This window comes from Lotus japonicus, chromosome 6 (assembly GCF_012489685.1).
Source record: "Lotus japonicus ecotype B-129 chromosome 6, LjGifu_v1.2".
In the NCBI taxonomy this organism is placed as follows: domain Eukaryota; kingdom Viridiplantae; phylum Streptophyta; class Magnoliopsida; order Fabales; family Fabaceae; genus Lotus; species Lotus japonicus.
Window position 1 is genome coordinate 44,475,521 of NC_080046.1, and position 50,913 is coordinate 44,526,433.

The 50,913-nt window shown below is 37.6% G+C and overlaps 4 protein-coding genes across 4 annotated transcripts; 1 reads left to right on the plus strand and 3 right to left on the minus strand.

Moving 5' to 3' along the window:
* Positions 1-20,582: 20,582 nt before the first annotated feature.
* Positions 20,583-22,784, minus strand: LOC130723931 (protein trichome birefringence-like 43). Its single transcript, XM_057575082.1, has 5 exons — positions 22,396-22,784; positions 21,695-21,866; positions 21,369-21,544; positions 21,099-21,260; positions 20,583-20,988 (listed from the first exon to the last, which is right to left on the minus strand). Exons 1-5 carry the CDS (start codon positions 22,737-22,739, stop codon positions 20,694-20,696), a joined length of 1,149 nt encoding a protein of 382 aa, XP_057431065.1. The 5' UTR covers positions 22,740-22,784; the 3' UTR covers positions 20,583-20,693.
* A 1,325-nt stretch (positions 22,785-24,109) lies between these two features.
* On the plus strand, positions 24,110-24,745 carry LOC130721971 (egg cell-secreted protein 1.1-like). The gene has a single exon (XM_057572560.1). It carries the CDS (start codon positions 24,247-24,249, stop codon positions 24,661-24,663), a length of 417 nt encoding a protein of 138 aa, XP_057428543.1. The 5' UTR covers positions 24,110-24,246; the 3' UTR covers positions 24,664-24,745.
* Positions 24,746-31,083: 6,338 nt separating this feature from the next.
* On the minus strand, positions 31,084-35,597 carry LOC130724005 (uncharacterized). Its single transcript, XM_057575161.1, has 2 exons — positions 35,478-35,597; positions 31,084-32,252 (listed from the first exon to the last, which is right to left on the minus strand). Exon 2 carries the CDS (start codon positions 32,245-32,247, stop codon positions 31,219-31,221), a length of 1,029 nt encoding a protein of 342 aa, XP_057431144.1. The 5' UTR covers positions 32,248-32,252; positions 35,478-35,597; the 3' UTR covers positions 31,084-31,218.
* Positions 35,598-35,744: 147 nt separating this feature from the next.
* LOC130724004 (hydroxycinnamoyl-CoA:piscidic acid hydroxycinnamoyltransferase-like) lies at positions 35,745-37,863 on the minus strand. Its single transcript, XM_057575160.1, has 2 exons — positions 37,705-37,863; positions 35,745-37,274 (listed from the first exon to the last, which is right to left on the minus strand). The coding sequence occupies exon 2, from the start codon at positions 37,266-37,268 to the stop codon at positions 35,892-35,894; it is 1,377 nt and encodes a 458-aa protein (XP_057431143.1). The 5' UTR covers positions 37,269-37,274; positions 37,705-37,863; the 3' UTR covers positions 35,745-35,891.
* Positions 37,864-50,913: the final 13,050 nt, after the last annotated feature.

The following is a 50,913-nucleotide window of genomic DNA, read 5'->3' on the forward strand; positions in this document are numbered from 1 at the left end:
TTATGTTCAACATAATTGCTCCTAAAGAAGAACCTGTCTTCCCTTCGTAGTCGGAAAGGACCATGTCGTGAGGGATTAGGTCTGCTTCAGTTTTGCCCAACTTCTTGAGCATGAACTTAGGCATTAAATTGATTGTGGCTCCTCCGTCGACAAGAACTTTATTGACTCCTTTTTCGTCGACTTTTGCCCAAACGAACAACGGCTTCAAATGGCTTTTCATCTGCTCCGTTGGCCTCTGGAAAATAGCTCTTTCGTCTTCGACGGATCCTTTTTGCATCACGTAGTAGCACAAGGGGTTGTCATCCGGCTCTTCCTCGTCGTAGTAGTCCTCTTCATTTTCGGTTACCTCCGAGATTTTGTCGAATTCAGCGGGTAAGATAGACACTATGCAGATGATGTTAAGATCTTCCCCATCACTGTCGTCGAAATCGTCGAGCATGTCTTCATCCTCATCCTCAGCCACATCTTTCCCTTTTTCTTTGGCCGGGTTTGGTGGCACAACTGTTCCTTGTTTGATGGCGTGGTCGAGCTGGTTAATAATCGACGCCACACTAGGTTCATTGCGAGGGTTATCTTCTGGCTTTATGTCCCATAAGGAACGGAATTTGCCACCTCTTTCTCTCTCAGCTTTTCTTTTCCTCAGGAAACGTCTGAATTGAGTTCTGGTCATTTGCTCAGGGGCATAGTAGTTTCCAGAGCCATAGGAGTAGCTCCGTGATACGCGGGAGTTGTTAATATAGGAAGACCCCTGGCCCAAATCGATCTTCGACCACTTCTGGTGATGCTTTGGTTTTGGGGGTGCTGGCCTGAACCATTGATTCTTTGGCAAACCAGCATCAGGGACATAAGTCTTGTCCTTGATTCTTGACTTTTGGCCTCTATTGCCATCGAGTTCTTGATCCCTTTCAATCCACTCCTCGTGGGGATATTTCAACCTTCTGGACACAGGCATTTTTGTAACACCCCGATTTCGATGGCGTCACTTTAGTAACCGAAAAGAAAGTTTAAGCGGAAAAACGTGAATATTTTTTTTTCTCGATAATACAAAATTAAAACTGAAAGAAATAGAGCTTGACAACAGAAGATAACAAAACTAATATACAATAATAGTTACAGCCCCCGCTGTAAGTAGTAAACCACGTCACGAGTAACCCTCCAGTGACGGACAACAAAATAGAGTAACGCCCGAAGGCAAAAGGTACAATCCAAAAGAAAAGGTTAAGTGTCTGCAACACAAACCCTCAAAATGAGAATAAGTCAGCCCAGATGGCCTAAAACAAGACCCCCTAGTCCAACCAACTCTCTGTGATTTTCGTAAAGAGAACCATAAGAAAAGCTAAAGGTCGGGGACCTACCCTGCCCAAAACGAAAGACTGAACATCAGAGCCAAGACGCTACTCCTACACTAATCCCAACTATGCATCCCCAAGATCGTCGTCTGAATCTAAATCCAAGACGACTATGTCGATGACTGCATCGGTCTCCACAGCTGGTCGAGCGGGTTCTGCACCCGATCCCAAGTCTATAGCAGCCGCGACAGTGGGTGAACTAGTGCCTAAAGAACTCCCTCCCACAGGCACCTCCTCCGAGGGGTACTCGTCGTCCGAAGGCGACGGTGGTGGTGGCACTCCCAGTCCAGGTCCGCAGTGTACACCCGGTGGCAAGTTGAAGCTGATAGTGTAGTGCCTCCAGACTCCGTGCGTCAGGCTTGGCATCCGGTCAATGCGATCCTCCATTATTCGCCCTGAATAGATAGCTCGGTGGCCGGCGGGGTCGACCACCCATGAGCTTGGGGTGTCTTGGTCCAACATCTCAAACCTGGTCCCCCCCGAAGGGACGACCGTCTCGTACCAGTCCGTCATACTCAACTGACAATGGCGTAGTCCGCCCAAACACACACAGAAGACGCGAGGGTCAACTCCAAAGAATTATATAAATAATAAAACCAGATATATAGGGTAATAATTATTTAGCCTCTCAGGCTTATACGTTTAGGGATAACATCCTAAGGTTGCATATTTCACAATGAATATAAAAGATCATAATAACAATTAGCATGCCTCAAGTAGGATAAACAGGTACCAATCACACTCAGCAACTAAGTCAGCATGTATGTTGCATGAAATGCAATGCTGGGTAACAAAATGCATTCCGGAAGAAGGATGGACACCATCGAGTCAGCCCTAACACCGGCCAAAGTGGGACCATTCCGCTCGGGCGCCTCTTACACCACACAAAAGTAGTCAGATCAGCAGTGAACCCGTAGGTCTGCCATTCCGTCTGCTACTAAGGACCACCGTAGTGTCCTAAATATGGAAATCCGGGTCTTATGACCATTTTGGAATCCACCGAGGTCCGGTAATCCGCCGTGTATTAACCTCAAAATGAGTGCATGAATGCAAGTGATTAGCCAAACAACGTCTCCGACCTCACTCGACACGTCGCCACGTGTTCTAACTAACTTAATGTCTCTAAAAAGCCTACCCTAAGGCAAATGTCGATTCTGCGACAAAATGAATTAATCAAAAGAAGAAGAATGTACTTGGGAACTCATGGTTCCCGGCTAAACTTTAGATAGCCAATCAATAAACTGCTCATCGAGCGAAAAGGTACCGAAGTACTTGGAAACTTATAGTCTCCGGCTAAACTTTAGATAGCCAAACAATAAACTGCTCATCGAGCGAAAGAGTACGAATGTACTTGGAAACTTATGAGTTTCTCCTAATCTTGGATTTGCCGACACTTCTCATTTTCAAAACACTTATGTTCAAGCCCTAAACTATTGTCTGAGTCTTTTATCATTATATTAAGGGTTTTGAGGTTGTTTAATACATTATGGAGATTCATTATGAAATTGTTTAAGTTTCGTCTCTAATCCTATTAGTTTCAAAGATCCCATAATTCCAATGATTCCCTGGAGATGGTCTCAAAGCAAAAGGTCCATCATCACCCAAGTAATGGCCCGAGAAGTTCCCAGGTAAGCTGGCCGGGCACAATGCCTCATTAAAAGCCCTTCTTGCCTTAGACAGAACAACCCAAGTTCTTACGTGAATTCAAATGGGGTTTTTCCAATAACATTTTCAAACTCAATTTTCCTTTGAGAAGGTCTCGATCCATAAAACAATAATAGGGTACGAACCTCGGTCCGTCCCATCAAACTTTCCCAAAATCTCAAAATAAAATCGGCATGACATGCCCGTTATCCTCACTCTGAAGCATAACAGATATAAGTGGAGTAACATAAATAAATCAGCTCAATCAATAAACATAAACAGCATATTCCAACACATCCTAGATTAACCATTTAGCACATAACATGTGAATCATTTAGCACACAATATCATGGCAACAAGTACTCAACAAGATCGGCCGAAGCCTCAGAAATCATTTCAGGCAATTAGCAATTAAGTGCATAACACATAAATCAAGTCGAATTCGTCGACACCTAAAGCATTAGCTAGTAATTCAGAGAGTAGCCCTCACCTGTTGGTTTTCCAGCTCGCTCCTTGGTCTTTCCTTCACGATCTTCCTCCTCAAGTCCTCCGAATTCCTCAAACGAACCTTAAAGCAATTTCACAGAAATCAATCACAATGAGTCAGAAACTCAGCAAACAATAAGTCCTAGGGTCACACGGAACACTACAACTCCGTGGTACGACAATCTAACGCGTTAGGACAAGTTTTCGAAAAAGTCGGATTTCCTCCCCCCCTTGGTATAGCTCTCGGCCACTTTTCCTAATTGGGAGGGTCGATTTTTCTTCGATCAAACTTGGTTCCTAGGTTAACATAAGCCATAACTAAGACGGTTCTAAGCTCGGAAAAATTTTCGGATCGAAAACTGACATAGGGGTAGTTTGGTCATTATTTTAAACTCAGAATTTCAAAACTGGATTTTTGAAAAACAAATTGGATGGAGACGTCAACAACGACGTTTATGACAACTAATCCTACTAGCACTAAGCCAAGTCGAGAGTTCTAAGCTAAAAGATTGAGACTTTGCCCCAAAATGGGTATTTGAGGTAGAATTGATTCCGGCGGAATTCCGGCGACATTACGAAAAAACTAATCCGACAGAAGTGCTCCTGAGCACGTAGGGAAGATGTTTAGACAAAGAAATCAAGCTATTTGGACAATTTTCCAAAAACCTCAAAACTTTGGACACATAAAGACTTAGGAGAAGTCGACAGAAACGACGATCAGAAGAGAGATATAGTTTACCTACCTCAAGGTCTTCGATTAGCAACGATCGGTGAAGCAAACGGGCAAGAATTCGCGAAGATCAACTTCCTCCTCTTCTCCTCTCTTGGCCGCGGTTTTGGGGAAAGAAATGGGTGAGTTTTGCAAAATTTTCATTTTCTAGCTTATAACCTATATATAGTGAAGGAAATGGAGATATTTTGCAAAGTTTGGATAAGGATGCATTGGTGGATGGATAAGGATGGATAGATATTTTTGAGAAGATATTTTGGTAAAGATATTTTGTAAAGATATTTTGTAGAGATTAGATAAGGATGAGTAGATATTTATCAAGGATCGGATAAGGTTGAATAGATATTTATCAGAAATTGGATAAGAACGAATAGATATTTATCAAAGATTGGATAAGAACGAATAGATATTTATCAAAGATTGGATAAGAACGAATAGATATTTATCAAAGATTGGATAAGAATGAATAGATATTTATCAAAGACTGGATAAGAACGAATAGATATTTTAGGGAGATATTTTGAGAAGATATTTTGTAAACCGGTACAGATTAGTTTAGATACCGGAGGATTTAACTCATAGAGTTAAAATAAAAATATAAGAGTGATTCCTATTTTTCCGGCTTCGTTCTCCGTGAATTCTAAGATAGGTTTTGACGACAGAAATCCAAAACTCAACAGAAGTTTCCTTCTATTTTAGGTGACTAATGCAAAATCGGTGTAAAACCTTTTTACCCGATAAGTTACTTTTTGCAGTGGATGTCGGATGAGAAAACTTCCTTCTGAAGAAAGATTAGAAACAACGAGAGAAGTAGGCGATCGCGGGTGGAATCTTCATTTGAAGCTCCGAATAGAAAAAGTCTTCATCGTCCGTCGATTTTAGGGTTTTTGAACTATCAGGGATTCCGTTTCGGCAAACTTCCGAGAATTGGAATTTGACGTTCGTACGTTCCAGGGTTTCGCATCGAAATACTTGTTTATAGACGAATAAGAGAAATTCTAACATTTCTCTGAAGATTTTTGGAATTAGTTTCCATCGCGTCCTAAAGTATAAATTAACTATTCACTAATACCTTTGACCTAGGATTAGGCGTAGGTTAATCGTGCAATAACTCCTATCGGTTTTTCGATAAATTCCTGGACTTTTCCTGAACCTTTTTCTTTCACAAATTTATCTTAATCAAATAAACTCTTTTATTTTATTCATGTTCTATTTCATCCTAAAAACACATCAGACACAGAACATAATCCATGTGTGTCTTGTTCCGTTCTATTATCACATGTCTACCAAACACTACCTATATATGTGGGTTTGTGTCTTAAAAGGCACACATAATATTTGAGCTTATTCATAATATAAGTACATAATAAAGATAAAGATTTGATTAAGTTTATGAGGAATTTATGACTGTCAATATTTTTTGAGTATCTTTCAGAAATAATCTCTATATCATATTAAAATTTGTTATGTAAGAATTTGAAAAATATATTATTTATGTTCGCATAAAAAAATTCCTCATTGATTTTAATTTGATAATGAAATTATTTATTTAAACATTAATAATATAATTTTATATTAAAACTTAATATAATTAATTATGTATAAATGAAGATATGTTTTGAGTTTAATTTTGATGCACTGACAGTGTAAAGTTTTTTTACATCGTCAACCAATCAGATTTCAAAGATTTGTCATGTCACTCGATTTAATTAAATAAAAAATCCATATTTAAGAAATTTGATTGGTTGACAGTGTAAAAAAAATTTACCCCGTCGATTCATCAATCTTTTTTTTTTCATATGTTTAATCTCTGTATAATATAAAAAATCATTACATAAGAGTTTTCAAAAAGGGCCAACCAAAATATAGTAAAATGAATGACAAATCAACATATAAATAGCAGAAAATAACAGAGGAGAAGAACTAAAGAGGAATGAATTAGTAGGAAATAATAAAAATCAAACCTTGGTGCATTGTAGAAGATAGAATAACAGATGGGTTTTCCTGTTCTTCTAGCATAGAAGTGATGTATAAATAATGAAAATGTGAGATACGGAAATGAGAAGATGTAGACTTTTCACATGCTACCTGTCCACTTTTGACTTTTATTTTTTAATTTATTTTTTTGACTTTTATTTTTTATTTTTATTTTTGACTTTTCTTTTTGATTTTTGATTTTGACTTTTCTCATTCTGCAGGAGCAGGAGACCGTGTCAGTAGTGGGCCACAAGTTTGCTTACAAGTTACAACATTGAAAATGCTAGTATCCATTTTTATTTTCTAAAATACTGGTATTTGTAAGAAATAAACAGTTTTTTTTTGAAAGGAGAAATAAACAGTAAAGATATTAAAATAGAATGTTTTGTTCATTTTACACAGTTTTTGTTTAGATGCTAACTTTTTCTATGTATTCATTTTCATTTTAAAGATATTTATAAAAATAAGAGAAGTTAAAAACTAAAGAGAATATTTAGTATATTTTACATAAATATACTTTTACTTTTATATTTATGTAAAAGTTAAAAATAGAATATTATGCATTATTTGTTGATGTATTTTTTTTTAGAAAATGAAAATATATTAGAATAAAAGGATTATTGAAAACACCCTCTCTCAAGTTAGTGAAACAACAAAAGAGAATACATTTCATAAAAAAGAAAAGGAAAATGTTGTGGGACACGAGGTGGGGTCTCGTGCACCAAGCACGAGGCAGTTTCTGGCGGTTTCAAACCGCCAGAAATGTGTAACGTATACGGTTATTAAAGCACCGCATTTTAGTAGCGGTTTTAAACCGCCAGAAATGCATTAAATTTGAATTTTTTCCTAGCACCGCAAGTTAGTGGCGGTTTAAAACCGCCACTAATTGCTCCTCGTGCACTCTCGTGCCTTAGACCTTCGTACCAAATAGCACTGCTCATTTAAAGAAACAAAACTAGTAGAACTAGTAGAGAAACAAACTAAAAAGAAACATGAAGACAACATGGAAGTAGAACAGCGTGCCAACTAGAAGGGAGAAAAAGAAAGCAAAAACAGCAAAAACCAAAAGAAGAGGGAAGTCAGCTGTTTCAAAGACCGCATTTTAACTTTTAATGTCAAATCCTAAAAATTCATTTCCCAATCAAATTAAAAATAGTTAACCCCTTTGAATATTATTTTTACCTTTTGCAAAGTCTTTAACTTTTTAAAATGAGGGGTAGTCTCCTAAAGAGAGTTTAGTCTCAGTAGTAAAAAATGGTTTTTTTTAAAGAACCAACCATTATATAAATCATTCAACCAAATTTGAGGGAGAAGATTGATCATCTAACAAAATAGAACTAGACCAGTTGGACCCTCCTTAATCCATACATTATTATTAAAATAAGTGCAAATTTGGACATAAAGTCCACCGCCATATTACACTGACGTTTCACATGAACGGGGCTATGGGCACCAACACCATTAAGAAGCACCTTACAATCATCCACCACACTATGTAGATATGACATAGAATTAGCACTGGAGGTGAATACTCCTATAGAGGTGAACCTGAACTCCTGAAGATGGAAAAGGATGATGAAGGTGAAGTTCTTGATGTGACTTTGTTCAAACAAATTGTAGAATCACTTTGCTTTCTCTGCAATACTCGTCCAAATATCAGCTATGTTTTAGGACTAATTAGCAGGTTCATGTGTGAACCTAAGAGGGCACATATGTATGCCGCTAAGAGGGTGTTAAGATACCTACAAGGTACATTGGATTATGGCATTATGTTCCCTTATTCATCTATGTATCAACAAGCTGCATTAGTGGGGTACTTAGATTCTGACTATTGTGCATGGTTGTAAAAACCGGACCGGACCGGCCGGTTCAACCGGTTGAACCGGGAACGGACCCCTGGCCGGTCCAAAGCAAGCCCAAAACCGTCTAGGTATAAAACCGGTAGTGAACCGTCCAAACCGGCCTTGAACCGCTCGAACCGGTGAAAACCGGCCGGTTGGTGGTTTTGGCCGGTTTTACGTTTTTTTGGGTTTTTCCGTTTTTTTTTTGCTTTTCACGTGTTTTGGGCTCGGCCCACTACCCAGATGAAGATTAAAAAAAAAAAGAATACAGAAAGGTTTTCAAAAAATCAAAATAGAAACCAAAAGGTTTCACTTTCTTCTCAATTACGTTTCTAGTTTCCCTCTCCTCTGTTCTGCACTTCTGCTTCTCAATTCAGGTACCTTCAACCCTAGTCACTCCACTCACTCGTCTCACGGTCTCTGCCACCATCCGCCCGCCGTCGTGCTCCTCCCGCCGCCGTGCTCCTCCTTCCGCCGTGCTCCGCCAGCCGCCGCCACTGGTGAGTATTTTTTTACTTTTTTTTTTGTTTTTTTTTAACGCAACACATCCTCCGCTCACTCATCACATCCTCCGCCAGTGTTGTTGTTCTGTTGCTGCAACTAGGTGTAGAATTTCATTTAGTTTCAGTCCAAATTTTCATCTCACTAGAATATTGAAACTATTTCCTGTACTGAGAAGATTGGAAATCAGTAATTAACTAATTATCAATCATAGACACCTCATACATCATATTAATTTGACAGTGAAGGTGTGATCCATATATTTCATTACCAAATTTTGTACTTACCAAGTTTTGATGCGGGAAACTTCTTAATTATTGCAGGAGCTGGCAAACATGGATGCATCTCAGGATGATGTTGCTAATGCTAATGCTAATGCTAATGCTAATAACAATACACAACAAGGCGCTGTTCGTGGAAAAAATGATCCTGCATGGGAGCATGTTGCATTCAGGAAAGAAGGAAAAACTAATTGCTACACTTGTCTTCATTGTGGAACTGAGTACAGAGGAGGTGGCATAAATAGAATGAAGCAGCATCTTGCTCGTTTACCAGGCCAAATTAGCTATTGCAGGAAGGTTCCTGAAGATGTTAGTCACCGAATGAATGTGGCATTGGAAAGGATTCAAGCTAAGAAAAATAATGTTGAAGTCAATGAAGCATACAATGGACCAACTCAAAGTGATATGATTGAAACAAATGAGTCTTCCCCATTGAATAGTTCACTTCCTCCTACTCAACAGAAAGGTAAAAGGAAAGCTACTGCAGATATTGGTGACTTTTTTGCTCCTAGGACAACTCCTGGCTCTCAACCAACCCTTAAAAGTGTTTGGGCTAGCAAAGAAGCAGTACATAAAGCTCATATGGCAATTGCAAGATGGTTATATGATGCTTGTATTCCATTTAATGCAACCCAATCACCTTATTTTCAAGCTGCTGCGGATGCTATTGTTGCTATAGGTCCTGGTTTTAAAGTTCCATCTTATCATGAAGTAAGGGTTAATTTGTTGGAAGATTGTAAGAAAGAGTGTCGGTTGCTTGTTGAGACTTATCGGGCAAGTTGGGCTAAAAGAGGATGTACAATCATGGCTGATGGATGGAGTGACCAAAGACAAAGAACTCTGATAAACTTTCTAGTTTATTGTCCTGATGGTAATTTATTTTATATCTTTTAAAGTTCTTTGATGCTTAATGTGAATGATGATTCTAGCATTTTAATTGAATTTCTTGTTTAATGTCTTTTAGGTATGACATTTGTGAAATCTGTTGATGCGTCTAATGTTGTTAAAGATGCTGAGACATTGTGCAATTTATTTTCTGAAGTTATTGACTGGGTTGGGCCTGCCAATGTTGTCCATGTAGTAACTGACAATGCCGCTAATTATGTTGCTGCTGGTAAATTGATACATGACAAATATGAAACAATTTTTTGGTCTCCTTGTGCTGCACACTGTATGAATCTTCTTTTGAAGGATATTGGTAGCATGCCTCATATTGCAGACCTTGCTTCAAAGGCTTCGAAGGTAACCATCTTTGTGTACAATCACATGGTTATAAACTAGTCACAGGTTATCCAAGTCAGCAGCAGGAAAGGCTGTAAGTGCTATCATTCTAGACAATAGATTTTGGGATCAATGCATTCTTATAACAAATCTTGTAGCTCCACATATTCGATTACTGAGAATTGTTGATGGAGATGAAAAGCCTTCTATGGGTTACGTATATGAGGGCATGCAAAGGGCAAAGAATGCAATCAAGACAATGCTTCAAAAGAAGAAAGATTTGTATAAGCCTTACACAGAAATTATTAAAGCGCGATGGGATAGACACTTAAAGCGCGACCTTCATGCAGCCGCTTATTTTTTGAATCCTGCATTCTCTTATGATGAAAAGTTCCAAGAGAAGAATAGGGTAGTGCAGGCACTTCTTAAAATATTTAATATCAACTCATTTAATATTGACTTGACAAAGGCCATTCAAGAGATGCAACTGTATCGTGAGCGGAAAGGAAGTTTTGAATCCAATGGTGCTAAAAAAGTGGCAAAAACAATACAAGCTGGTAAGCGCATACTTGTATTTTCTTAATTTTATTATTTGATGATATATATCTAACTATGTCTTTTGTAGATCAATGGTGGGTATGCTACGGGGGTGATGCTCCAATTTTGCAAAAGCTTGCAATCCGTCTTCTTGGTCAAACATCATCTTCCTCTGGTTGTGAGAGAAATTGGAGCTTATTTGAACGTATCCACACAAAGAGAAGAAATAGACTTGAACATAAAAGACTAAATGATCTTGTTTATGTTACTTACAACTTGCGTTTGAAGAACAAGTATTTAACTTTCTTTAAATCAAAACATGGTTGTCATTAATTTAACTTAATTACATTGTTATTTACCTTTTTAGTGTCTTTCTAGGTTGTTCACAACAAGAAAGCTTATGATCCTATTGATTATGAATCCATTGACAATCTTGATTTTTGGGTTGCTGAGGAAGAAGAAACAACCCCTGAATTTGATGCTGATGACATTGATGATTTTCTTTTTACACATAACTCAACTCCAGTAGTTGGTCAAACATCAAGAACTAATGGAGGTTAATAGTTAAATCATATTGACTATGTTTCACTTTGTCTAAGTATTATTTCTAGAGTAAACAATTTAATTTTCTCCATGTTTTTAAATTAGGTGAAAATGTTGGAAGCTATGGTGGTGCAGCTAGTGGAGCATATGAAGATCCCAACATATCAGCATATGATGGAGTTGATCTTAGTGATTGTTATGACTTATGAGTTATGACTTATGATAGTTGACTTGATAGTTTTTGCTACTTTATTCTCGTTGAAATTTTGGATAATGGATATGCTAATGTTAAGCATTGTTAGTTTGTTACTTTAAAGTTTAAACCTACTATTTTGGTGGGTACTAATCTTAATTTTGAGTTTGACAAGTAATTTTCATTTGAAATATGAAGTTGTGGATATTCTTTTTATTTAAGATTACCTTATATATTATCTATTTATTTAAAAATAATATTATTTAATATATAGCGGTAAAACCGGTTGGACCACGGTTGAACTACGGTTGAACCAGTGAATCTTGAACCGGTGCCCTCACCGGTTTCATCACCGGTCCGGTTCTGATAACCTTGCTATTGTGGTTAGGGGTGGAAATAGGTCACGCCATTCGTAGGGCCTACGGCCTAGCCTACCACAGGTCCAGGCCAGGCCAGGCCAAATTGGTAAATAGGCAAGGCTTAGGCTTTTTGAAAAGTCTATTTAGTTAAAAAGGCTAGGCTCAGGCCATTCAAAAAGTCTTTTAAGTCTTATAGGCTAGCCTATTTAAGTAAAATGATTAGTATTTTTAATGTACATTGTAAATATGATTAATATAAATATATTTTACCATTAATGATGTCTATATATTAGATATTTATCATAATATCTGGATATTATATATTTATTGACATTTTTATATATTTAAGCAAATTGACTTATATAATGACTCAAAGTTATAAGTCTATTTAGAAATATATATATATATATATATATATATATATATATATATATAAACCTTTTGGCGTTATGGTCTTAAGACCAAAACCCAACCAATCCTCTTCAAACAGGCTCTCATCAAATGGTGGAAGATCTTTGATGCTTCAAAAGCCTACAAGGAAAATGTGAGCCAATGGTTCAAAACCAATCAGAAATATCTCAAGCATGCAAGTCCGCAAACCAGTCTCTTGCTAAATCAGAAGGCCCACATCACAGCGGCCCTTGCAGGAGCTTCAACAGAAAAAGACTTGCTGAAAAATCTTCAATCCGCTCTTCAATTATTAAAAGAGCCAAATGAACAGGCCTCATCCTCAAAGGCCCCCAGCACAAAATCTCCGATATATATATATATATATATTATATATATATATATATATATAACATATTTAAATACGTACTGTACCGTCATGGATTTGGATTGGGCCGAGCGTGCCTCCAAGCAGGAAGAACGACCCAAGAATGAAGTAAGGAGGCGCAAAAGGAAGGCAACCAAGCATGTAGCGTAGTCTATATTCATCCTCCATTTATCCCCAAGACTAGTCAATGGAGTTAATTATTATTCCCTTGAGTTCCTCCCCTATTAATGTAGCCTAGTCAACTTAGTAATGTATCTTTGACTAGGGTTTGGGTTCACCAACTATATAATGGGGAGCCAATGATGTATAATAGATGTTCAACTTCTTACCTGAATAAGACTCTAAGCTCTTTGTTCATCCTTTCTTGCTTTATGATTAATATTCTAGAACATTGGCGCCCACCGTGGGGCCGATAAAACTTTCCCCGGCCCCTAGTGATCCTGACGTCGACATACCACCTACAAGCATCCTTGCATGTCGCACTCCTTCCCAATCACGTTTCTATACATGGTTTATTTTTCCTCATGAACTCACTCTTCATTTGTTTTCATTGTTGTTGGCTTTGTCGTTCTTTAATATTATTATTTAAATAACTAGATGCACAGTTTTATTTCCTCTGGTTTTATTATGTGGTCAAAATAACTTGGAGTGATAAGGAAAGTCAATGACATCAATGGCAAGTCCTGGATAAATAAGATGGACAGGTTGGCGTGGACGTTGAGAAGAAGAAACAGCAGGAAGACCTCCATGGAAAACCAACGGCTGAACAATGATTGGTTGGCTTAACACATATGTATCTCCCTGATCATCTTCACCCATGCTTAGGGTTGATTTCAATTCATTGCCTTGTTGAAGAATTATTTCAACAAAGACAGGTTCTTTATTTTTAATTAAGCATGACCCCTGCCCTGGTTTATTGTTATCATTTTATTGACTTAGAAGACCGTAAATTTATAAATATTTCATAAATTGAGGTGTATTATTAATTTTATCTATGATTTTGCTGCTTTGATATGTTCGGCCAGATTAATTTGGTAATATATCATTCTCATTTAGGACAATTAAAGTGAATTAAAGTTGATTAGAAATTTGTGCAGTAGTTTTTGAATTAGGTTGAAATAATTACCATTCATAAGGATCAACCTTCCTTTTTTTCACTCACAAACGGTTATGTGCCTATTAAAGTAATTTAAATATTGAAACTTAAGCACCATCAGTTGCTTGCCGTTTCACATTTTAAATATTGCCGTTTCAATAACATTTTAAATATTGAAACTTGACATTTTAAGAACTTTATTCCTTAAATATTTCCTTCTCCAAATCACATTACAACATTTACCATATTTATTCCCTTGACTGTTATTGTTACTAGCTGGTATTATTATGATTGTAATCACACCCATTCTGCGGTTTCACATATTAAACAATTTTAATATTCCTTTCCTATTATTATTATTATCACAAATTGATGTGCGTAATGAATAGATTTAATATATTTCCTATTTTTCCCTTTATTCTATTATATCTGATTGAATCCATACATTGCAACAATAATTTGTGGAGAATCAGTTTTACCTATTATTAATTAGCCATTAACACTATTTATCATCATACACAAAAACGCCCTTCATATCCAATCAATCAAGCAAGAGACTGACTGTGTAAGCCACAAAGATGAAATATTAGCTAGTAAAATATTTTAACCGGGTCCTGGTAAAGAAATTTGTTTTGCAGGGATATGCTAGTGAAAGATTTTAACCAATTTAATCTTTGTTAAGACATTTGATGTGCAGGCCATACCATATATACTTCTGTCTCCAATCTACCACCAAGAAACTTAGCAAGTTGTAAAGATGTCCCGTCAACCGGAATGCCAGTGAACTATTCTATTCAATTTTATGCTTGTAAAGAAATTTATTTTGTGATGTTAGTGAAAGGGTTTAACTAGTTTAATTTTTGCAAAAATATCTGATGTACAGGTCGACCCTCTTCGTAAAGGTGCGTCATTGTTCCTAATTTTGCTTTGCAGTAAAAACAGATGCGTAGTCGACCGACCATGCAAGACTAAGATATTGCGCGACAGTTCAACCATCTTTACTTAATGAAAATAGCTCGCGGAGTTAAAGAGCAACGAATGACTAACTTATTCCTCAACCATGATCCTCCAGCATTGTCGTGTTGGACTATGACCTGAAGACTAAACTACTAAGTAAATTTTGACCGAATTTGGTCGGCCTTCTCGTCTAGTTGACATCATGGAAAATCTTTAGTGTATCTCCACAAATACTATCTTTGGATCTCCGCCAACTCCAGCTGTGCGTCGAGCCTCACCGCCTGATCCTCGACCAGGTGCGTTAAACCTCCGCCAACTATGATTGCGCGTCGAGCCTCACCGCCTGGTCTTCAACCAGGTGCGTTAAACCTCCGCCAACTATGATTGCGCGTCGAGCCTCACTGCCTGGTCCTCGACCAGGTGCGTTAAACCTCCGCCAACTCTGGTTGCGCGTCGAGCCTCACCGCCTGGTCCTCGACCAGGTGCGTTAAACCTCCGCCAACTATGATTGTGCGTCGAGCCTCACCGCCTGGTCCTCGACCAAGTGCGTTAAACTTCTGCCAACTCTGGTTGCGCGTCGAGCCTCACAGCATGGTCCTCGACAACCTCCGCCAACTCTGGTTGTGCGTCGAGCCTCCTAACTTAGCCCTCGCGTATAACCTCCGCCCGACCCCGTGTTGCGTGTCGAGTCTTACCGCTTTGCCCCGTGCCCAGTGCATTTATAACCTCTACCGCTTGGCCCTGTGCCCAGTGCGTTTATAACCTCCATTCGACCCTGTGTTGTGCGTCGAGCCTCACCACTTGGCCCTGTGCCAAGTGCGATACGATGCAAATAAGTTTAAAGAGAAAAAAACAACAAGTTCATTAAAGACAGTTGACTTAAAACAACACGTGCCCAATTCTAAAGGCTTTTGTGTCTAATTCCTAGCCACAAGCCTTGGGGGGTTGTGTACCGCCATGGATTTGGATTGGGCCGAGCGTGCCTCCAAGCAGGAAGAACGACCCAAGAATGAAGTAAGGAGGCGCAAAAGGAAGGCAACCAAGCATGTAGTGTAGTCTATATTCATCCTCCATTTATCCCCAAGACTAGTCAATGGAGTTAATTATTATTCCCTTGATTTCCTCCCCTATTAATGTAGCCTAGTCAACTTAGTAATGTATCTTTGACTAGGGTTTGGGTTCACCAACTATATAATGGGGAGCCAATGATGTATAATAGATGTTCAACTTCTTACCTGAATAAGACTCTAAGCTCTTTGTTCATCCTTTCTTGCTTTATGATTAATATTCTAGAACACGTACCTTAATATGAAGTGTGATTTTATACTGGCTCTCCGACCCTAAGAAACCAACATAATCCCTCGTTTAGTTTCATCTCTAGCTTATAATATTATGAGTCTTTTTTTTTTAAAGTGTATAATATTATGAGTCTGATTGTTGAAAAAATAATTTTAGTATAACTTAACCCGTTAGTTTATAAGTTTGATAGCTTCTGTACAAATAAGTTTGTTACTAAACGTATAACTCTTGTTGTGAAACAGACCTTTATATAGGCTACCAGGCTAGGCCAGACTTTCGAGAAGGTCAAGCCAGGCTCGAAAAAAAGCCTTTGACAAGCCACAGGCCAGGCTTAGGCCTTAAGATTTTCAAACAGGCTAGACCTATTTACGCAAAGCCTACCTAGGCCCAGCCTATTCCCACCCCTAATTGTGGTGACTTGGATGAGAGAAAGAGTACCTCGGGTTATCTGTTCACATTCTTTGATGCACTAGTTTCTTGGAGTTCAAAGAAACAATCTGTGATAGCCCTATCATCTTGTGAAGCCAAATGCGGATTCTTATGCAGCATGCCAAGCAACGTGGCTGGATGAACTTCTGAGAACCTTGCAGATTGAAGTGAGGAAAGCCTCTATGCTTACTTTTGGACAACATCTCAGCAATCAGCTTAGCCAAAAATCTAGTTGCACATGGAAGAAGCAAGCACATTAAAGTGAGATTTCACTTCCTAAGAGAGCAACTACAAAAAGGAAAACTGGAACTGGCTTATTGTTCAACAGCAGAACAAATTGCAGATGCTTTTACTAAAGCATTAAAGGCTGACAGATTTTAGAAACTAAGGAAGAAGTTAGGAGTTGTTTCCCTTAAGAGTTTGAATTAGCGAGGAATGTTAAGATGTAAAATTCAAAATTAGATATGTTATGTAGTGTTAATTGACTGTTAACATTTGTGGTTGTTTAATTTGTTGCTAATCCTTATATAAAAGGATAGTCATTATATGATTGAACAACACAATTAAACGAGAATATTTCATTCTCCGAAACTCATTCTCTCTCTCTAAATTTCTCCAACAAAGTCTAAATACCTTAAGTTTTTTGGACAACACTACACATCCACTCACCGATCCAAACACTCCCTTACTTTCAGCATAGTAGCTTTTGGGCCTACACACACCAAACCCAACAGACCAAATTCTGAGTCCATATAGGCTCAACGCACTTAGCCTCTCCGTCACTTGGGTCAAACACTTAATCTGAGATCTATCTATACACAGAATCGAGATTCAAGACAACTTGTCAAATTGACCAAAAAAAAAAAAAAGACAACTTGTCAATAATTAGGTGCACAAGAGAAAATCACTATCACCTCAAAAATATGTACTAACAACCACAACTCTATGGTTCCCAACATTTATAAATAAGGGTCGTCTTGTATGTCCAATGTAACTCATAATCCTATGTTACTATATATCATGATCAATCTCTAAACTGTCTTGAGTATTGAAATCACTTTTGGAAGTGACTTCTGACTAGCCCCCACCATTCCAACAACCGAAGCTTGAAGTCCAATTCACTAACGCGACCAAGAGTTGGGTAAAAATAAAAAAAGGCTCTTGTCGGAGCTAAGGTGGTCGGAGGGATGGGTCAAATTTATTTTTGATTGTACGAGGACGGATTTCAGATAATTTTCCGGCGATAAACGGTTTTCAGATTTCGTCAAAGTTCAGGGAATGTTATATATTTTAACCCTACTAGAAAAGAACTTTTATAAGACCGATTTGGTGAGGTGACAGCTCCTGCCTCCTCGTTCAATCTCATAAGAAAAAATTCAGGTGTCAATTTGTTAGAGAGCTCCTCTTTGTTGTGTTATTTTATCTTGAAACCGTTTTCATTATTTCTTTAAATTAGGAAAAGTCTCAAGACAAATTTACTGCATATATTTTTAGGAATCCCCTGATTTCTCCTTTTATTCTTTCTCAAGATCTACAATATAAAAATAAAATATGTAGTGCTGAGATTATAATCCATTAAAATTTTAAAAGATTTTACTTAATTATCTAAGATACTGCAAATCTAAGATTTTCCCTAATTTGCGAATTGGGAGGGAGAGAGAAAGACAATTAATGGGAAAAGAGGAAAAAGATATAAAGAAATTGAAAATTTCAAAATGTCAGATGAGAGAAAAGAGAGAGAAACGAAATTGGGGGAGAAAAAAAGACAATTAAAGGGGAATTAATGGGAAAGATGAGAGTACATATTGGGAACAATTTAAAACAAAAGATTAAAACATAGATAATAACTTAGAATTTAAAAAATAATAACTGAAAACGAACTCGCATAATTACGTTCATGATTAATTGATGTATCAAATACAATAGACATATTAGTACCAATTAAAAATATGACACAACAAACCTTATTCTATTTGGCCTATAAATATATATTTTTATTTGTTTTATTGCTTCTACTACATATAATTAGCGTGTTGAAGGATTTACTGTGAATCACTGTTCATTTCAGATGGCCAATTTTTTTTTTTTTGTCGAAATTTGCTTTTTACTGTTCAACTGTTCATTCATGGACAGTCTTCCCCATTCCCTACGACACCACCAACTCCACCCATCACTTTCTCCCCTCTTTCCAGATACGTGGAGATGTAGAAGCAACAAGATAAAGCAGAAGGAAATGGAGCATCACATATGTTTACATATCAGATCCGTTCATCTATCAAACCCAAACCCAGAATTAGAGGAAGAATGAGACAGAAGAAGAGATTGACATTTAGCTAAAAAATTACAACAAGAATTAGACAAAGATGTTACAATAAAATTAAAAAGAGGTTGAATAACACAAGTTCCAGTAGATGAAATAGGTGAAGCAAATCCAGAAGATGAAATAGGTGAAAAAAAAAACAAAAGAGGAAAGTCGTATTCTTTCATGTGATGGGAAGCTTCAGTTCTGTGGCTGGAAGCTCTGATCTGGTGGCCGTGCCCTCTGATTCACACCGATCTGGTGGCTGGGGCTCTAAATCACTATGATTAGGGTTTCTCATTTAAATTTAGATTATTCCTTTTTTTGTCAAATGTGTATTCCTTTCTACTAATAATTAACCATTAAATAATTTTTTTTCCTGTTCTTTGAGTCAGACGGACCTTCTTGGCCCAGTACGTATTTTTTCATACACTGGGTAATGTTTTTATAATTATTATGTTTGACTTATTTTGTATTATGTTGAAGTTTCAAAGCCCAGTTTATCTGTTTGGTCTGTAAGTAAAGAGCATGTTTTTGGAAGCTAACTCAAGTGCTTGCCCAAAATTAGTTGAAAGTTTATTGATTTTATTAATTAATTCTGAATATTTTAAGAGTTTAATTTTGATCAACTAAATTTTAGAGTAAAATACACTCACCCCCTCAAGGTTTGCAAGAATGACATTCCACCTCATTCTTTTTTAAAATCTACACTCCACCCCATTTTTTATAAAGGCAAAATTTAGTGACGAAAACAAATTCGTCACTGATAAAAAATAATTACTAATTAGTTAAAATTTAAATAAATTTAATGCATATACACTATCATACATTAATTTATGAAAATAATTTTACTGAATTAAATTTCAAAAAAACCCATCGATCCTGTCTGTTAAGTCCACGTCCCATCTATCTCCAAATCATATTTCTCACCACAAAAGGTCACAACCAAGCCTTTGCTCCCTTTAACACGGCGGTCACTGTCCCAGAATGTGAAACCTCATGACACAACCGTGCCTAAAAGTTTTGTTGCGACCTGAACCCTAGAACGTGAATCGCACATCCCAAAAACCACTTGTTCAACTAATTCTTGTGAACTTCACCCCTTTAAGTTGTGAGCGAACACTCTGTTGGTTTAAGATGTTGTTGGATTTTGTTAAAAACGGTGTTTCACCGCATCGTTGGGTTCTAATAACCTCCGATCCACTTCATATTTCTTAATTTTGTTTCTCTATTTTCTTCACCCATTTGTATTGCTTTTTGGGTCTACAATTCAATTTTGAAAATTAGAGGTATAAATAGATTATTTTGATTAAAATTGAATTATTACCAAATATGAAAACACAAGCATGTTTCATTATGTTCGAGATATGGTTTGTAAACCGGAGGAAGAACGCGATTGAGAGAATGAGGAGGACAGTAATGTTTTCATTTTTAAATTTATTAGATTATATTGAAAATATTTTTTGAAATTATTGATTAACAATTTAAATAATAACTAATTATTAATGAAGAATATTTTTCGTCAATAAATTTGCCTCTATATAAAATTGGTGGGGTGTAGATTTTAGATAAGAATGGGGTGGAGTGTAATTCTAACAAACCTTGAGGGAGGTGAGTGTACTTTACTCTTAGTAAAATAAGTCTAACTGTCTAAGTCTATATATATATATATATATATATATATATATATATTAATGATTAATATATACTTAAAACTGTCCCCGAAAGATAGCAAGTGGTAAGAGCTAGGGACATAAGGGTTGAGTGGGGTGAAGGGTCCCGGGTTCGAACCCGGAGAAGAGATTAATTTACTAACATTTCTAACAACAAACATTTATCTATAAAAAAAAGAGATTAATTTCTATGCCACGACGGTGTAAAAAGTTTTACACCATCATTCAATCACAACCTTCCATTTCCTATTTTTAGATATTCTTAAATTCAAAATTAATTGTAAGCTAACAAAATTGAGGGATGTGATTGAATGATGGTGTAAAACTTATTTACACCGTCGGTGCATAGAAATTAATCTCTAAAAAAAAACTACAATATGTAAATTGCTTAATTCATTTTAATAAATTATAAAATCGTTTCTCCGTGCATAGCACGGGTGTACAATCCTAGTGAACTAAAAATACATGTTTGTTAGGAACCTGTTTTATTGATGAATAAGCACTTAATTTTGAATGAGAGTTGCATATAAAAGTTGGTTCCAAGTATCAGGAACACCAGCTAAGCACCAATGGGTGCAATCAATACCCTTATGCCCTCTATAAACTGAAGGGTGAGCATCCTTCCTCAGCTGGGATAGGGTAGTAATGTTGAGCAAATACACTCTCTTTTGCATGGTTCTAAGGACTTTCTCTAATACTAGCTCTGCTGGGTGTGGACCTCCTGGATACTTGAATCCTAAAAGTGGCCTAGTTTGCCCTTTACATGAATTTGCTTCTGGATCTCCCCATTGCCCTGCACTGGAACAATACTCATAATAGTTCTAGTTCTAAGAATAAGCCAAGTAAACTCTAATAATGGTGCTCATTCATATTCTCAACACATTCAATTAGCGGCAGGAGAGACTTACTTTAGATGATCTGGAGAAACTCCTTGGAAGAGTACCCTTGTTTTGGTAGGAACAACATTGTGATAAACCCATTTTGCCCATCTATTCAAAGATTTCTCATACAAAACCAAGCGATCCATGTCTTTGACTAATGTATGATTCCCTTCTTGAATGAAATCCCATCTGCATAAGGGAAGAGAAAGAAAATTGATATACAAAAAAATTGCATGTAAAATAAGATGAAGAATGTGTCTGGCTAGCTAATAGCTAGCTATAGCGTTCTATACATACGCTTGTCTTCTTCCTGTGTGAAGCCACCAATGCCAAGAGTCAAATATCAATAAATCCTTGTTTTTCCACATTTTTCCAGCTTCAATAGAATCTAGTTTCATCACTCGACCAATACTTTCACTAACAATGTCCACTAGGTATGCATTGCGTGAGAACATCACCTTAACATCATAGGCCTGCAAATCATGTGATTCATAAGAATAAGTTAAATTTATGTGGTATGTGCATGACTGAATGCTTGAACCCCAAGTTAAGAGTGTCACTGAAACAAGACTATTAAAAAAATTAAATCAAGACTGTTAAAAAAATAGTGAGAGAGATCTAACCGTGAAGGTGAAAATGGAGAGACCTCCAGTCTTCACTAAGGTATAGTGGGCATGTGGCACAGCTGTGTGGAGCATGCAAGTGAGTGATTGCCATTGATTCAAACTCAATGAGTCCCCCTCAAACATGATACTCTTCCCTCTGTATCTTCTTAAGAAATCTTTACCATTGAATCTGTACAACAAGACCAAATTTTCAATCCTTACCAATTAAAGCAGAGGACTAGCAACGGTTAAATCACTTATTAATTGGCGGTTTTAACCATCGCTAAACGCTCTTGCACCGCTTACCCACCGATGTCAGCAACCTCCGGGACAACCGCCGCTACAAAAATTATTTTTTTGCTTAGCATCGCTCATTTCAACCAACGGCATGTTATCTCCTAAGGGCGACTATCCTTGACCGCGGTCGCTAATCATTCGTTCTCTTGTAGTAAATATGTAAGTATGAAAAATATGATATATGTATAAATAAAATTATATATATTGGAAAATCTTGATTCGATTTGAATTTGTTCCGTTTTGAAAATCAAATCCAAAATCCAATCAAATCAATAAAAAAATTCGATTTTCGAATTTTCCAGTTTTTTATATAGATTTTTATTTGGATTAGACTTGCTTATGAGCACCCCTAATAAAAAAAATAAAAAAATAACTTGTACACTGAAAAAAAATTAAAGTAGCAAATTAATAGAGGTAGGTACCTTTGGTAAGTTGCACCCAGTAGGCTGCCATCTATACTTGAGATAGAATTTGTGTGGTCTGCCATTCTTTTGGCAATCAAAAAGCTTCTCAATAAATGGACAGTGTGTGGAATCATAAAGAGGGTATGATTCATCATAAATCCATTTCCCCTTAAACAAATCACAACCACTATTTCCAAACCATGTTGCTCTTGCCTCCTGCTTTTGGTGGTGGTGGTTAAGATCATCATCATCATTCCCAATTTCCCATGTATCTGAATCAGAAGGGCAAGAAATAGCACAATGGTAATGAAAGATCCCATGGTCATGGTGAAGGAGCTCATAATATTTGCATGTGGTGTCATGTTTCCTCCTGTTATTGTGGATGCAGACTAATTTTATAGTGTGAATCATTTAACTGGGAGATAAACTCTATGGCCCTCTATACAAAATAACACAGGATAGATGTCAGAAATAAACAATTAATTAAACTAAATTTATAAAATAAAAATTAAGCTTGGTAGTATAATTACTTCCTTGCATTTATATCATCTGACATATATTTGCGTCCATAATCATAAGAGAGAAGTTTCCTAATATGTTCCCTTCACTACTTGATGCATTTTTGGTGCCTGCATATATGGACATGAATACATATTTTAACAATGTAACTCTGTCCAAAAGTCAGAAGCAGTGAAAGGAATTCTAAAATCATCAGATCTGAAAAAGAAAAAAATTAATAACAAGAGAAAAACGTGGAAGAAATAATTATTACTACTATTCTGCCCCATAAATCTGAAAACCAGACAATGACAATAAAAGAAAATTAACTCATCAGAAGTTCATAACTTGGCTAAAGTCTTACCCTCTTTGAATTTTTGTGCCTTTCAATCTTTCAGATAGCCATTGAGAAAATTTGAAGATCAATGAACCACCAGTTCATGCTACTCCGTTAAACTCCCGACCACCGCCTCAATTTCTGGTAACTCTACGAGTTACTCAAACTTTTATCTCCATGTTATTATTGAGGCTTGCAAATTATTGTGTACTTCCTTCTCATCCTGCCAATTGGTTCATTAAGGAGGTCTTGTAACTTTGTAGCTGACATTATGTCAAAGTTAGCCTTCTCATGTCCTGATAAAGTTTGGGCTGATAAGTTCCCTTTAGGCCTTGATGTTGTTTTGTCAAACAATTTGTTAAATCTTTATGGTTTTGTTCAATGATATTTCCCAGATTTAATGTAAAAAAAAATTATATAGATCAAGAGATTTTGACTTATTTTTGTCTAACATAAGGCAAATCCTGTTGAATCAATTTACATTTAAATTCTACAATCTCCAATGCACAGAAGATGAACCATCCTCTCCTGTCTTATTCACTTTTCTTATGAAACCACTACAAACTTAATTAATTAAAATGCTCACGCTTCATCTCCCCTTATAGCAACTGTTTGTGGGCTAGATTTTTTCAATATATACATGATTGGATTTATATCATCCTAGCTGCCAGAGAAACAGCTCTATTGATATTTATGAATTGATTTCTCTCTAATGTCAATCAAATTATGTAGAAGATGCATGCATAGACCCTCATAATCAATTGACATTTAAATTCCACAAAATAATCTTGATCTCCATTAATACACAGAAGATGAACATCCTCACCTGTCTTATTCACTTTTCTTTTGTAACTGCAACAAAGTTAAATATAACTCTCACACCCTTCATCTCCCCCATACAGCAACTGTTATTTTACTTGACACTCTCATTCCTATATAAACCTAAGCCAGTTTTCACCAAATTACCATCCATCACACACACTAAGCAAGTTTTCACAGAATTGCCATCCATCACACTAAGCAAGTTTTACAAAATGGCTTCCCCCACCAAAATCTCTTTTCTTGTTGCTTTTGTGACCTGTGCAACAATATTGGTTGCAGCACCATCTGTGGTCGAGTCGAGACCACTCTCGAAGCCATCCACAATGAGCCTTGCGGTGAGGTTGAAGCTGAACAGTGGTAACTGTTGGGAGTCACTGATGCAGCTTCAAGCATGTAGTGGCGAAATCATAGCTTTTTTCATGAATGGTGAGACTTACATAGGCAATGGTTGTTGCCAAGCAATTAAGGTAATTGGGCATGACTGTTGGCCCAACATTGTTGCCTCTTTAGGCTTCACCACTCAAGAGACTAATATATTGGAGGGCTATTGTGATGAGGTGGCTGCTGCTGTTCATTCACCACCACCACCATCATATGTAGTTGAGCCTAATAAAGAGATTGTTCCATGAAGGAAGAACTCTGATTTCAATAAACAAGAAATTGACAAGTGCAGTTTTGTTTCCTTTCTGTACTGTTATTGGGCTTACAATATTTGTGTCATGTGGGCTTACCGAATTTGTACTATAGGGCCAGGCGACCCATGACCCAAACGGGTCAAAACTTCATAATATATAAAGGAAACACCGCCCATGCGGTGGGGGATCCAATACTTTTTACTCATTTTGTTACTTTGCCTTGTTCTACTTTTATTGCCTAATTGCTTAGCCCTAACCGGAGATTTAGACCGGAACATTGGCGCCCACCGTGGGGCCGAGGAATTCAATCCTAGGCTTCAAACTCACTGAAAATGGTGAATCGATCTGGAGCAAACGGAAGGGACAATCATGTTAACCATGAAAATGTTCCGCCCGACATTTTGCAACAGATCATGGCGGATCTAACTGATCTTCGTCAACACAATCAACAACTGCAAACTCAACTTGCTGAGATCAACCAAGATAGGGGCTTGCATGAGGGCGATCGTAGAATGGCAGAGATGGTGGTAGATTTCCAACCGTTCACAGAAGACATTGCAAACACAACTGTTCCAGATAATTTGAAGACTTTGGTACTTGATTCTTACTACGGAGATTCTGACCCCAAGGATCATTTGGTGTATTTCAACACCAAGATGGTTATTGTGGGCGCTTCAGATGCTCTGAAGTGTAAAATGCTTCCTTCAACTCTTAAGAAGTCAGCAATGACTTGGTTTACAACGCTCCCACCGCGTTCAATTGCAGGGTTCATGGATTTATCGGCGAAATTCTTATCCCAATTTTCAACTAGTCGCGCCCAGAAAGTGACTCCAGCAGCCTTGTTTAATTTGCAACAGAGGCATAATGAAAGCCTTCAATCCTTTATGGGGCGTTTCAATCAATTGTCCGTGCATTTGGAGGATAAAATGCCCGAAATTTGCATTGCGGCTTTTGAATTGGGTCTTCAATCAGGAAGTTTGAACAGCAGTTTGAGTCGTAAGCCCATGGAGACAATGGCGGAGTTGCGAAGCAGGGTACAGGGTTTCATTCGGGAGGAGCAAAGTGATCGCATAAAGAGAAATCGTAAAAGTGCGGCGGTAACTGGCCAACAACAGCAGTTAGATTCGAAAAAGGCGGTGGTTAATGATCAGCGTTCGGGCGGAGCGGTTACAAAGGGAGAGAGAGGTTACAATAATTCAAGTCGTTTTGATAACCGCTCTAATTTTCGCAATCGTGCTCAGCCTTATGGAAATCGTGGTTATGGATCGATGACGTGGACCAGAAACCAACAAGACAGGTCGACTCCACTCGCGGTCAATTTAACTGAAGCATTGCACATGTGTCTGGAGGCGAACACAATTCGTTTTCCTAAACAACCAAAACGCCCACCAGGCAACGTGGACAGGAGTAAGTGGTGTGAGTACCACCGAATCGCGGGACACAATACAGATGATTGTTTTACCCTAAAGAAAGAGATTGAGGCATTAATAAAAGCAGGCTACATGCGTCAACTGGATGGGCGAAAGGAGTCGGAGGGAGCTGGAACCTCAACGAAGCGTGATGATACAAGGAAGGAAATTGAAGAGTCTGAACCAAAGAAGCAAGCTGGCGCTGAAACTAAAGGGCGCATTCATTCTATATTTGGGGGATTTCGAGGAGGAGGTATGACTAATTCTTCAAGGAAAAGGTATGTTCATTCCATTAATGCTGTCTATACAAACGATTGGGGAAGTTGGGGAGTCAATCAGCCCGATATTACATTCACTGTTAGAGATTTTGAGGGAGTACAACCTCATGAAGATGATCCCATTGTGGTGATGTTAAAAGTTGCTGATTACGAAATTGAGAGGGTACTGTTGGATCAAGGGAGTTCTGCAGATTTGATATATGGCGATGCATTTGAAAAGTTAGGGCTTACGGAAACTGATCTGTTACCGTACGATGGGGCATTAGTTGGTTTTTCTGGTGAAAAAGTATTTGTTAGAGGATATGTGGAGCTGAATACTGTGTTTGGTGAAGGTAAAAATGAGAAAGCCTTTGCCATTAAGTTTCTTGTGGTACAGTGCACATCGCCGTATAATGTGCTTATTGGAAGACCATCGCTTAACAAGCTTAGGGCGATTATTTCAACAAGGCATTTAACAGTTAAATATCCATTGGATAAGGGCGGAGTTGGAACTTTGAAGGCTGATCAGGTGGTTGCTAGGAAGTGCTATTCTGACAGTTTCAAACAGTATGGTCACATGGGAAAAAGAGCAGTGAAGGAGGGACATAGAGTTTTTGGAGTTGAGGTTGATCAAGATGAGGTTAGTTTGGACCCAAGAGAGGGCTTTTCAGATTTTAAGGTGACTCCAGAAGAGGAAACAAAGACAGTGAAGGTGGGCGAAAGGAATTTGAAGGTTGGGGTAAACTTAACTCCAATCCAGGAAAGCAGACTGGTGCAATTGTTAGCTGAGAACATGGACTTGTTTGCTTGGAGCGCCCAAGATCTTCCAGGAATTGATCCAGAGTTCATTTGCCACAAATTGGCATTGAACCCTGGAGTGAAGCCGATCGCCCAGTTGAAGCGTAAAATGGGCGAAGAGAAAGCATTGGCGGTGAAAACAGAGACTAATAAGTTAATTGATGCAGGTTTTATAAGGGAAGTGAAGTATCCTACTTGGTTGGCTAACGTTGTCATGGTCAAGAAGAGTAATGGAAAATGGCGAATGTGCACAGATTATACGGATTTAAACAAGCATTGTCCAAAGGATTCATATCCATTGCCGAACATAGATAAGTTGGTGGATCGGGCTTCGGGATTTGGAATGTTGAGTTTGATGGACGCGTACTCGGGCTATCATCAAATTCGAATGTATGCGCCAGATGAAGAGAAAACAGCATTTATGACGAACCAAGCGAATTATTGTTATCAAACCATGCCGTTTGGGCTTAAGAATGCAGGAGCAACTTATCAGCGATTGATGGACAGAGTCTTTGAAAAGCAAGTGGGGCGTAACATGGAAATTTATGTGGATGATATGGTGGTCAAGTCAGAGGAAATGGGCGGTCATTGTACGGATTTGGCTGAGGCTTTTGGAGAAATCAGGAAGCATAACATGCGTTTGAATCCGGAAAAATGCTCTTTTGGAATTCAGAGTGGAAAATTTTTAGGCTTTATGATTACTCGGAGGGGAATTGAAGTTAATCCGGATAAATGCAAAGCAATTCTAGAAATGCAGAGCCCAACATCGGTGAAAGAAGTACAGAAGTTAACAGGAAGGATTGCGGCCTTATCACGATTTTTACCATGCTCAGGGAGTAAGGCGGCTCCATTCTTTCAGTGTTTGAGGAAGAACAAAGCTTTTCAATGGACAGATGAGTGCGAGCGGGCTTTCCAAACTCTAAAGGAGCATCTAGCTAAGCCTCCCATATTGTCAAAACCAATTCCAGGTATTCCGTTGTCAATTTTCATTTCCATATCAGATAATGCTGTGAGTTCTGTCTTATTGCAAGAATGTAAAGAGGAGTTGAGAATTATATATTTTGTGAGCCATGCTTTACAAGGGGCTGAGACAAGGTATCAAAAAATAGAAAAAGCTGCACTAGCTTTGATTATCACCGCCCGAAAGTTGAGGCCTTATTTTCAAGGTTTTCAAATCAAAGTCAAAACTGACTTTCCCTTACGCCAAGTACTTCAAAAGCCTGATTTAGCAGGGCGTATGGTTTCTTGGGCGGTCGAATTGTCAGAATTTGGTATAGTATTTGAGAAGAAGGGACAAATAAAGGCGCAGGGCTTGATAGATTTTGTGAATGAGATGTCTCCGGAAGAAAAAGTACCAGAAGAAGTGGAATGGTTCTTGTCTGTTGATGGGTCATCAAATCTGAAAGGAAGTGGAGCTGGTATAGTTTTGGAGGGACCAGGTGGAGTAATTATAGAGCAATCTCTTAAGTTTGACTTCAAGGCGAGCAACAATCAGGCAGAATATGAAGCAATAATAGCTGGGGTGAGGCTTGCTTTGGAAATGAACGTACGTTGTATTGTAATAAAAACTGATTCTCAGCTTGTGGCGAATCAGATAAAGGGAGATTATCAGGCGAAGGATGTTCAGTTGGCTAAGTATTTAGTAAAGGTTCAAGAATTGTTGAAGCAGATGGACAAGTTTCAAGTAAATCATGTTCCGAGGGAGGAAAATACAAGGGCTGACATATTATCCAAACTTGCAAGCACGAAGAAACCAGGTAACAACAAGTCTGTAATTCAAGAGACTTTGAAGGGTCCAAGTGTGAAGGAGGATGATGTTATGGTGGTTACGGGCGGAGCAGCATTAGATTGGATGGATAGAATTCGAATGTGCCTGGAAGCGGATGGGTCAGATTTAGCTCTGTTTTCAAAGGACCAAATACGAGAGGCGAGTCGTTATACTATGATGGGCGGACAACTTTACAGGAGGGGCGTAGGAGTACCGTTGTTAAGGTGTGTTAGCAAAGAGGATGCAGAAAGGATTATGTTTGAGGTGCATGAGGGGGTCTGTGCCAGTCATGTAGGAGGAAGATCTTTGGCTTCGAAGGTGTTGAGGGCAGGATTTTATTGGCCAACTTTAAAGGGCGATTGTATGGAGTATGTTAAGAAATGTGAAAAGTGCCAAGTTTTTGCTGATCTTCACAGGGCACCTCCTGAAGTTTTAAGTTCAATGAGTTCTTCATGGCCATTTGCAATGTGGGGCGTAGATATTCTGGGTCCATTCACTCCAGCAGGGGCGCAAGTCAAGTTTGTTTTGGTGGCGGTGGATTATTTCACAAAGTGGATTGAAGCAGAGTCAATGGCGAAGATAACAGCTGAGAAGGTTAAAAAATTTTATTGGAGGAAGATAATTTGCAGGTTTGGAGTGCCAGCAACCATTGTTTCTGATAATGGAACACAGTTTACAAGCAAGAAGGTTAGAGATTTTTGTGCAGAGATGGGAATTGAAAACAGGTTCGCCTCAGTGGAACACCCACAATCTAATGGGCAGGTTGAAGCAGCAAACAAGGTGATTTTGAATGGCGTGAAGAAGAGATTGGGCGAAGCAAAAGGATTATGGGCTGATGAATTGATCATAGTGGTTTGGGCTTACAACACAACACCCCAATCCACTACTGGAGAAACACCTTTCAAGCTTGCTTACGGAGTTGATGCAATGATTCCAGTGGAAATACAAGACATGACTTTTCGAGTGGCTACATATGAAGAAAACCAGAATCGGGAAAATGTTCTAGTGGACTTGAACTTGGCAGATGAGGTAAAAGCAGAAGTTCGTTTAAGGGAGACTGCAATCAAACAAAGGTCAGAAAGGCGTTACAATACACGAGTGGTGCCTAGGAGCATGAAAGTGGGTGACTTGGTATTACGCAGAAAGGCAAAAAGTCCAACCGATTTAAAGCTGATACCTAACTGGGAAGGTCCATACAGAATTCTGCGAGATTTAGGGCAAGGGGCTTACCACTTGGAGGAGTTATCTGGGCGCAGGGTTCCAAGGGCATGGAGTGCACAACACTTGCGCTACTACTACAGTTGAAGTTGTGTTCTGTTTGTTTCGTTTCAGTGTGTTTTTATTCTGTTCAAAGACTACATCGTGTTCATTGTTTGTGGTTTCTGTATTTGCTTAAGTGTCAAGACTATGTGGTTTGTCTATTAAGACTTGGTAGCATGCACTCTTTTCTCTACCCATTAGGGAGAGTTTTTAACGAGGCATGATGTTAAATTTTAATGAAAAAACAGGTATGCACTCTTTTCTCTACCCCAGGCGGGAGAGTTTTTAACGAGGCATAACCTTTAAAAATTTCTTGAGTGCTTTGTTAGCATTTAAGTTACTTTTCAACTTAGGTCTATCAATTGGGCGATTCCAGACAATTGAGAAAGAGTAAGTCTCTTGAAACTAGAGCGTTTGGCCACGAATTCATAAGCGTAGCCTTAACTTGGATTAAGCTTGTCCAACTTAAGCACAAAGTCTCCAAGCGGGCAAATTTCTATATCAGAACAAATTGCGCTTCTGATCTTTTTATTTTTGATTCACTTCAAAATACAAAGGCCTTATGAATTCAAAGAATAGTTGTTAAAGAAAAATCAATTTTTTCTTGATACAGAAAATTTGATAAGCCCAGGGCTTTGAGTTTTGTAAGAATTTGTCAAGCCTTCTTCATAAGGTAGACAACTTGTTAAGATCAACGCCTTCGTGGATAAACGAATTCAGAAGAAAGGTATTTTCGCAGTACATTATTTTCATATTCTTATACTGATTAGAGCAGTACTTTAAGTTTAGAGAACACAATAACTTTTGAGTTAGATTACTGAGTTATTACCTTTTAAGAAGGAATGGGGGATTTTAGAGGAAGATAAGTAATTTTGAAGCGTAGACTAGGGGTGAAACTTAGATTTTAAACTTAAGCTTTGTTGCATTAATACTAGAGGGGGGCGTTACACTTAATTGAAAGCGGGAAATGCAGGAAATAAAAAGCAGGAAACTAAGTCAACCGTTTGGTATAAGACCAACGGGAACAAAACATCATTTCAGTTTTTCTTGGGAAGGATCAATTGCTTTCCCCTTCGCCCTCTTTGTTGTTGTTGTTGTTGTTGTTGTTGTTGTTCTCCTTGTCTTCTTCTTCTTCTTGTTCTTCTTCTTCTTCTTCCTCATCAAAGTTGGGCGTGATTAATTTTCCTTCAATGATCCTAGCATAAGGATCAACGCCTTCAGTCTTGATAGGCACGTCAGGATTTAGGAACAGGATTTGCTCCTTAGCTTTGTTAAAGCCAGCCTCAAGTTGGGAAAGAATGGAGGCTTTCAAAGATGCCGTTTCGGCAGTAAGATCATCAACAGTCTTGTTCAAAATTTGTTTTTCTGAGGCCAAGGAGTTCGCCTCTTCCTTCAATTTTTGTGTTTCTTCTTCCTTCGCCTTCAGTAGGGCTTCACCTTCTTCCACAGTCTTTATCAACTTTTCAAGTTCTAAAGCCAGGTCAGCGGCTTTCTTCTCGTTGGCCTTGTTAGATTTTTCCAACAACTTCATTGTGGACTTCAGCTTTTCATTTTCTTTTTCTCTATCTTCCAGCTTCTTAGCGTTAGAAAGCCCATCAAAGTGGCTGGACTCAATTTCTATCATCTTGGAAATGGCAGCAATTTCCAAACTTTTAGTCATGACGGCCTGGCAGGCTTCTTGAAGCCCAATTTTCCTCATCTTTTCCTTATCAGCTTCAAATACAAGGTTGGTCTCCACAAGAGAGTTGAAGTTGATGCGGGAATCCCATAAGGAAGTAATTTCTTCTGAAGTCATGTCCTCGAATTCTTTCAGTTCGTTCTTCCACGAGGGAGGTGGAGCGCTTGAGGAACCATATTGGTTCGCCCCTTTGGTTGTGAATTTTTCCAGCGGAGTTTGAATGGTGGCTTTCTCAGCAGCCTTTTCAGAACTTTGGTTTTTCTTTCTTCTTTTCGGGGCGAGATTCTTCTCCGTCTCAGAGTGACTCCCTTCAGGTTCGGTTAGGGACTTGGCAGGAGATTGCTTTTTCTTCAACGCCTGTTGCTCGCGGCGGAAGCGGAGAATATCGTCTTCAGAAAGGCGAGACATCTTCGCTGCAAAATGTAAAAGCAGAAAATAGCAGTTAGGAGTTTTGCATTAATTTTTAGGTGAGTCATATTAAGAAGAAAAATGTTCTTACCAACAAAATAGGATAAGTTTCTTTTCTTGAATGCTTCATAGAAATCATAAAGGTTCAAATGAATTGTGGATAAGAAATCAACCTCATATTTCTCATCGGGGCTAAGAGAGGATTCGGGAATATTATGGATAAGTTGGGGCTTATCAGTCCAATAGAAAGGGAATCGTGGGGTTCCGTCATCAAAGTAGAAGACATCTTTACTTTCTTCGTTTTCCTTTATTTTGAAAAATTTGGATTTCCAGTGTTTAAAATTACTCCTAAAGAGAGTAAACACCCCACGCCCCCTGGCAGAGGATAGGGAAACATATTCGCCCTTCACCTTCATGCCGGAGGTTTCGAAAAAGTAGAAAAACTTCTTGCAAGTTGGTATTATGCCTAGGCAGACACATAATAATTCAAAGGCTCGAAGGTAAGCCCAACCATTAGCAGAAAGCTGGGTAGGGGCGATGTTCATTAAGGTTAAGCAGGAACAGGTAAAGTCAGGAAGGGGGAGTTTGTATTCAAGGTCTTGGAACAGGGTTTTGAAGAGGTAAGTGTGATTTTTCCCATTCGGGTCAGGTTCACCGAAACAACAGGGTTCATCAGGGGCGCAGACGACTATATCTAAATGTGTATCATTACCGTCAGCCCTAAAATTATATTGGGTTATCAAATCCATCACTTTGGGAATAGTGTGGAAGTCGCTGTATCTAGTAGCAATTGATCGTGAGATCCATAGGGAGTCGGCAACTGGAAGTTCTTTACGTTTCTTAGGTGATTTACGAGGATTTTTGGCAACCATTTTTGAGAGCGAAGTTTCCTGAAAATTAAGAAGAAATGGGGTTTGTCAAGTAGGAGTTTTTGTGTGTAAATGGTGAAGTAGGTTGGGTAAACAAGTTCTAAGTTTTGGGGAAAATTATTTATCCTTAGAGAAGTGATGGAGTGATTTTAAGTTAAACAGGAGAGACAGGATAGTAAAGTTGAAAAGATGAGTAAAAGTTTGAGAGAAGAAGAGATTACCAGGAAGAGAGGTGATAAGATCTGGAAGGAGATGGGAAGTGTTTCTGGTGAAATTCCCATAAATTCTTCAAGTACTCGAGGCAAGGCAGTGAATATTGTTTAGAATTATAGAGAAAGTTACTAAAAAGTTGGGAAGGTAGAGAATGGTAAGAAAAGGATTTCGAGTCACGTTTTATAGTGTTGGTGGGTTTCAGGCGCGTCGATTCATCTTTAGGCTGAATCGATGAACTTTGAAACGTGTCTCTTTAGGGGCCTTTAATTTTTACTTTGAAAACGTTTCGGGAAAGGGAACGGGTTTGCGTGTGGATAGAGTTGAGAATAGGTAATTATTACTTTTGTGCCGTTTGATAAGAGTTATGTCAGTGGAAATTAAATGCTGAGTGGAGGTGAATTTTGGGAAACGTCAGGCGTCGTTTCACCATGGGGTTTCAAATTTCAAAATATTTGCATATCTTATCTGTGATCATGGCAGGAATATGACAGTGAAGTGACAGGAAAAGATCTCAGTTAGAATCTTAAAAGAGAGAGCAGGTGGAGTAATTTCAGTAATCGATAAGGGCGAAGCTTCTTCTCGTTCGCTGAAAAAGGCGTAGCTTCCTTTGCTGGTTACAAGAGCGAAGCTTATGTTGTTTATTATGTAATTTCAGTAATCGATAAGGGCGAAGCTTCTTTTCGTTCGCTGAAAAAGGCGAAGCTTCCTTTGCTGGTTACAAGGGCGAAGCTTATGTTGTTTATTATGTGACATTTTTTGCATGTAACAGTTACTTAAGTTTAGCGTTACTGACTTTATATGTTAAAGGGCTTTGAGTATTGTATTGTGGGCTTACTTAAAAGACACGCTGCCCCTTAAAATGGCTTTTAAGCTTAGGTGTCTTGTGGGCTTGTGTACTGTTATTGGGCTTACAATATTTGTGTCATGTGGGCTTACCGAATTTGTACTATAGGGCCAGGCGACCCATGACCCGAACGGGTCAAAACTTCATAATATATAAAGGAAACACCGCCCATGCGGTGGGGGATCCAATACTTTTTACTCATTTTGTTACTTTGCCTTGTTCTACTTTTATTGCCTAATTGCTTAGCCCTAACCGGAGATTTAGACCGGAACACTTTCTTTTACCTTTTATGTTTTCCACGCATCCTTGTACTCACTGTGAGCTTCTGAGCTTTTGATGTGTACTGAACTCTTGAGTTAATGATATGATATGCTTACAAAGATTGTTGCATGCACTAGCATTTCCCTTCATTTATAATTGCTGCCTCATATTGAATGTGAAACCTTGGTAATTGATATGGTAATGTTTTACGTGTTTTTTATTGGATTATATGGCCTTGCATAAGATAAGTGATATTTACTAATTAATTGAAAGCACATAACCTTTCAACAATCTGTAGTTGTGTTAATCCCATTAGGACAGTTGCAGATAAATGAATTAAAGGGTGCACTGTACTCATAGACTTGAGACTCCATTGCTCCTTTCAAGAGCAGCACATGAGGTGTATGTAATATCATTTGTGACACTGAGATTATACTTGAGTGCTATTTCATAGCCCCACTTTTAAGGATTTTATTGTTGATCATTATAGATGTAAAATCCTGGATAGGAAGAGCATTGCAGCTTCTGTATATGAGTATATCCATGTCAAAAGATGGACCAAGATTATAAAACACATGGGGAGATTGAATTGTTGAAAGCTTCTACCTGGCAAGCTCACAGATGAGTGTAATTCCATTTTGAGCAGTGGAAATCAAATGAATGATTTGTTTGACACTTTAATGGTTATGCACAATGTTGTTAGCTTTTTGTTCTATAGTCTATACTTAGTTTCACCAGTATCATATTAATTAGATGTTTTGGCTCCTCCCGTTATCATCATTGTTCCCTACTAGTAGACAGTAGAATTGTGATATGATGTGCTAGAATGATGTGTAACACTAATTTTATACTTTTCAGTATCTGATTGTTGATCAATGTAGTTGTAAAATCTGGTATATGAAGAGCATTGTGGTACCTTCTGAATATCAAATGATGGACTAAATTTAACTGGTGTGCAAACGTAAAATGTGGAGATATGTAGGTTGATTGTACTAATAGGTCAGGCGTCAGCATGAATGCAGAAGATCGCAAATTAGTATAACCTGATCACAGAGAAGCTTGGAATTGTTTCCATCGTCATAACTTCTTGATTTGCACATATGAGTCGCATTATTAAAAAAGACTCCAACATCTGAGGCTTTGTTTAGTGGATCCGCTAACAAGTTATCTGTAGCCATGTACACCAGAATCTGAAATTCCATGACTTTTTCTCAAACAAACATAAACTAGAAAGGAAAAGGAGAGAGATAAAAGAAGATAATATATATGATGGAAGAGAATGTGTGAATCTACAAAAGCACACGTAGAGGTGGTAAAATTAAATAACATCACACAATCTCAATCTTAGTTTTTTCTACATGGTTATGTAAATTTATTGAACACAAGAAATTGCAGAACACATAAAACATACACACAAGAAGCTGAAGACAATTGTGGTGATATTGAGTGTGAAACTTTCATAGCCTAGATGGTCGTGTAATTCCATCACAAGTGGATATATCCGCGTAGAAGAAATCCTTGAAAAGTTGTATGTGTACCGTCTGGAAGAACATTAACACAATAAGAGAGCCATCCCCATCTGGGCTCAGAAGAATTATTGCCCTGTCATTGGGGGACACATATCCTAGGCCAAAGTACAAAGGTTTTCCCTTCCCAAAATCAGCTTCATACAATGACATGCTCATCCAGCTTGTAAAATGAAAATTAGGATTCACACCAGATGGGGCAGCACCTTCTAGTTCTACACCTAAAAACAAAGCCCTTGCATCATCCAAATGCTTCTGACATCTTATAACATCAATTTGTGACCTTATGTACTCATCATTCACCACCTCAACTGCTTCCCTTATCTTCTGTGCAACATGGCTCAAAGGCTTTGATGTGATTTCCCCAACATAACCTGTTGCTGCTGTCTGTGTCAAAGCATTCCCAAAATAGCTAGGAGGTAGAGGTGGAACCATTCTACTGCGATTTTCGACATTGAATCTAACCACAGTTGGTTGGTTTTGATCGAGCTCACGAGCCTTAGATGCACATCTCCATATATGCGCCCCAATAACTTCATATCTGCTATAAGGTCTTGACCCTTCTAAGACATTACCATTGGCCTCCTTCTTCAGCTTCTCAACTTGTAGTGGTGTAAGTATTAATAATTCTGAAGTCACCTTTTTATTTCTTTCAACACTGCAATCGGAGCTTCCTAAATTAAGTGGCAGAGGCTTTAACTCTTTGTGTTCAAAGCGCGGTGCTGATGGGGGCTGTGAGAATTTGAGTAATGTTCGATCTAAAAAGGGCAATTCATGAGGCTCTAGTTTGTCCCCTCGTGCTATCTTCGCCCATGAGTAGATGAAACGAGTGAAACCAATCCCATCAGACAAAGTGTGGTGCCAAGCAACCCCAACAGCAAGGCCTTCATCACCATTGAATCTTGTGAGCTGCACCACTAACAATGGAACCTCCTCAACAGGGTGATTATAATCAATTGTTGGAATAAGTTGTTTGGTGGAGCCAGAAGGTGAAAAGTCTCCAAAATCAGCCATTGTTTTCGCTGTTTCGGCTTCGAGCAATACGACCCCTTTGGCCTTACAATCAATTTCCATTCGACCATTTTCAGTGAAGCTCAAACGACCAGCTATAGGATAGTAGTGAACTAGAATCTTGCTAAGAGATTCCTTCATCCTCTCTATGCAATCATGGTCGTGTTTTGCTTTGTAGATGTAGAGAAGCGGTGTGTGACTTTGACGCACCACTTGGTCCATATCGGACAACCATAAACGACACTGTGGAGTTGGTTGATTCGGAAGGACAGTGTGAGAAGCTGTAATGGTTACCATTTTTCTCTGTTTCATGCAACATCATCATGTATAGATAACATCAATAAGAGAAGAATATATAATAGAATCCATATATCTTTGTTGATAATTAATTCGCCTAGTTAAACTAGCATATGATTGTTCCCGTATGATAGCTCATCAACTGTTAGAAGTTGTGAAACATATAGATTGGGAGGGAAGGTCAATGAATCAATCTCTTAAACATAATTAATCTTTCCGATGTACATGATTCTCCTGAGCACGCTAAGCTCGAATATTTATCTTTTGCTATTGAGTTGGAGGCAGCATAACGAGATCACATATCAAATTTCATACTAATCTTTCTTCTATAAAAGAAGTTATGAGAGCTAGCTAGCTTTAATCAAAGAAAGAGTGAGGGAGTGTGTGTTTAATCAAATTGAAAAAAGAGATGGGAAGAGGGATGATAGGTACTTACCAAAAAAGACAATAGTGGCTGCTCTTCTTATGATGATGATGATTACGACTCAGTATTTGTTTCCTTCTCCCTTTCTCCTTCTTCCCCCTCTCCCTCTCACTCTCACTCTTTCTCTTCTTCTTCTTATTAATTAAACTGGGCGCAGGGCTGTCATAAATAATAATAATAATAATAATCATCATCATTACCATCATCATGATTTTGGCAGTGTTGTGGTGGCAGGCACGCGATCCTTGTCGGGGAGCTTGGGGGCAGAGTATGGGGTATAAGAAAAAAAAATCTAGAAAAAAGTCAATGCAAATTAATCAGCCTTGAATAATTGAATTGAATTTCACCTTGAGAAGAGTGGTTTACCACCATAACTCTGGTGTATTTTGTTTTTTTTTTTACGTAAAATACGTTAACTTCTTTCAAGGTGGTTGTTAAAATTAGGGTTAAATAAGTTTTTGGTCCCTAACCTTTACTAAATGATTGGTTTTCGTCCCTCGTCGGAGTAAAGGTGGGCTTTAGTCTCTAACATTTGTCAAAAGGTTTGGTTTTGGTTCCTCCGGAGCTCTGGGTCAACGTCGGAGCTCCGGTGCATGGTCATGTGGATTAATGAGCTGACATGAAATTTTTTTTCATTTAAAATATTAAAAAAACACAATTAAAAATATTAATAAAAAATAAAATTTCGAAAAATCATTAATTCAACAAAAACCCAAATTCATCATGGACACGATAACACAAATTCGTTAGAATTGAAAAGCAAAACAAAGGAGATAAGATTAAGACCTGTTAGAAATAACATAGTACAATATGCATTCTTTCAAATTAAGCTCCAATTCCTGGATCAACTCGGATACGATCCGGTTTTCTTCCTCTGGTGTAAGCGGTACACAACTCGTACCATTGTCCATGAGGGGAAAGGGAAAACCCATTAGTCAGAAATTTGCATCATCCTCTACAAATTTCAACAAAAACCTTACAACTAAAGTCTTAATATCATCATCATTCATTCCTTTTCCTTTAGTTTCAAATACTCCCTTCATCATTCTCGTGTAAATCCTTTCAAGCTGTGGAATGCTGTAATTAAAACCCAGATCTGGGTCACATTTGTTTGTGTTGAAAAATCTAAAGTTTGAAGTTTTTTGGCTTGAAACTATGGATCCTGTTCTGTGACGGCGATTTGGTTTTGAAGTCATGCCTTAACAATGTTTGAGTTTTCAGATCTAAAATAGAGAAGAGAGAGACGGAGGTGGGAGGGTTACAAATCTCAGATGAGGAGTCTAGGAGAGGGGGTTCGGGTTGATGTTGCTGGGTTTGAGGTTGAAATTGGGGTTGGTGTTTGTGTTCCGAGTTGATGATGTTGTGTTCTGAATTTGGTGTTTTAGGTTGATGATGTTATTTTGATTTTTGTTAATTTCGGGCTTTTCATAATTTTTTTCTGGGTTTTCATGATTCTGTGTTCTTGGTTTTTGATGATGATGAAGATGAAGAATGGAAGATGAAGTATTGAAGTTGAAGAGGATGAATATTGTGTTTATTTAGTTAATGTACAAATTAAATTAGTATGAATTAATGATTTTTTGAAATTTTATTTTTTATTAATATTTTTAATTGTGTTTTTTTAATATTTTAAATGAAAAAAAATTCCATGTCAGCTCATTAATCCACGTGGCCATGCCATATGGGCCACCGGAGCTCCGACGTTGACCCAGAGCTCCGGAGGGACCAAAACCAAACCTTTTGACAAAGGTTAGAGACTAAAGCCCACTTTTACTCCGACGAGGGACGAAAACCAAGCATTTGATAAAGGTTAGGGACCAAAAACTTATTTAAGCCTTAAAATTACACTTAACCTCATTCTTACTTAAAATATACACTACACTCTAAAAAATAATTACTAGAGTTAACTCACCTCATATTTTTACCCCACTTACACTAACCACACTCTAACCCCGATTAGGTTTGCCCCAACCTACCCTAAAATAAAACTTTGCCCTCATATTTTTACCCCAGTTACACTAACCACACTCTAACTCTGATCAAGCTTGCCCCAACCTATCCTAAAAAAATGAACTTTGCCCCAAATCCCCTTGGTGCCATGATTCAGCTTCTAACGTGAGATCCCCTTGGTCCCTTTTGAGTGGCACTTAGTGGAAAGTGGGTTCTTTTTTTCCAAGTGACAACAGTTGAAAAGATTGGAGAATTTTGATGGTACACTTCGTATGATGCAAATAGGCCTTCAATTTCTAAGAGGCCCAAAAGAAGCAAGCGAAGACCACTTAAGAAATACTATACTATTGGGATTTTGTAATATATAAATTAGTTTTCATATATATGTAATTTTAAGACTACATTTAACACTACATTTACAGTATTGATATGTTATTTGCCCGACTCATCAAGTATACAAAGTTTAAGACCCTTTCTTGTGCGTACTCTAGAGAGAGCTACATATAACTGACCATGAGTGAAGACGGGCCTCGGAAGGAAAAGCTCAACCTGAGATAGTGTTTGTCCTTGACTTTTGGTTTTGATTATCGTAAAGCATATATTTCTCCTGGATTTAATTGGAAATTTGGAATCAAAAGGAACCAAGTTCATTCTTGAAACGTGCACTTTGGCATTAACATTTGTTCCCGTGATAACTGTTGCACCAATAAAACGTTTACCAAGTACTTCCACAGTTAATCTGGTTCCATTGCATAAACATGCTGCTTGGTCTATATTTCTCAAAAGCGTGATTAGAGTACCAACTTTCAATAATAGTTTGTGGTTAAGCATTCTTGAACTTTTAGTTTCGTTCAAAAATTCTATGCTAAACCACTCACCTCGGATTTCAGAATCCTCATCAGATCGCAAGGCAGAGTCAAAGCCCAGGTATTCACGTTCTGGTGCAACTATCATGCCAATCATGTAGTGTCTATCATTTCAACAACATGCAGTGTAGGGGCCAATATAGCTCTATCTTGAAAGAATTGCGGGTCTTTCATTTTGTGCGGAAGGTCAGGATATGTATATTTAATCAATTCCATTAATGGGTCATGACAAATTGGGATGAGAAGATCTGGCGGGATTTGAACATTATACTCTCCTGCTCCGGAATCAGGATGATCGTCATTTCTAATTTTAAGAATCCAACTGCAAACTCTTTGATTTGTTTTGCTTCATCAGCCATCTCAACTGCGGCTAGCCGGATGTTCTTAGACAATTTCATAACTTTGCAATGCTTCCATAGTGATGAAGAGTTTACAGTAGCTTCCACAATTTCCTGTCTACTTCCTCTAGTTATTACAGGTAGTATTTGTCTAAAATCTCCTCCAAGTATTACTACTTTTCCTCCAAAAGGTTTATGTACGTTGTCTTAATTTTTCAACCTCATTAACTTTCGGAGTGTAACGTCTAGAGTTTCGAAAAAAAACTTTTTCAACATTGGAGCTTCATCCTATAGGATAAGACTTGTTTCAAGCAGAAGTTTTGCTCGTAGACTTCCCTGCTTCATATTACATGTTGAGGTCTCTGTAGTATCTAATGGAATGCAAAATTTAGATTGAGTTGTTCTGCCACCAGACAAGAGTAATGACGATATGTCATTGGAAGAAACATTAAGCACAATTAGTCATCTAGATCTAAGTGACGCGGATAAAGTGTTACTATGGATCTACAGAGTGCATGCCCATTAATCTACAAATTAATGCATAGGTAAAAGATTGATAACGCTAATAAAAACTAACAAACAACAACCACAAAGTGTACCAATTATACGGGAAAATCAAGCATGCCTCAATAGATTTCATTGAGAGGCAAAAAAGTTGGGGATGCTTAACAATCTGAGGTAATGGTCTAGCAAACTGTTTGCTCTCGACATTGTTGCTTAAACAGTTAGAATATGCACAAAATTTAGATGAAAATGAGTAATTGAACAACTATAGAGACAAAATAAATTGATAACTGAAAAAACTTAAAGAGATGTGATGGATCAAGTAGTCCACGGAAGAGATGGGAAACAACATAAATTTATCAACATCTGATGTAGCAAACAATGACCAGGTTAAAAAATTGAACAAACCTAAAATTTAACTATATCTTGTAATATTTGCAGGGAATAAACCGATCCTTCTCTAAGAATCCTTTCAAACTTTTTTACCAAGACTTTCTAACACATAAGCATGAATTTGTCCTTCTTGATATGAAAAGAACATAATCAGGCAGTGAATAAAACAAAAAAAAAATAGCAGAATTTTTTAAAAAGGAAATGTATAAATAAAAAAAAATAGAAATCCTATAAAATTGTAATGAAAATATTATACAACAAAACTGGCAGTGACCACATCAAACAAAGAGAGCAAAAATTTCTCATCGTAGATAATCAACATACCATAAGTCATATCAGTAAACCACAGCCTTGCTTGAATTCCTCTTCCACAATATCCTTTCTTTTCCATCATGAACAATAGTCTCATCGTGTATTTGTAAAAAATACAAACATCTTAAATAGAAAAGTTCCTAAGGTCACTGAATCCAAGGGTCCTAGAAAAACTACCATCAGCCAAGGCATCCATCACAGAACAACACAGATGAAAAAATTACAACAAAATCCATGAAAATCCTTTTCACAGAACTTCAATTTCACCTTATTTAAATCTCAAGATTTCTTCTCTTTTGTGTTAGTAATCTCTTCATTGTGTTACACAACATCTAGCCTCATCAGAAATTGCAAGTAAAAAATATTAGAATCTAAAATACATATAGAAGATGATTGAAAATATATGAAAAATAAAGCACGCTTCATCAAACCCAGCCAAATATATGAAACCTGTAGGTTTCTAACAAATAAGGATTTGTTCCTAACCACATGTTTTTCTACCCATATAGAAAATAGGAGCATAATCCGAAACCACACTTGATTAACCCATACCCGAAAAACATGATGAAGATCTAGAGCGGAAGCGTACCTGAATGAGCCATGAGAATCGTTGAAGGATCTGGGGTTGTGATCTTCCAATTGTAGATCACCCTTAGGGTTTCCTGATGTTCTTCTCTGATGGGGATGAGGAGAAACTTTTCACGTTACTGTGTTGTGTCTACAATTGGGGACCATAACCCTATATGTAACTGCATCAGTTACAATTCTGTTTTCAATATTTCTAATTTGGCCCCTCATCAAATTAGAATATTGCCTTATGGTATCTGCACAATATCTTTTCATAACACATATGCCCTTAGCCATAAGATCAATATTAAATAGACCACTTTAGTTTTGGCTAATTAAATAATGGCCCTAACACAATTAAAAGTTACATTTGTGACCCAAAATTCTAACAATCTCCCACTGGTCACATATGTAACTCTACGCATGTGTTAGACTTTATGAGCTCAAAAATGCCATTATATACCTTAAGCATATCCAAATAATCTCGTCCATTAGCCATGCCAGTACATAGAACCAAAGTGATTTTCGTTATATCAATCATAACTAAACCCATCAATGATTACTAGTACTGACATAACTAAATGACATAGATTCATTATGAAATGTGCAGCATGAAAATCACAAGAAGGTGGCCCGTACTTGTCAATTTTCAACTGGTCCTACTTTACTTTAGTGAGATCATTCAATAACCTTATTGTACAAAGCATAAATAACAGAATATCAAACTTTATAATTAACCAAAAAATATCCAAATACTAGAGTATGCATGCATAATACCAAACATAGAACACAAAATTTATATATGAGTAACTCCCACTAAACTAAGCATTCATCACACTGCAAAACACCCATGTGAGCAGTGTGCTCATGAAAGACCTTAGGCGGAAGACCTTTTGTAAGAGGATCCGCTATCATGGAGTTTGTCCCTATGTGTTCTATAGAAATCTGTCCACTTTGTACCCTTTCCTTAACAACTAGGAACTTGATGTCAATATGTTTTGACTTGGTCGAGCTCCTATTATTGTTGGAAAATAAGACGGCTGATTTATTGTCACAGTATAACTTAAGCGGTCTTTCAATTCCTTCCACAATTCGCAGCCCAGTGACAAGATTCCTCAGCCAAATCCCATGGTTAGATGCCTCAAAACATGCTACAAATTCTGCTGCCATGGTGGATGAAGCTATGAGAGTTTGCTTGGCACTACGCCAAGAAACTGCACCACCAGCCAACATGTAGATATAGCCTGAAGTGGATCTCTTACTATCTTGGCATCCAGCAAAATCAGAGTCAGAATATCCAATGATCTCCAATTGGTCTGACCTCCTATATGTGAGCATATAATCTTTTGTTCTCTGTAAATACCTCATAACCCTTTTGGCTGCTTACCAATGATCCATTCCTGGATTGCTCAAATATATGCCTAACATCCCAACTATGAACGCTATATCTGGACGCGTACAAACTTGGGCATACATAAGACTCCCTACAGCTGATGCATAAGGAATCTTTTGCATTTCCTGAATTTCTAAGTTTCCTTTTGGGCATTGACTGAGACTAAATTTGTCTCCCTTAGCAACTGGAGTATCCCCTGATGTACAATTCTGCATGCCAAACCTTTTAAGTACCTTTTCGATATAGCTCCTTTGTGACAATCCCAGAATACCCCGAGATCGGTCTCGGTGTATCCGAATTCCTAATACAAAGGAAGCGTCACCAAGATCTTTCATTTCAAATTTTCTTGATAGAAATCTCTTGGTTTCGGGCAACATGCCTATATCATTAGTGGCAAGCAGTATGTCATCAACATACAGAACCAGGAAAATATTTTTGCTCCCACTGAATTTGTGATACACACAATCTTCAACAACATTCACCTCAAAACCGAATGAGAGAATTACTTCATGAAATTTGTGGTACCATTGACGAGATGCCTGCTTTAGTCCATAAATGGATTTTGTCAATTTGCAAACCGTATTCTTTGGGTCTCCTGACACAAAGTTTTCTGGTTGCACCATATAGATTGTCTCATCAATGTTTCCATTGAGAAACGCTGTCTTGACATCCATTTGATGGAGTTCCAAATCATAATGTGCAACAAGAGCCATGATTGTCCTAAAAGAGTCTTTCGATGAAACCGGAGAGAAAGTCTCTTTAAAGTCAATCCCTTCCTTTTGAGTATAACCCTTAGCCACAAGACGAGCCTTATACCTCTCCACATTACCATTAGAATCCCGCTTGGTCTTAAATATCCATTTGCAACCAATGGGTTTCACACCTTCCGGTAATGGGACAAGTTCCCAAACCTTATTGTCTTGCATGGACTTATACTCTTCCTTCATTGCTTCAATCCACTTTTCAGAGTTGGAATCCTGCATGGCTTGCTGGAAGTTGATTGGATCAGCTTCCATCATACCATTATTTTCCTCATGTTCTTGGAGAAAGACTATGTAATCATCTGGAATAGCATTTCTCTTTTCTCTAGTGGATCTCCGCAAAGGTATTGGTTCTTGTAACACTTGTTCTTGAGGATCTTGAGTTTGTTCTTCATGAACCACCATATCATCTTGAGTAGGAGGAGATTCAACAACAATGTCTTGTAGAGGTTCCGTACTTGCTTCATCAGAAGCAACTGTATGAATCGGTCTTGGAATTGTTACCGACTCTTCCTCTAAAGCAAAGTCCCTAATCTTGTTCTCCCCTCCAAACTCAATTTCCTCAAAGAACATGGCTGTTCCCGTCTCAAAAATTGTCTTTAATTTGGGATCATAAAATTTATAGCCCCTAGATCTTTCAGAATAACCAATAAAGTAGCTGCTCACTGTTCGGGATTCCAATTTCTTTTCATTTGGCCTATAAGGCCTTGCCTCAGCTGGACATCCCCATACATGAAAATGTTTCAAACTAGGCTTTCGCCCAGTCCAAAGCTCATAAGGTGTTTTGGCAGCTGCTTTAGTTGGCATTCTATTTAGAATGTAAGCTGCAGTCTTTAGTGCCTCTCCCCAGAGTGACTCTGGCAAAGTAGAATGACAAATCATACTCCTTACCATATCCTTAAGAGTCCGGTTTCGTCTTTCAGCCACACCATTCATGCTAGGTGACCCTGGCATGGTGTACTGTGGGACGATTCCACATTCCTCTAGGTATTTGGCAAAAGGCCCTGGACGTTGTTCACCTGAACCATCATATCTACCGTAATATTCACCACCACGGTCAGATTTGATACTCTTAATTCTTTTGTTGAGTTGGTTCTCAACTTCAGCCTTAAATGATTTGAACACATCCAGTGATTGAGACTTTTCATGTATAAGAAATAAGTATGCATATCTCGAATAATCATCTATGAATGATATAAAATATTGTTGACCATTCCAAGAAGGTGTTGGAAATGGTCCACAAATATCCGTATGTATCAATTCCAAGATGCCTGTAGCTCTATATGCACCAAATTTCTTTGTTTTGGTCTGTTTACCTTTAACGCATTCAACACAAACATCAAAGTTTGTGAAGTCAATGGAATCCAAAATTCCATCTGACACTAGCCGCTCAACTCTATTTTTAGAGATGTGACCTAGGCGCTTGTGCCATAATGCTCCTGAATTGTTATTATCAATTTTACGCTTAGTACCACGTGATTCCACATTCAGGGATTCACTATAGGTGGCTACAGTGCTCAGCAAATACAGATTATCATATCCAATAAGTGAACCGGTTCCAACAATATTTGAATTAAAAGACAACTCGGCTTTACTGTTTCCAAATGAACATGAATAACCTGATTTATCCAAATTAGAAACTGAAATTAAATTCCGTCTAAATGACGGTACCACAAAAGTGTCTTTTAAATCCAAATAAAATCCAGTACACAATAATAATCTAAAATGCCCTATAGCTTCCACCTCCACCGTCTTGCCATCTCCAACATAGATGTATCTTTCAACATCATTTGGCTTCCGGTAGCTTAGGCAACCCTGCATTGAAACACTGATGTTAGTAGTTGCACCAGAGTCTAACCACCAAGTGTTTCTAGGTACTGAAGCTAAATTGACCTCAGAACAGACCAAAGCAAAAAATGTACCTTTCCTTGCACGCCAAGCGTGATATTTAGTACATTTCTTTTTCATATGCCCAGACACATTGCAAAAGTAACAAGTATCATCCTCTTTCTGTTTCTTTTGTGCTGGAGCATCTGCAGCTTCATTCTTGGGCTCAACAGTTTTCTTTCTTTTGCCCTTGTCTTTAGAGGTGCTAACAAAATGAGCACTTTCTTTCCTTTCTTGCTTCAACCTTTCCTCTTCTTGCACACAAAATGAAATGAGCTCGTTAAGAGACCATTTCTCCTTTTGACAGTTATAAGATATCTTAAACTGACTGAATTGTGCAGGAAGAGAAAGCAATACTAAATGAATGAGCAAGTCATCCGACAGCTCAAGCTTTAGCGCCTTAAGTTTTGAAGCAATATTTGACATGCCCATAATGTATTCCCTTATATTTCCTTTGCCCTGATATTTCATGGAAATCAAGTTCTGAAGAAGAGTACTTGTTTCCGCCTTATCGCTTTTTGCAAAGCGCTTTTCAATTTCAGCAAGGAAATCTTTGGCACCTTTTATCTCTTCCGAGATAGTACCCCTAAAGACCTCAGGAATGCCGCGCTTAATGATCATAAGACTCATGCGATTGGAGCGATCCCACTTCTCATAATCTTTCCTCTGTTCAGAGGTACTAGATTCCGTAGGAGAAGCGGGTTTCTCCACCCTTAGTGCAAGGTCAAGATCCATGCAGCCAAGAACAATTTCCATGTTCTCTTTCCAATCCTTAAAATTTGTTCCATCAAGGATCGGAACCGAATTCAGATTAGCAGATATCGAACCAATAGTTGCTAAAAGTAGAACAAAAACAAATGCTGTAAATATACTCACATTAAGAAAAATTGAATCATTAATATGTTCAAATAATGGCATAACCCATCTCAAGATACCTAGTGCACCATCAATATCATGTCTTTTGACAGTAATACTAATTGCTAGTGGTACTCTTGTTGTAATGATCAAACATTGATAATAAATCATGTCAAATAACAAATCCTTCTTTGGATTGATTTATCATTCACATGTAAGCCTTTAAAATTATCACATGTTTATCATCACAGGTGTGTATGAAATCCGGCCAAGCATTAACTTTTCCTTTGGGGTCCATTAATACTCGCATGGATAAACATATACACGCACAAACTTTTAATATTTCTTATGAGTAATCTCCATAAAAAGAGGTCACTTTTGTGACTTTCTTATTTTAATTGACTCATTTAAAATATTAAACAATTGTATAAAAAATATATACCAAGCCAAAATTTTGAACACACACTGAATTTTCCATATATTCAAACGAGTATATGTAACTGAATTATCAACCAAACAGCTTTTGATCAATAACATGATTCACAATTGTGTTATCTCTTTTATATATATATACGAATAAAACAAAAGAATTCATGATTCACATGAACCCAGAAAATAGAATTTTTCATACTAAAACCAGCATATATGATTCGTGAATTTCAAAAAAAAAAAAACGAATTATATATGATCAATAACAAATCCAGCATGTATAGTTCGTGAGTATCCAAATCGAAAAATTCAACAAAGATCTGGTTTAGAAAATACATTCATCCAACAGTTTCGTTTTACATTCATTCAACAACGTGAATATCAAAATCTTGACACACATGGATAACCGATAAATAATTCACCGATAACGGCAATCACGAAATTATAACCCAATATTTATTCAAAAACGAAACTGAAAACCTGAATCAATAACCCAATAAACTCAAAAACAGAAACCCTAATATTTCAAGAACTACCCAATTTCATACATGAATCAGGTATGGGTGGCTCTGATACCATTTGTAGGTTTCTAACAAATAAGGATTTGTTCCTAACCACATGCTTTTCTACCCATATAGAAAATAGGAGCATAATCCGAAACCACACTTGATTAACCCATACCCGAAAAACATGATGAAGATCTAGAGCGGAAGCGTACCTGAATGAGCCATGAGAATCGTTGAAGGATCTGGGGTTGTGATCTTCCAATTGTAGATCACCCTTAGGGTTTCCTGATGTTCTTCTCTGATGGGGATGAGGAGAAACTTTTCACGTTACTGTGTTGTGTCTACAATTGGGGACCATAACCCTATATGTAACTGCATCAGTTACAATTCTGTTTTCAATATTTCTAATTTGGCCCCTCATCAAATTAGAATATTGCCTTATGGTATCTGCACAATATCTTTTCATAACACATATGCCCTTAGCCATAAGATCAATATTAAATAGACCACTTTAGTTTTGGCTAATTAAATAATGGCCCTAACACAATTAAAAGTTACATTTGTGACCCTCCATGGCCCTAACACAATTAAAAGTTACATTTGTGATCAATATTAAATAATGGCCCTAACACAATTAAAAGTTACATTTGTGATCAATATTAAATAATGGCCCTCCATGGCAAATTTCAAATGATATCATCTTGAGTAACATACTATAAGGTTCATAGAGGCATTATGGTTTGCAATAGATAGGGCTATTGATGGAAGAAAAAAGCAATGACTATTAGTCTTGATAAACATGTAAAGTTAATGATTGTAGCATATTCACTACACGCCAAGTTCTTTGATAGGTTCGTTTTTTTTTTTAGTAAAAGTAGCTCTTAGTTGTTAGTGTATTAAAAGTAGCTCTTCATTCTTTGATAAAATGCATTGTTTGAATGCTAATGTTCCAGTTAGAATTTTAGCTAGTTAGATATACAACCAAGAGGTTAGGCTTGGAACCACACAATGTCTTGAACTTATGTTTGGTTCTCCTTTCTGCATATTTCTTTAGTGGATGACCGTTTTACCCACATCATTCAATCAAATTCCCAATATGATCATAGCTTTTCTATCCTTTGGGCTAAAAGTAGATAAATTTTTCTAACAGATCCAACCTTGAGTAGACAATGTATTGTTCTCTTATCATCAAATATGATCTCCAAATCCTAACTTAAAAATAATGTGGATTCATAAACAGTGCAGGAATGTCGAAAAAAAAAGTACTCAAGAGAAGTGCAGACAACTCACCACTCAATTTCAAGAATTTCATTAATAATCCAAAATAATTCAAAATGTTGACCAAAAAATACAAACAGAAGGGAAAACTTCTTTCTTTCTCTATCTCTCCCTATGTCTTTACCTCATCAATCCATGCAACAGTTTTGTGTAAAAAGAAAATATAGTATGGAATCCATAGTTTGAGTTGGGCTTCATATTTTAAACAAAAAAATAGCATGAATTTCACGAATTTGGGTTTGACTTGCCAGTTGCTAGGATACCTGAAAAAGAAGTGGTCCAAGTGAACGAAGGACAGAGCAAGGCATCTGCTCCTCCAGATCCAACACCATACATATTGGTTTTGATAACATTAGCATATTAACAGCTTTCCTGTGTTTCTACAAATACAAAATCATGAAGGATTATGATTTGAAATGAGAGGAGAGAATCACGACACAATACACATTTCATCTCACTCATTGAGATTGATTTCCATTGTTTGGCTTAAACAAAAGGGATCTTTCTATGAAAAAAAAAGACTCACTACAGAATCAAAAACCTTGTATTGTTTCCTCCTCTTAGGCCAATTTCCACATCACCTGAAATAAATTCAAACTAAAATGAGTTGCAGACAAAAGGATGGTAAGTATATACGCGTCGCTGCACAAAATGATACAATATGCTATATAAGCGACTACAATCTATTCTTTGGCCAACACCTGAAATTCAAACTAAAACTCAAACTAAAATGCTGCCAACACATTGTAGCCTGGGACCAAAGTCTTGATGGACAGTAAGTAACAAAATAATGTATATAAATAGTTTATAGTATACCAAACTTTTGTATCTAGTACTCATCACCTCAAGGAAATCAAATAAGTGAGAAACCTCAAAAAGATAAAGGAAACACATAAATGTCTTTCAAGTTCTTACTTCCATATACCTCTTTTTGACCATTAAAGATACTGGCCAGCAGAGATAAAAATTGTAAATAACATTCTTGTCAGAATCAAAGTGAAAAAAAAGTTTTGCTTACTGTATATAACTTATCGTAAAAGATGATTGAAGATAAAATTCAAACGAAAACCCTAATTTTGATAAAATTGAGGAATTTAATTGTGCTCACCAAGGGTTGATAATCATCATCTGGGTGAAGTGCCCAGTTTAGAAACTCTAGTCCACAATATTGTCTCATCACAC

Excerpts from the sequence above, each read along its gene's own strand:
- LOC130723931 (XM_057575082.1), bottom strand. The coding sequence starts at position 22,739 with ATGACACCACATGCAAATATTATGAGCTCCTTCACCATGACCATGGGA. Across the intron at positions 21,545-21,694 it reads TCTCCATTTTCACCTTCACG|GCCTATGATGTTAAGGTGAT; the intron begins GTTAGATCTCTC and ends CATGATTTGCAG. Across the intron at positions 21,261-21,368 it reads CACACAGGAAGAAGACAAGC|ATGGGATTTCATTCAAGAAG; the intron begins GTATGTATAGAA and ends TCCCTTATGCAG.
- LOC130724004 (XM_057575160.1), bottom strand. The coding sequence starts at position 37,268 with ATGGTAACCATTACAGCTTCTCACACTGTCCTTCCGAATCAACCAACT.
- LOC130721971 (XM_057572560.1), top strand. The coding sequence starts at position 24,247 with ATGGCTTCCCCCACCAAAATCTCTTTTCTTGTTGCTTTTGTGACCTGT.
- LOC130724005 (XM_057575161.1), bottom strand. The coding sequence starts at position 32,247 with ATGTCTCGCCTTTCTGAAGACGATATTCTCCGCTTCCGCCGCGAGCAA.